At 42.1% G+C, this 72,089-nt stretch overlaps 2 protein-coding genes across 3 annotated transcripts; one reads left to right on the top strand and one right to left on the bottom strand.

The window, feature by feature from the left end:
* Positions 1–28,899: 28,899 nt before the first annotated feature.
* On the bottom strand, positions 28,900–55,709 carry RDH10 (retinol dehydrogenase 10). Of its 2 annotated transcripts, none has more exons than XM_042036481.1 (6): positions 55,124–55,709; positions 54,417–54,652; positions 34,564–34,662; positions 33,092–33,237; positions 32,650–32,781; positions 28,900–30,715 (listed from the first exon to the last, which is right to left on the bottom strand). In XM_042036481.1, exons 1-6 carry the CDS (start codon positions 55,413–55,415, stop codon positions 30,592–30,594), a joined length of 1,029 nt encoding a protein of 342 aa, XP_041892415.1. In that variant the 5' UTR covers positions 55,416–55,709; the 3' UTR covers positions 28,900–30,591. The 2 variants fall into 2 exon arrangements, with proteins under 2 accessions (XP_041892415.1, XP_041892414.1); XM_042036480.1 differs by having other exon boundaries at positions 54,417–54,655; positions 55,124–55,704.
* A 2,749-nt stretch (positions 55,710–58,458) lies between these two features.
* RPL7 (ribosomal protein L7) lies at positions 58,459–66,482 on the top strand. Its single transcript, XM_042036482.1, has 7 exons — positions 58,459–58,560; positions 59,677–59,779; positions 60,531–60,697; positions 61,350–61,487; positions 61,849–61,958; positions 63,073–63,283; positions 66,418–66,482. Exons 1-6 carry the CDS (start codon positions 58,547–58,549, stop codon positions 63,279–63,281), a joined length of 741 nt encoding a protein of 246 aa, XP_041892416.1. The 5' UTR covers positions 58,459–58,546; the 3' UTR covers positions 63,282–63,283; positions 66,418–66,482.
* Positions 66,483–72,089: the final 5,607 nt, after the last annotated feature.

The raw sequence follows: 72,089 nt of genomic DNA, 5'->3' as shown, positions 1-72,089 counted from the left end.
CACAGGAAGAGATGCTGACCATATGCTCAGAGAGTCTCCATCCTCTACTGCAGCTAACATGTGTCCACTTGAGAGCTTTTTATTTAACTAAGGGCATTTTCAGAAGTTTCCCAGTACATTTGCAGCTCTTGGCAAGTCCCAGGCACATCTGTGACATTTAGCTGATAGCCTCCTTAGTGAAGGGAAGGTTGCCAATGAATCCTTGTGCAACTGTTTATGCTACAAACCAAAGTATACAACTGCCAGTTTCACTCTTACAACACAGAGAGCATTTTTCCTCCTTAATTGAAAGTGTGGAACACAACAAAGCCTTCGAATACCGAGAAAACAACCAGCTGAAACAAGTAGTAAGAAAGACATCAAGGATGACAGGCAGTAGGCCCTCTGCCCAGTGAGACACACAGCCAAGGCATGCTCTATTTTTAAAAGGAACCTTCAGACTTTGGGAAGAATATAGGATATAGGGGTCAGAGGAGGGGTTGTTCTAGGATTGCAAGGCACATAAATACATCTGTGGGGAAGGGATGCTGCCTTCCAAGTGAAAGCACAGGTTGGGATGTGGCTCCAGAGACAGCCAGCAGTAGCAGAGAAGGCTGAATCGTAGGGCTGGTGTCAGTGGAAATCCTTCCTGGAATGCTTTTCTTGGTGAAGACTTCTGCACAGAGGTATGAGACTGTTGCTCTTCAGGCACAAGCCTGCAGCAGAAATGGTGAACATCAGCGTCTCCACCCCACAAAGAGCTTTAGGGACAGACCAAGTGGGTGGGGAAAAAGCCTACATTTCTGAGGGGTAATGTCTGTAAACTCACTGCAGTTCCGCTTTTCTGACAGCTCCAAGAGTTAAAATCTCAGAGAAAATAATTTTGATTATGAAACTATCAGAATAATGGGAATTGACAGGGAAACTCAAACAGAAGGCTAGCTTTCAGTCACTTTCTGCAGCATGAATATTTTGAATTTTCTGCATTTTGTGGGAACCAAACAGGTGTCACAATGGTTAAATGAACTGAGAGACACCTCGCCCCTACACTTGGAGGGTGAGGATGGCACTTGCACAGAAACAGACGTCACCAACCCTCACTTTTCTGAATCCCCACCCCCCCACCTTAATCCCTCTGTGATTTGTGAGACTCTTCTCTTTTCTGAGTTAGTCTGTGATACGTGACTAAATTCATTTCCATACATTTTTTAAAGTTTTTAAATAATTCTGACAGATCACAAAGGGCACTTGAAGCAAACAGATACGTGTAGGCAGATCCATAGATTATGGAACTCAGATACTCTTAATTTTGTCTGCCCTTTTTGGTATTTAACCTGTTCCAGACAGTATTACTGTTTTCTCTTACAAGTTTCACATTTTTTAACCTGAATTTTTATACTTTCTTGGTAATATGCTTTGAATTCTACATAAAAAAATAAATGGTGATATAAACAGCCAGATCTTCCTGCCTGACAAATCTTTTACATATGACAAATACAAAACTAGCCAGGAGATGGTCTGGCTCTGAGCTCATTTTCCTTACTGTCCAGACAGCTTTTGATGTAAGAACCCCGTACATATTTACTCAGAGCATCTGACACTTGAGATCAGGCTTTTATTGGTACAAGGTACTGCAGGCTGTCAGTCACAGTGCAGTGAGCCATTGTCCTCAGAGGTGATCAGCATGCCTCTCCCCTCACAAAGGCATGTTTTCAAAGCAAGAGTGGCATCACACATGCTTCAGCTGTAACACATGCAGGATACCACGAGATGCACCACCAAGCAGCTCTCTACAGCTTGCAGTCAAAGATGGGGTTGATGCTTAACAGACTTAGAGGTGGTTTCTGGTACTCACTGTCCCTCAGCAGGCAGGTCTCGGGAGGTGCTTGACGTGCTGGAATCGATGGTGTCCTGGTCTAGCATCCCATTAATTGTCACCAGGGAGGTGAAGGGTCCGAATAGATTAGAGAAGATGCAGTAGCTCTGAGTAAGGAAGGGAGTGGTCCTCCAAACTCATCAGATAACTATGGTGCTCCTGTCAAAAGCCCTGGGAGCATTTTGGCCCAGCCAAGCACACAGCCAGCAGTCAAGGGGAAAATTCACTGGAAACGACAGTCCTCACCTTCTTCCTTCTGAACCTTGAGAATAAATGTGACATGGGACATCACCTTAGACCAGGCCAATGTAGCCTCTGAGTGCATTTTAGCTTCTCCTAACATCACTTCCAGACTGCAGCTATAGAATTTTATATTAGCTTTTGTACTGAATTGCCAACAGAAATCCCAAGAGATTCAGTCTCAAAAGTGTGCCTAAAGAGGGAATACAGTCTGGATGTAATTTAGCTGCCATTGCCCAGCAATTCCATAGATCTCTTTGACTTGTGACATTAAATATATGGAGCAAGCACATGAATGGATTAACATACATGGTCCTATAATTAGCTATGTTATTAAATTTGCTAAGTAGTTGGGGGGAAAGGGGCTTGTTTGCCATCTGTTTAAAAAGTATCTCTCTTTCCCCTGAAATCTGGATATAAAAAACCCCAGACATGTGGGCATGACTGCCTTACATACATTACTGGGATTATTTCCCTTGAGTTAACCAAGACAAGCATGATTCATATACCAGTAGAATGTTGTGCAAAAATGTGCATAGCATTTTTTCACATAACGTTCCTTTTCCTTCCCATTATAAATTATTAATCATGTAAACATCATGAGTTACAGAGTTTTGTTGGTCTGGGTTTTTTGCTTTTTCCCCATGACCCTAAAAACTCTTAATAGAAGAGTAATTATACCAGGCACTATGGTAAATTCTTCCATGAAAATTATTTCTTAATTCGACTCTTATCACTATGTAACCACACAGTCATTTGCTTTAATTTCCCTAGAAAAATTGAAATAACCAAACTATGATTTTAGAACCCAGATACACACACACACACTCACATACACCCACACACATACATACTTCCACTGACTCTGAATACAGAGCATGTTTGTATCGCGAGAAAGAAAAATTGGCACTGCTTAGAAAAGAGATGCATATTAAATATATAATCATTAGCCTCAGCTATGTGGAAATTGTCTGAAAGTATGAAAACAAGCTGAGCTCTAAATAGCTTAGAATAAGGCCCTGGTTCATGAACTCTTCAGTAGAGCTCTGTCACTCAATCAGGAGTCTCACGGAAGCTTGTACTGTGAGAGCACAAGAAAAAGACAGCATAAAAGAAAAAGAACAACAAAAAGCACCCAAACTGAAAGATTCCAGAGTATGGGAAGCTCTCCAAAAGTGTAACTGAGCAGTACTTTGAGCCAATATTTCTGTGTAGAGTTTTACCTTTAATGCCACATTTCTTTAGAGTGATGAGCAAGCATTTGTGATTTCCAGTGAACCATTTACATCAGCTTCTGCAACATCCAGACCAAATGTTTTATTGGCTTTTTTTTCAAACAGTGCCTATGATAGCAGTACAGAAGCACAGGTGAAAGCAAGGGAACCTGGATCTGACCAGTTTTTCCATTTGCCTCAGGCTAGCTGGAAGGATGTTCTGTTAACTCAGAGGCAGAGACACCCACTGGAATATTATGAGTTTGGGGTTCATTCGCACATCTGTGACAATTTATCTGCGATAAATGTAAAAGTCACAGTAAAGCAATGGAGAAGGCACAGCATAAACCAACAAAGGAACATAAAGGGAAGGGACCTAGCTGTAAGGTACATCAACACGTACAGTCTAATTCCAGGCTTCCCATACAATCATCAGAGAGGGTTAAGCTTTCAGCGTGGGTGCTCTGAGTCACTGCCTGGAAGAGCTCAAGAGGTGATTATTTATACAGCACATTAACCACACAGGACTATATAGGAGGTCTAAAGTTCAGGAGCTGAACATGAACACTCCCCAGAAGGTGTGGAGTTTGCATTTCTTTCTATTTGCCACTATCCCCATGGTCCCTGTGAGCTCCTCCAAGCCACATTATAGAAGATGAAGAAACTTTCTAATTTACACCAGCCAGAAACAACTGCTATCAGGGATCAAGACTAAAGTTTCTCTTGCTATGTCTTCCTCTCTGGCAATAAAAGAAAGTGGTAAATAATAAGTTATATGTTGGATGTTTGTCCCTGCACAGAATAAAGTGGTCAAGATAAACTAGCTGGGTATTATTTGCACACAAATAAAAGAAAATTAAAACCAAAAAAGAAACTCCCTACTAAGGACCCTCATCCATCTGTTTTTCTTTAGGGATGCTTTAACATTAGCTAAATATCACTTATTTACACCTGAAGAAGTTAAATGGTCTTGTTCCCATGAACTCTCTTACAAATGCTGTCCTGGCCTGTGATTTATATAGAAGTAGCTGTTCCCTTAATTTTATTCACAATAGCTTCATTCTTACCGTATGAACCTGCTTTGTCAGTTTTCTGCTTTGATTTATGGAAGATTTCAAACTACCAAAATAACTATCCCTTTTCTTTTCATTAAAGCTAATCCCCACAAAGACACTTTCATCTGCTGATTAGTCATGCCTCAGCAATCCTTGCTAACCAGAGGCTAAGTTATTGATGTGTTAAAGATGTAATCGCAGAGATTCAAGACCACTGAAGAAAATTCAACGTGTTGTTTGACAGTGTCAGAGTTTAGCAGTGTCTTGGCTTTTTGAACCAGCCTGGGTAGCACAGCATGGTCAAATCTCTTGAGTTAAGCTACAGGCAAGAGACGCTGTGTTAGGAACTGTTTCAAGTCCACAGACACGCTGCATTGAAGGCCATGAAAAGAAAAGGTAGGGATTTCCAAAATACTCCAGGGAAGTTGGAGACCCACCTCATTCAGCATGAACAAAGTGAACTTCAGTGTTTCTCTACACTGCACCTAGCTTTTTAAGCCAAAGACGCCATACATTTTGCATTATAAACTGTACATATAATTCATCATCATGGATCATGTTTCCCCAGCCTTGTCTCATCTGAATGTTTATTTAGAAATTATCTAAGCAAACACATCTTGTATCTTTACATGCTCTGACCATTCTGAAACAATAATGTCTTCCTGGCCATCACTGTCTGGACGTGGTTTTACATTCAGAGAATGACAAGTTCAAATACTAGAAGCAGTTTTCCATGAACTGATTATCATCCCAAATGTTTAACAGTTTGTTGTGTTGTAGATGTGCTAAGGAGAATAAGGACTCATAAAGCTCTAGAACCTGTCTCTAGAACCTAGAGCTAACATAGGTCTTCAAGACTAACCCACCGCCCAGTGAGGCAGCTTGCTTTACGCTTCAGAAAAGGGGACATGACAAACCCGAACAGCCACTTCCAGCAGTCAGGACCCGTCTAACTCAGCTGTGATTGGCAGCTACATGACACACATTTAAGTTCATCAGAATACATCCTTGTCACAGCTACACCACAGCTTCCTGAGGTATATGTGTATTCATGGCAGATGCTTCGGTATCTTGAACTTAACAGCTGTGTGCTGTTGAAGGAATTAAACCTAAGTGAGACCTGCGCTAAATCCCAACTGACTTTACAACTGGCACGTAGAGGTCTCCAAGTTAATCAGCTTGATTCTTGTGGAATAACCTTTTGGAACATAAACATCTATTCTGTTGCCATTACCCATAATCATACAGCTGTAATAAGAACCACTTTACTCAGGTCTTCTCCATCTTTGGTGGACAATTGCAAACTAGCAACAGCAGGAGGCCACTGCGGATGTCACAGTCAGCCTGGGCTGGAAAATGGCTTAGCTGTTTTTGGGTAGTAAGGAACCTGAACAGATACATCCGGCTGAGCCTGAGCTGGGTGCCTTCTGGGCTCGGCCAAGTGTCACTGCATCGTGTCCCCAGGCTGAAGGAGATGACAGCATGGAGACCCCTATACAGAGGTTCAAGTGGGCCCTGGACCAAATGACACAATTGTACCAGAACAGGAGTTGGGCTGGCTCTGTACACCCACCAAAGCATCACTGCAGGAGTCCTCCTGAATTCACTGAGTGCTGCTCCTCTCCCACGGCCCTGTTACACAAATAGCCAAGCACACTGTCTGCACAACGATGCCACTTTGTCCCATTTTCAAAACTGCTGCGTGGATGAGCCCACACTCTCTCATCACTCATTCTGTTAGATGAGCTACAGGCTGCTCCAGGTTTGGACCTTCTGTTCCATAATCTTAACATTACTTATGTTTGACCTGGATCAGTACAGACATATGCCTTTCCTGTCTTCTGTCATTCAATCTCAAGTGCTCTTCACTGATAGACTTGGTCCTCATTTCCTGGCTTTACCTCTTCCTGTCAGGTAGTACGATAGAAGACACTGATGATGCTATTTCTGCCATGTCCAGCCTTGTACTCATAGCACTCCTTTGTACCACTGTGCTTTTCCCCATGGTTGACATTTCACCCATATTCTGTCAGTCTTCCTTACTTTGCAGCATAAACTCATTATCTGTCCTTACTGTTTACTAAATCCATGAGCCAGATCAGAAGCCCCCTTTCCTCATGGATATTAGCACAGAGCAGTATGTACAGGGTTCATGGAAGCCAGCTTTCTGCCTCCTTTCTAGCAGCTGCTTCTTCATCTGGTGTATTTCTGGACAGATGGTGTCCAGTTCCAGGGCAAATACTGCTCCGCAAGGAATGTTCTTGGAATCCTCTGGCTGAGCTCGGTCTGTGAGCCCAAATCCACTGAGCATATTTAAATTGGTCCATTGTTAATTTGTGCTGGAAAGCCCCGCTGAGTATAGGAATATGCCAGGAACACAAATCTCTGAGATCCTCTTTTCAATTGAAATGACTTTTCACTCACTTTGTTTATCTTTTGTCTTTGTCCTGGCCAGCTAAGACTGATGACTGCTCCACACACCCTATCAAAGATTTGCTCCATCTAGGCACAAATCACGTGCTTGGAAGGGCCACTGAACTCTGGACTGCAATTGGACCTGGTCCTGCAGATTGCCTGCTGCATGATGCCCTGTGAGTCCTGTGTCAGCCACTTGTTTGGTACTGTTATTATAGAAAAACAAGCCAAATGAGCTTATTGAAACCTTACCCCTCACTTATACTAGAGTTCTGTATTCTCTGCCATTGGGACAGTCTGACCTAAGGCTGCATGGCAAATGGAAAAAGAACCCACAAACTCTTTCAATGTTCAAACTAAATCAAATCTGCTCTGATTCGTGTCATGTTCACCACTCGTATTTGTTTTGTGATTGCACATTTAAGGCAAGGGTTTAGTTCCTATACCTTGTGCAGCATAAAGAGAAGACTTAAGAGTTTGACTTCCCTTTTGAATTACCGTCATTTCTTCATTTTTGAGAAATGATCAATTACTGTGAGCAACTGATCAGATTAAAATGTACAAAATCACTCATAATCTGTATATGTCAAATTCCAAGGAAATTAAGCTATTACTAGTGAAGAAAGACAGCACAGAGGAAAAGCATGTTTTCACTGTGACCTGGCAGTTCACTGACTCAGAGACAGGCTATCTGTACCAGATCTGTGAAGCAATCCAGAATATTTCAACCAGCTGGGTTGGATAATGCTGACAAACAGGAGACAGAGCCAATAGTTGTATCTCACAGAGGCTGTAACACTCCTCAGTGTAACTAACAGGTGTTGTGTTTTTCCAGAGGCTTTGCATGATCCCACCCAAGTTTAAGTCTAATGAAAAACAGTGTAGTTGGCATCTGTACTGACTGTCCATAGACCTCTTCTATGACTTCTGTGGGTAAACAGCTACTGATTACACAGTTTGTGCAGCTCTTTGAGTGACTCTTTATCCCCATTGCAGTGCCTGGAAAGTCACACATGGACATGGTAAGGAGTATGTCTTGTTCCTTTAGTCCAGGCAGCATTTTCACCTGATACTGAGACAAGAACCCAGTTCCTTCACCTCTGTTTTGCAGATGTCATTGAGAACAAGCTATTGATTCTTTCTGAAAGGACACCCCATTATTCAGTTTGGAAATACTGATGTATATCCCTTTGCCAATGGCTTATCAACCCTTTCTCCTCTTGTTACCCAGGACGATTTTACAGATAAGATCCTGACAAGATTTCTTCATAACAATATGACCAGAAAGGTACCCATTACCCATTCTAAGCCCTCCTCTCTTCTTCCTTCAGGTAGTTTTCTTTATGGAGAATTCATTGGCAGCAGGAGTGGTCTTATCCTGTGGCACAAGTGTCACCAGCAACAGTCAAAACCCAAACATCTTCAGGTGATACACAAATACAAGCTGAACGCTTCTGCCTCCACGTGGCCTGGCACACAGCTCACTGTTGCTGTGACCCAGCCCACTGTGGGGCTGGGGCAGTGTGATGCCAATCAATCCCAGCCCATCCCCTGGATCGAGTTTCCCGAAGAGGCAGACTCAGAGGTCGATGGGCGGCTCAGAAGCCTAAGCCGCACCCCCTGGGCGGTGCCCAGGTACAAGCCACCTCCCCCGGTTCGGGAAAATTCCCGGTTACTCGGTTGTTCACTGGTTCTCTGTTATAGCTCCCGCCTCTCGGTTTCCCCCAGTGGTTCTTGTTAAATTGTATCCTCCCCTGGCTTGTAACTCATTGGTTGTTTTCCCATTTCCCCGCGGTTTTCAAATTCCCTATAAAACTGAGGACAAGCCTCGGGGGAGCATCCCATCGCATTCCATCCCTTCTGAGCTTGTTCAGGTTGCGAAACTTCTAACAATAAACCTGTTAGGAGCCAGACCAGAACAGCCTCTCTCTTCCTTTGTCTCCGAGCTAACGTGAGCCGATACCATCGGCTCCTGCCGTGTTCCCTCTGCCGAGAAGCCAGCTAGCTCAGCCAGCAGCACCTTTTCCTGATGCCGAAGTCTCTTCAGCGATGCACAGAAGAACGCAGCTGGGCTCTCTCTGACCTGGAGTACCCAGAGCTCGTGCTTCCAGGGGGCTGGGATTGATTGGCACCACGCTGCCCTAGCCCCGCAGCAGGCTGCGTCACAGCAACAGCTCGCAGCTTCTCTGCGATGGCACATGAAAAAGCACACCTGGGGACCCTCAGGCTCCGAGTAAAACTCACCCATCCCAGACAAGCTACTTTCTCTGTTGAGTACACAGGACCATGTTCTTTGACCTCCTTACTTGTTGCTTTTTTCCCCCAGAAAAGTGTGAAGTTTGTCTCCAGTAGTTTCCTGGTGTGTCTCCTGTAGTCTTCCAAAACATGCTGGTGGTATGACTAATGCAGTAAGAGTGGGATTAGCAAAAACATTTTCACTTTTTCTGTCCCAGTAGCTGTATCTATGCTAGTATCTCAAACTCTGCAAACCCTGAGACCTAGAGGCATGTTCCAGGCACATCCATACTCCTGACCTTTCTCGTCCATCAAAGCATGACATAGGCAGATTCATTCTGCCTATGGATCTAACACATGGCTTGTGCCATCTCCTGACACAGGCAGGGAAAATTTTGGGAGAATGTTACTTAGCATTAGCCAGAAATATGCCAGGAACCCCAACAACAATTTAGCGACATAAACGCATTTTGGTGCCTGGGAACATTTTTTGGTACTATTGTTTCATTTTTTTTCCATTATACTGCCCCAAAAAACTTGAGCACTTTTTAACTGCTTTCCAGTTGAATATCTCCTAGATCCAAGATGTAATTACTCAAGGGTAGTAATTCCTGGCTGGTAAAAGAAGTCCTCCTGGAGGGCACTTTGCAGACAATCTGAGTGACAGCACAGAGATTTTTGTTTGTTTTTCAAGGCACTTCCAGCACTTGGTGGTATGGCTGGAACATTCTGCTCATGTTTGGAAGTCTGTGGGACAGGAATTGCTGGTCTCACCTCTTGCTCATATTCTTTGGCTATTCATGGCATAGAAATTGTGTCTGGTTGTTGTGCAGACTTATGGAGAAGGTACAGTGAATCGTACTTGTAGTGTGAATGTGTCTTTTATTCCAGGGTATTCTTTCACTGGAGAAATTCATAACAACTGGTTGGGTCTAGGGAACCTGAATATGATGTCATACCATCTGTACAATTTCTGCTGTAACCCATGAATTCACTAGTGAATTTATCTCTTTCATGTTCCTCGAAAAACAAAAACAGCCTAAGTCATTTCAAGCGGGCATGTTGAAGCCTTGTTGGTGTTAGTGCTACAGGGTAGTATAAACCATCTCATTCTTTGACAATGGCAGAAGATCCTTAATGCTCATATGAATCCAGGAATAGATGGTAACAAATGTTTTGCCTGGTGCCTCTTCATCAAAGTTAGTAGGATACCTACAAGCTAGGGTGTTTCTACCCCCTCCACTCTCATTATTGCTTAGAATCAAGTGCCAGAATAATTAGTTCATTGCTGAAGAACTTTACAATGCTTTTCTTAGTAGATCTCATATCCCACACAGGGCAACAACTCACAGGTCTGAGTCCAAATACAAGAGGATATTCCAGCTGGGACTGGGAAAGAAAAAAGTCTTAACATTATATTACTTGAAATCAGTTCATGTAGTCCATGTCCTCCACTAGAGTACCACCCACCAGTCCAGATGACTGGATTCATATCCTACACTCCCAATTGAGTGTACAGGACAGACAATGCTCACAGTGTACATAGGTGTGATAAAATTCAGTTCTTATCTCCATGTCAAAGGGCCTCAGGCTGTGGATCACAAATGTAAATGAGAGCAGCTGAATGCTTTTCCATTTTCGCTTTTGTTTTTACCATGGGGTTTGAAGTGTCACATTCTGTAATAAAACTTCCCTTTTCTAGTCACAAACAAATGACATCTGGCCACTTTCAATAATAAACTTGAAGAGAGGGGACATTTCCTTTCAGCTTGTTGGGCCCCTTCTTAACCTTCAAATTCCAGTGAGAGCTGAGGAGAAGGAAAACTTTTAAAAAAAGAATCCCCTAATGATTAAACTTACCAATGGAGAAAAATTTTGCTTTGAGCCTCTGAGTACTGTTTGCCTCACACAATCTCAAACATCCTGACACAGTAAATGCTTGAGGAGCTGTTTGCTGCTCCCACTCTCATTCTTACATCATACAGGAAACCCTTGCAGGAAATGAAAGTTCAGCCAGCCTTCTCCTCCCTCAACACCTTGAGCTTACAAGTCTAAGACAGAAAGCATACGAGGAAGAATAAAGGTGGGGTAAGAGCACTGGAGAGGCAGGCCAGACACAGATAAATCACACACCTTGATTTTACTGTCTGGCACAACATTCAGTTTCTGTTCTGGAGGTGCTTCTCTGAAATAATATGGGTTTCATTGAGCAGGAAGTTTCCACTGCCTATCCCGCATGGGGGCTTGTCATTCAGGATTGTGTAGGCTGAGCCTGCTTTGTGCCTCTGTCACCTCAGTGGGCATTTTTAAAAGAATACAAATAGAATACTTCTCTTTCTTTTTAATTGAAAGAATGGGCTCTTGATGTACCCCCATCCTGAATATTCTTGTCACCATAAGGATGTGGTGCAGCCCTTTGTTTGTGTGGAAAAAGTGTGGTTTCAACTAGACTCGCCCAGTTCTTTTAAACTGGGAGCAGAGAATGGCTGAGGTTATCAAGATGAATAAAAATTTAGGAAGGCATTGTGAGCAGAGGTAATGAAAAGCTCTTTTCTTCTGTTTTTAGTCAACAGAAATATCAGACACGTAATTTTAAAGGTTCAGGCCAAACCACTGCCAATGGTGCAACATGTAGTACCTCCAGAAGAGGCAGTTTAGGGGCTGTGGATGGAACTGTAAGGCCTCCTTCTGATGATCTACAAGAGCTGCTTTCAGAGCCAATTCAGGACAAGGGAAAGACTCCCTATGATTTTCGTATGGCCCAGATAGTGGCACAATCCCTGCCACCACAGATAGCTAAAGGTTTTCTAGATAAATGTTTTTCTCGTTCTGATGACAACATGTATACATGGAAAGTAATTTCTTTTGAAAATATTGCAATGCTAAATGGAAATGCACCATTTTCTGCTTCTGGTTCTGCCTGCCTGCCCAGCCAGCTGCCTGCTCACCTCCCTTCTAGCTCCCTTGGCAGGTGCAGGACTTCTGTCTTGCAAAGTGCTTGTAAAAGCCCCTTTTGATTCCAAAACACTAGGAAGTGCCACAGCAAGTGTTGTCTGTTTTTGTTAAAGCAAATGTACAGTTATTGCCAAAGCAAAGCTAATGGGGACTGCAGGAGCCAGGCAGAGATTCAAAGTTCTGGACTGACATCATCACAATCTGAAACAAGAAAATTTATTTTAAAAAAGAGGAGTGACACTTTCTCATGAACTCACAGAACAGTAGAAAGCCCTCCAGGTTTCTGTGGAATACAAGGTCTGCTTGTGATTCTCCGACCGAAAGGCACAGGCAGGCCACCTTCGCCCAGGTGGGTTCACCAGCACATGACTGCTTCTTCTCAGGATGCAACAGGCTCTGCCATGCCCTTGTGGAGTGCAGCATCACCCAGATCTGTTTAAATGCAGCCCTCTCCTTTGGAGGCAAGTTGCATTCCCCCAGACACTCCCTGGGAGCACATTTCTCTGCAGGAAAATGCAAGTGAACCTCTTGTGGTGCACGAAGGAAATGTTCTGCATCAATCCTGTCATGTCCAACAGACATGGCCAGCTTTGTCTTTTAGCTGCATGTGGCCCCTGGGGCTGTACAAGTCTCCAAGGCTCTCCTGTGATTAGTGGTGTGGAACTCTTTAAAGCAGTTGGGAATTGACAGCGTTGTTGTGCAGCCTGCAAGATTTTGGAATATTACCTGGTAACACGTGACAGGAAAAATCTACCAGGGAGGTGTGGCTCCTGGGCTGGCCTTGCTTACAAGATTTGTGTCTTGGCATGTCACCCTGTCACCCAATACCCTGCCAAAGAGCAGCCTCTGTACCATCCTTGCTGCGAGGGCACACACACGCGGCTCGGAAATGAGAAAATAGCTCTAATATCCATGTCCATCTACAGAAGAGTCCACTGTGGGAGCAAGCAACAGGGCTGGTGAGCCTACTGCCATTGTGAGGCTCACAAAACCTCACTTCAAACCGCACAAACCTGAGATTTAAACTATTAGCATAATAGACTGGTCTCTTCCTCTGTGCCTTCAGAGGCTGTGATCCTCCATGGCTTGTACTTCTCACAGTTTCTCTTGCTGAAAGGGCTTCTAGGAAAAAGAGTATGGAATCTCCTAGGATGAGTCACAGCGCATGGCCACACTGTTCTGTGGTGATGCAAAAGAAAACACAGCAGTGCTGGTTAGAGACAGTCAACTCTAACCCCCTGACTCTGCCCGAGGACACAGAATCTCAGGCCATGTCATTGAACATGGGTTGCTGACTTCAGAGCAGTTGTACACTGTGCCCAATTCAGAGGGGATGCTCTGGGAGTCAGCTTAGCTTTCTAGTCCATGAGAAGTTTATCCATAGTTTACATTTTCCAATATTTTCTTGGTGACTAACAGTGTAAGTGAACTCTGAGGAGAACGATCTCTCTGCTGCTGGGTGACCAGCTTGTTTTGCTGGTCCCAGTCTTATCTCTGGCTCTCCCTGCTTGCAGCCTGCTGTCCAAACACTTCCTTTGTCCCTGAAACCCTGTGGTCCAGTACTTTACAGCCTGTCCTACATCTTCCTGACCTGCTACAAAATCTCTTTCCAAAAGCTATCATTCATCGGTTTGTTCCTGATGAGAATCGTTGATCAAAGCAAAAATGTGGCTTGTTGTACTTGCCACTATCAGAGAATCCCACAAGGCATATCTGATGTGAGCAGCCATGTTCCCAGCAGCCAGGCAAATTGTAATTATGATTAGATGCACACTGGCCCCAGAAAGGGGTTGGCTGGGGCTAGACAGTTAGCTAGGTCTCTGTGGGGTGAAAACACTGACTGTGAGTGGAAAGAGAAGGAACACAGAGCTCATCATGGCATTTCTGGACCTCTGCAAAGGGCCCAGAGCAGAGAGCACATGTGGGCACACACTCAGAGCTCCCTCCCTTCCACTTACAGTGTGCAGGAATATGGCCTGGCTTGGAAAGTCACAGTGCAAGTACATTGCCTGACACAGAAAAGTTTCTGTGTTTATGGAAAAATGACCAAAAATGAGGCCTGAGTGGATTCTTTCATAATCAAGATCATTTTCTCTCCCACAAGCAGGAAAGCAGAGGGGTATTACAAGAGAAAGATATTTTGTTAAGAGGATTAACATATTAACTAAAAATAAAGATTGGACATATTTGGGATTCTAAGATAATCTTGCTTTTCTGGTGACAACAGAAAAATCTCTAGCCTCTCTCCTCTGCTTTCTGTAGTGCTCCAATTCTCTAGCCTGTTAAATTATGAGTTTATCTATACTGTACATAAAAAAGATATGTCTATGCCTAGAGCACATGCTGACATTTGGTCCAGATTATCTAATGATTGGCATATTTTTATTCATCAACCCAATGCTGAATAGATTACCAGAAGACTCATTGGGAAATAAAGTTTGGTCTTTTTTGGTTTACTTACTTCAAATGTTTTCTCCATATAGCATCTCCCTTTCATCTTGTCCATCCAAACTCACGAGCTTGATCAGGGAGGGGATTTTTTAAAACCCCTTATAGCCTCCACTTAGGCTGAAGTGCCAAACCTCCCTGCCCTTCCAACAGCAGCCTCTGCTGTGCTTGAGTCCATAGCAGTCTGAGCAGGGGAGATATCCCTTGGGGATGACGGTGTCCCCCCTGAGGCTGTACTGTCTTGACTTGGCCAGTTCCAGTCCTGGAGGAGATTTGTTTCAACTGTCTTGGGTATCTGCTGGCGCTGTGTTCTGCGTGGTGTTCACCATGCGATGTGCAGGCACACAGGCTTTTGCATTTCCTCATGATCATAGCTCCTGTTTGGCTTTTTTTGCTGCAAATACGTGTTTGACTAAGCAAGCTGATACATCGACCTCCAGTTTCTCCATGCTCCTTAGTGTGGCCCCCTCCCCCACATCAAGGCAGAACAGTCTCATAGGTGGTTGGAAGATAACCCCAGGGTGCTGGTCTGGGGGATTATCTATGGCACCCTTTTAGCAGAGTGCCCAGAAAGCCACCAGCTCCACGGGGTACAGGGGACTCAGTGCCTCCACTGCCTGTGCTATCTCCAACTTGTGTGAATGAAGGTTACTGATTTATTTTCCAATCTGTCAGCCCCGAGGGACTGCAGTGTGTGCCTTTTGGTGCACACACCCAGTGCAGACTTGGTGACCAATTTTACCACTGCAGTTCAGCATTGTGGGGATTTCAGACTCTCCTCCTCCAATCCAGTGGAATACACAAGACGCCCCACAGGGAATTATTTTGGCTACTCACCAGTGGCACAGCCTGGGTGCAGTGTGTCTGCTGGTCAGCAAGCAGCCATTTACCTTCCTGTTAGGACAGGTCTGTCCTATGACTCCAATCTACCCTACCCTCCTACATCTTAAAACATTTTCTTCTTTCGATCTGCAAAGGCAGCTGAAATCTCTCAAGAATTTAGGAAAAATAAATGCCATAGCAATCTTCCTTAGGAACCTTCCAATGGGTTTCTATCCATATGTGTGTGTGTTTATGTATACACACATGCACACACAGACTGCACCATTTCAGCAGGAGACTTTCTATTTTACATTCTTCTCGGGCTAACACTTGCACTTTAATACCAGATATCACTGTGAGACATAATGAGGGTCATTAAATGTATTTATTAGCTTATTAAAGTGAACTGCCTTCACTGTTGCAGCTGGCCTGTGTTTTATAGAAACCCCAGCAAATCCCCAAAGTCACACAACAGGAGCCCAACACACTTTAGCTGATGACAGAGTAAATATCAAATTTACTAGGGCTAGCAAGTGGCAAACACAGTTCTGGTATGTTATTTGAAAACCTGCCATGAGGCATAATACGTAATTCTCAGCTCATAAGGGTAGAGTTGATTTGGAAGGAAATATGAGAAGAATTTGATAGGATTTAGTTATATTTTCAGGGATACAGTTTAATTATAAGCAGTCAGGAAGCTCTTAGATACTGTTGAGCTGTTGGTCTCAAATAACCATTAAAGGCAGAGGAAAAACTGGCTATATGAGCTGATCTAACGTGGATTTTAGTCATAACACATGAGATAGATACACCTGAAGTGCCCACACCTTTAGCAAAATCTATATGGAAAATAAGTTTATATTTTAAGTTCAGGAAGGAACAGAAAGAGCCCAGAGGGTGCTGATTGTCTGAACACGGTGTACCTGTGAGTGCCCAGGTAAATGCATTTATGTTTGTTTCACTAGGCAACCTTCTTTTCTCACAGGCTGTAGTCTGTGAAGAAGCTTTTTTTCTAAGACTTGAATGTTTCACACTGGGGTTCCTCTCAATCCTCATTTCACTCAGGGGACTGTGATAGCAGGGTGTTCTCAGTGACCCAAGCCCAGATGGAGGCAAGTGTGGTGCCAGTGCAGGATGGGGTTCTGATGCTCAGCACCCTCTCCCAGGAACTTGTTTGGGGGAAAACACTGCTGAGGAGCCCAGCTGCAGTGAAGCCCCTCACTGAGAGGATGGGCAGGAAGCTCTGCCCCAGCAAAGCCCCAGGAGGTCTGGATTTGGTCTCCCAGCCCCACAGATTCAGCAAAGGTTGGTATCCTGAAATTGTACCAGGATAGTGCTGCACTTTAACCCTTACTTGCTGGTAGTCCTGAATATCTGAAGATGATGGGAAAGGCTGCAACCCTCTCAGACAGTTCTGGAACTGTTCCTCCAGGTCAAAGACAAATCAACAAATAAGATAGATAGATAGATAGATAGATGCAGTATCAGTAGATGCAGAACCAGCCACACTTTTGGCCGGAGATGGCTACAGAAAGAAATCAGAAATCAGAAAGGGATTAATCACAAGGAAGTAGTCTTTGTTTTTAAAAGCTCCTCTCATCCAAACAGCCCTTTCAAATCTGGTTGGGAATAGTCTCCCAGGACACTGGATGAGCAATGAAGCCAGGTGAAGACAGAAGAACTGCTCAGCCGCTGTGAGATAGCTGTGACTAAGAATGATGACCGCTGTCTGCCTTAATCAAAAAAAAAATAATCCTGTGTCTCTTTTCACTCCCATTACAAGGAACTCACAAATGGGTTTGCATCATTTTCCATAAAGCAGAAGGAAAACCCCTGCTGAGGTATTTTTACTCTCACTCTATCTCACTGTCCTGCTCTAACACCCACAGTTCTCCTGAAGATACAGTCACTGCTTATTCAAAGTTCAAGTGTAGGGGGACCCTGAGCTGTTCTGCCAAAAGCTTTCCCCTTCCCCCTCCACCCCCGCCTGAATCACTGGCAGCAAACATAATGGCAAAGGGTGTCACATTCTTCTTACCGTAATTCTGTAAAGCAGACTGGGATATTTTCTGAGATTTCTTGTAAAGCTGGATTCAAGCAACTGTGTGTGTGTGTGTGTGTACATGTGCGCACACCCGAGTGCCAGTAAATCGTCTTAAACTCACGTGTTTGGAAAATAACTGCCTGATTTGGCTGTTTTTTCATAACTGTGTATTCAAATTATAAGTGAAGATTTACTTCTTCAGGCTTTATTCTTCCAAGCTCTTTGTTAAATTTCATATATGAATAACACAAAAGCGTATCCCGGATAGCCGAAAGGCATGAATTGTAAGTGCCCACACCTCAATACACACATTTTTATAATGGCTTAGGCTGACATGAGCCAGGAAATTCAGAGTTTGGTCTCACATGGTCTTAATTCATACCTTTGAACACACAAAATCTTCTCCCTATAGGGTTATATTTTAAAAATAGCCAGTGGGACTTAACCCCAAATTTCTGTGCGACTCTGATTACATTGGCTCTTTCTTTTTCAGCTTTATCTTTTGCAGAGTTTCTTGCTCATTTTTCAAAAAGATAACAGTTAGAAAGAAGGATTGGGAAAATATTAATTAGTTTTCTATAAGACCAATGTTATTTTTGAAGTGCTGGGGTATTTTTTTTTCCTTTCAGTATATCTTCAGCATGTGTATATTTTATATGTTCTTATCAACACAGCGAAAGATACTGTAACTAAGTGAACCAAGGACTCAACAGTTAAGAAATGCCAGAATAAATTGCTTGCACAAGTCTGTTAACTTTTCTTACACTTATGTCCAGGGAGATGGCTTCCACTTAGGATCAATGAACATTCACTCTGGCACTTGCCCTTACCAGATCCCTCTGCCCTCCATGTCCTCGTGGGTCACTGTCACCTTGGCCAGTCAAGCTCAGTCCTCCAAAGTGATCATCAGATCATGGCCTCTCATGCCTCTTACCCTGTTTTTCCACACGTCTCCTAAGCTCCTGGCCCACAAAAGCCAGAGTAATCTCCCAGCTCTCCTCTCAAAGCGTGGTTCTCACTGACAACTGGCACATCACAGTGGAGAGAAATTGGCTGTAGATTGGGTGATTATTTTGCACATACACAAATACACCATCTATCAACAAGTCTCCCACGTACTTCACCTGCCACCTGCCCAAGCCAGTAGGGGATACAACTAATTCCAGTTTGCTGATGAAGGCAAAGGAAGGATGTAGGGGCTAAAGACAGGAGATGAGAGTTTAAAGCCAACCCACATTTGCTTGAGCTGAGCAGCCTGGACACAGGACAACCTATGACCGCACAGACCTGACTGTTTATCTGCTGCTGCAGTCAGCAATTTGTCAAGGAGTTGTGCACATCTGGTTGCCTGAGCTGCTCTACATTTGGAAATTGAAAGATCTCTGGTTGCACGAAGGAAAAGGCTTACAGGTCTGGCAGGCCTGACTTCGGCAAAGAGCAAGAAATCAAAACCGCAAACCCCTCTACCCACCCACTTTTTTCCTTGGGCATAAAGATGTCCCATCCCAGCCTGCTTTGAATGTTCATGTGGCCCTTAGGCCAAGAACAGAAAAAAGAAAATTGGGTCCCTGACAAAGAGTAGGCCTTTCATCTAGGAAACAAAGCTGAAATGTTTTGACTAAAGAAGGAAGCATTAGCCAAAGCTGTGCCACCCCTCCCTGTAAAAGGACCTTTCCCACCACCTAGCTCCTCAGAGCCTCCCTTAGCTGAAGCTGGGCCAGCAGTGAATGAGGCAGCATGGCCCCACAGCTGAATGATCTGGGACTTGCCTGGAAAGCAGCTGAATTCTGCTCGCTTATTCAATGTTTTCGCTTCTAACTCAGTGACAAGACAGTTAAAAAAAACGCATTTCCAAGACTCCCCAAAAACAGGCTACAGTGTCATACCACTTCCTATGTTGCCTGGGTGGTTCCTGCGTTGCTAAATTTGTCCAGAAATGTGATTCTGAGAAAAGCCTGGGGAGAGGCAGTGTCCCAAATGGAGCACTGGCTGACAGCGATGTGAAACAGGGAGCAAAAGGACTGTCACCTGCAGCTTGAGACCTCCAGAGAAAGCATAGTTTCTGAATTTTTTGTAAGCAAACAGGATTGTCTCAGAGAGACAGCTGACTCCATCTTCTGTTTCCCATGCAACACCTGCAGCTCCACATATTTGGCTGAAGTTTGGGTCAAAAAAAGGGTAACATTAATATAATCAAAGTAATATAATGAATTTAACTTAGTGAACGATTTCTAAACAGCCCAAGGTCTTTTGGGCTGTGGACTGTTGGGATTCTGGACCTAAAACTTGTCAGTCTTTTCCAAAAATGCCAGTGGGCATCTAGGATACAGAGTATACCTTCACTGACAGCTTGATTGACACTATGCTCCCAGTGAGCTAGAAAGGCTTTCATCCATATGGAGACATTTCCAGTGCCCTCAAAAGCTGTGTTTTAGGGCTGCAGTTCTGGTTCTGTCCCTCTCCCCCATTTCTCACTGGGGAGAACAGGATCAGTGCTGAAGACCACAGTCCTGGCATTGCCCACTATACAGCTGAATATAAAGGACATGTAGGATTCTTGCCCTGAAATAAAATCTCTGAATCACATCCTAAGTATTCCCTAAACTCTGTATCATCTCACTTACTTCTTCCAGTTTCCTAAGATGCATTTTTATTCCCAGCTTTATTCACTGCATCTTCCAGAGCTCTGCCGCTTCACCTCCATCGATCTGTTCCTTAGTTTACATCTCTCAATACCGATCTTGTCTGTGGCTGAAAGGATGTCCCTCCACCCCCTCCCAACTGTACATATTCTCATAAATCTTTGAAAAACCCTGTTGATAAAGAGCAGCTTGTTGGTTGTTCTCACTGCCTTGGCAGGTAAACCAGCCTGGAGGAACAAGGAGTTCTCTACCCTTGCTCCAGTGGAGGTACAGCCTCCCTTCCACTGTTGCCAGCAGTCTCCAAGAGTACAGAATAACAAAACAAGTACCCCTAAAGAGCCAAGGAAATGTGACACTGTCTAAAGTCAGGTAAAAGGTTTTTTCACACTAGTTGCTTTGTTTGGTTGGGAACACCAATGGGGTAAGGAAGCAGTGGAAGCTGTTTTCTTGCCTTTCAGCAGAGGCAGCATCAATTGACTGGGTTTAATATAGTGTCACTTACGACAGATGTATGGAAAACTGCTGTGAGCAGTAGCAAACTGCTTGCCACTGGGCAGGTTTTACACAGAATAAGCCATGTGTTCTGGATGCAGACTCAGGGTGCTGAAAAAGAGGAGACAAGGATGAGAGCTGTGGCATGTGTGTGTCCATACCCAAAACGCCTCACTACAAAGCCCAAACTTGAAGCTGCACCATTTCAAACAGAAGAAACTCTAGAAAACACAGTCACAGGCAACTCCTCTGTGAGGAAATACTAGATTTAAAACCTAAAATCTCTTTTTCATTCTTCTAGTCCACTCAAGTTTCAGTTGTTTCAAAGGACTTTCTTAAAAGAAGAAGAAGAAAAAAAAAACGCCTGAGCAGCAATTTGAGCTTATGCTTTGTGTAACAGTCTCTAGCTTGAACTTGTGGAAGTATTTTGCTTTATCTTTGATTCAAGACACAGGCTCAATTCACTAACACATGTCACAGTCTACAAGTTAACTCGTGGTTTGCTCCTGTAACCCAGAGAGTTAGCTGAAGGATCCATCCCACTGGATTTTCAGGTAGAAGATCTTTTTTAAACTCATTGATGGATTTTTTGGTTATTAGCCACTGAGACGTTGAATGCACAGGTGCTCTGAAAACATGAAGTATTAGGTTACAGAATAACTGATGTTAACTGATGTGATCTTTTGACTCTTGCATCTGATTGTTAGAAAAAAAAAAGGATAAGAAGAAGAAAAAACATCAATTGACTCTACATTTCATTAGAGCTTTTCGTCCAGCAAAGAGGCCAGATGAATTTCTTAATTCTACGTTTCATTTCAGGACCTTATGTGCAATATCAAACAGAGTAAATGAATTACATCAATCCCTGATTCAGCACATGTAGACCCTTGTCACTGAAGTTTCCCAGTCAATCTATCCTCTTTCCCCCACCCCTGACATAAATAAAGTAAGGAGTGGAAGATTCCCTTCAAGGAAATTTATCTCTTTGACAGTCAAACAGGTGGTGAAGTTAATGCAAACCCTCAAGAGAACTTGGTTGGTAAGAAGGGCTCTGCAATAACTAACCACAATGATTTACAAGGGACTAAATTGCCAGATTAGGCCTTGATAATTTTTCAACTCTTGACTTCATTATTACCTTGTGGATCTGGATCTTACATCACCTCTAGGAATGCCTGGGATCAAATTAAAGTGGAAACACCTGGTTGAAAGTCAGTTCAAAATACAGATTTAAGAACTAGGGGGGTATTTGTGTGCTGGATCTGCTTTTCATGCGTGGTAGACAGCTATAAAATTCTGTTTCTCTGTGTTCAAGCTTTGTTTCCAAATGCCAGTTTGCTTTGCGTGTGTGCTTGCTAATAATCACTGCTCTTTGCAAGCACACTCATTGCCTAGAGATCTACAGATCTGTCACGTGAAGCAGATTTAGAAGTTAAATGGAGTGTTCAAGTGAGTCAAACTACGAACTCAAAGACTTAGATCGGTCTGAAAATATGTGGTTTGACCTAACACAGCATGACTGTCCAAGGAAGAAGGCGGAGGTACTCATGCAGCAAGGGTTTGCACAAAAAAAAAAAAAGAGGATCCAGTAGTTAAGATAAAATGCAAAATTTTTAAAGTAATATGTGAGAACAAATAACAATTTTTTCCAGGAATCTGTAGCTGGAACAAACCAGTGGAACACTCAGAGGAAAAGTAGACAGTGATTTATTGTCACAGTACTGTTACTACACAGCTCTGTTTGAGGAGTCTCCTACAAGCCTTTATGCTTTTCTTCCCTTTGCATCCTAGTTGTCCTTCACCAGCTCTCCTGCTCAGCTGGGCAGCTGCAGGCAGTACTCATGGTTGGGTTTCCATGAGTCAGGGAATTCAGCATTGGCACAGGAGAGGCAAAGCTCTACAACACTACAGCAGTAGGAACCCTTCACAGGACACCAGGTGGAAAGTCAACAATTTATCGAGTCCAGACAGCTGCCAGGCTGCTTAATGAGAAGATGGCTATTTATAGAGTAGAAGAGAAATTCTTTCAGTTAGTTCTGCTGCTGGCACACAAGCAATGGCTGCTTCATCAGAGAAAGTCTCCAGCTCCAGTGAGTCCTGCTGATTTTAATGGGACCTTGCCTGGAGGGTTTCAAATGACAGTTCTGGCCTAACAACCTTGGTGGGTGAAAGCAGTTCAAGCACACTTCCCATGTGGAAAGACTTAATATGATCTGGAGCCATTCCTCAAGGGTACCACCCCATATGGCTGATAGCACAACTGGGCATGCCATGCCATTCAGAGACCAGGGTACTGGTGAAGCTGGGAAGGACTTGTTGCCATGTTTCAGCAACCAATCCATTGCTTGGTCCTCTTTAATAGGTCAGATTCTCCCATGTGTGGTGCCTTTCTGTTTGAAAAAGATGCATGTGCAACAAGCTTTTGCCTGGGAAGAAGTCCAAGGTGCTTGCAAAGGTGCAGAAAATGACTGCCCATGGACACTGGAGCTTCCTGCAGATATGTGCTCTTTGCCTATGTCCTCGTGTTTGACTTTTCCCGGACTAAAGATGCTTTCTTAGGTGGACAGTGCAGCACAGGGGCTTGAGAGGCAACTTCTATAGCTCAGAAGGTTGGGCCGGAAAAATCACCTGCATGCACGGACCAGACTGTAAGTGGTAACTCTCTCTCCTGCTTTGTTGAGGGCACTTGAAACTTCCCAGTGTAGGCTCGGAGAGAAGCAAAAACACGAAGATGATGGTAAATAACTTCCCCCTTGTGAAAATGACATGACAGATGGGGAGCTCTCTCACTGCCCATGCAATTCGGCTTCTGTTCCTCCTGGGACCAGACCTGGCAGCCCTGGCAGGAAGAGGAGGCCAGGATGCAGCACCTCGGCAGGTGAGAAAGCTCAGAATCCTGACCATGACACTGGAATTGTCTTCAGGGAGTGAGACTCTAGGAAAGGCTCCAGACAGTGACAGAGCAGGAAGTTACAGCAGCTGTAGGAGTTGTGGTTAATGAATTTCCCAGTGGGGCTTTAGCTTTTGCTCTGCCTTGCTCCCTCTGGCCCAGAGTGCCGTATTAGTTTCTCCACTTCCCAGCCATCCCAGTCCCACAAGCTGTTTCGTGTAAGAATTTTCAAGGCAGCAGATTGTGTTATGAGTCCCCAGTGAGAGAATAATTTTAGGTCTGTTTCCAAATATTTAGTAACAAAGGCTCAGCTTCCCAAGGTGAATCCCAGGAACACTGACAGCATCTCCACATCTGATCATTCAAGCATCAGGGGGAAGGAAAAAAATGAAAATATGCAGGTTTTTTTAGAAAACAAGAAACTTGGGTCCCACAAGCTCAAGGGTTGTGGAATTCCACGTGCAATTTTGTCCCTTCAGTAAAAAGGGGTTACCTTGGCTGACCTGACTGCTCTTATTAGATGCTTTAGGTCTTCAGAGGAGAACCTCCACAGGGAACTGCAAATATTTATAATACCAAAAAGACAGAGAAAGGTAAAAGCTGCTTGTTGGAGACTCTGGGAACACTTACCTCCAAGTCTATTGTAGTCACTAATTTCAGTTAAAAGTTAGCATATTTTCCAGGTATGAAGAACCTGGGGACAAATTCTCTTCTGGTCCCTGTCCCTGTCTCTGTCTCGGTCCCAGTCCCAGTCCCAGCCCCAACCTGGCTTGGACAGTGGCTAGGTGAAAGTTACTACTGTTCCCTTTAAGCAAAGGAGAAATTAATTCTTTCCTTGAAAAAACGCCATCTACCAACAGCTGTGGCTCAGAAGTGCTCTGCCCATAAATAAGGATTCTACATTAAAATATAGTTAAAATTATTTTTAAAAACTAACTCCCAAAGATTATAACCTCTTCATGGGCCTGTCATTACTTAGTTTGTTATCCCATCTAGTAAGAACAATTGCACATCTCCTAATTGCTCCATTTGTTCTAGTTTGCTACACAAAACAAAGATGTAAAAGAAACTGAATGACTGCTTGAACAACCTGCATTTTCAGAACCACTCTAGTATTCCTCCAGAACTCCCAGGTTAGTGCTGGGACTAACAGAGTGCCTTGTTTTGCACATGGTAACAGATGATGTATTACATGAGTCACACGTTGGTTTTAAATGTCAAAGTTTTTAAAGAGCCAAACAAATGATCACTTCTGTAACTCAGAAAAAGAATACAATTATTTAAATGATCTTTGTTTAGAGTCACTGCAAGTAGAGAAAAGCTGGCATTTTTTATCAGGTTTTTACAAGAGATGAGGAAATCCACATATCAATACTTTTGCTGGACTGTTCTAGTTTATGATGTCTCTAATGAAGCTTTGGTCCCATCTGCCTCATGCTTATTTCCCACCACGGTGAAGACTTGCTGGACAAGTAGCTGGCAACCCTCAGCATTTCAAGCACTGCAGTTCACAGGCAAGCCCTGGGAAAGCAGGGGCCTTGAGGACACACTGGGCCCTTGGAGCTGTATCTGTATGAGGGCTCCCACTGCTGCTACCATAGTGAATTAATAGCAGCCGTGAGACAAGAACTGGTGATGAGATCTCTGTGAAGACACCAATAAAATGAAGAGCACTGACACCAGCCTGATTTGGAGATATTTGGGAGACCTTAATTCCACCCTCTGCTCCAATCCTACTGTTGACACATTACCTTACCTTACATGCTGAAGATTTAACTAGGCAGAAGCTCCCTTTTAAAACAGCTGCAGAGGTCAATATTCCTGGCTCTCAGCATGGCAGGAAAACCTAGCATCCTTAATCACTGTGGGATGCTTCCATCTGCCCATTAACTACTGATCTATGTAGAGACCTAACTTGTATTGAGTAACATTTGTTCTAAACATGGATCCAATGCACTTGCCTGTTAAGAAAATAGACCAATTTTAAGCTAACTTTGCTTAAGTGTATTTTAAGTGGTTGCATCCGAATGAAAGTTTGTAATTATCTTCCAAGGGCTTGTTTAGATGTGATGGTTGATGGAAATGAGAGTAAGACAGGCATTCCAAAGGCACAGGCTAGTCCCAAATCCCAGAGCACAGAACTTCTTACTCCAGAGTATCATTCTCGTTTAAGTTGAGCTGAAGCAGTTTACGCTTATTGCAAAATATATAGGCAAGCACACACACACACACACACACACACACACTCTTAAGTGCAGTTGTTCCAAAATAACTCTTGTGCAGGGCCATGTGTAGAAGAGCCCTGGTGGATGAGCTCAGGACTGTGGCTGCTTGCAGCTGCAATGGGAAGGGAGGGCTGGATGTCAGCACGAGCAGACGCTGTGCATGCACACACCCTGCAACAGGAGCTTCTAGAGCAGGTACAAAGGGGAGATCCCTAGAGCCATCTTAGCACCCCATTCCTCCTCTCCCACTAAGAACCTGTCCCTGGACACAGCTACTAGCTTTCCAAATGCTTCAGCATGAGCTATTCCCCATATCTTACTGCCACAGCAGCTTTTATTGATAATTGGATTAGGAGAGAAAGGCTCCAGTCATCCCAGTGCCATAGGCACTGGCCCAGGCACATTGTTTGCTAAAATGTTTTCAGACAGAATGGATAACATTTTAAAGGCAGTTTGGTCAGCCTGTACAGACAGGGATGTGTTAAAAGGTTTAATTTTTTTCAAAATACATTGTGGCTCCTTAGATAAGTGCTACAATTGCTCTGCTTAGGAAGAGAGCACCAAACATCCTGCCAATTTAACTTAGGCACAGACACACACAAACACTTGATCCTGACTTCTGCACATTGACCATTTAGTTCAAAAGCTTTTTTTAAATTTTGTGGAAGAAATGAATTGTTTGTGTATTGTCAGCATTAAGCAGATAGGTAAGTATGTAACCTGGATTGTTATTTCTAAAGTTATTTTAAATATTTGGGTTGTCTTCTTAAGTTGTGTTTAAATAAAGTTACTATGAATTTCTTTGTTCCACTGAAGCCATGATAAAGCCACATTTTGTCACTAGATACATCAGCATTTAATGGCCAGGGAAAAAACATGACAGGCTAATTAGCATACCAGGAGGTTGGGGTTTCTGTAACTACTTTTTTAACTTTATTGGACACTGTCCCTAGACTCCCTAGCTTTTTTTTTTATTTTTTGCAAGGTTTGTGACTAAACACCTCGAATTTAGGCTTAGGAGCTTCAGGACAAAGTAACACTTAAATAGATGCCCTCATCAACCATTCTGCCCAATCTGCTGTTTCAGGGACTGTTAGAAGACCTAATCTCTGTGATAGATAGTTTTATTTCCTTTTTATGGGCTATGAACTTGGCAGCAGTGGAAAACTGAGCAGAGCCCCAAAGCTTCTGTACTTGGAAAACCTGGGTTTTAATGGACAGAAACAAGGTTAAATACTGGGGTTACTTACCCAATTACCATTTGCATTATAATGATCTCCTTTTGTTGAACAGAGGACTTACCTACCCAGAGACACAAGAAGAGTTAGGACTCAAATTCAGAGGTTAGGTTAATGATTTTATATGCATCAAATTCTTGAGCAGGTGCACACTTTCAGAACCATAGCGGCCCATAACTTACTCCTTTGTGTGCATTCACTACACAGCTCTGATCCCTCTGAATTTTCCCAAATTGCTACTGAAGACAAGACTCATAAGGGTTTGTCTAAACACAAAAGTTAGGACAGATTATGATGGTGTTGGAAAATAAAGAATAATGCTTGCTTCTGAATTATTTATTTGTTATGAAGTTAAAGGGTATTGTTCCTGATTAGCTCACTTCAGTTAGGTCTTCTGCACAAGTCCTTATGACATAAGGTAAACATTTATTGTGTGTTACCAACCCTACATACACAGACAGGCTTAATGGGGGGGGAAGAAAAATTTGTACTACAATGGGCATCCAGCTTAGGTGCTCCAAGCTTCAACTACACTCACACATAAAATAACCTACAAGCACATGACATAGGAAACTACTAACACAAAAAGCAAAGATACTTGAAGCCTAAACTTGTCTATCTTGTTCCAATGACTGAGTGGGTACACCAAGTTTAGAGAACTGGCAACTCCAGATTCTTTTTAAAGACTAGGAAATAGAGGAGAAGCTCTAGAAACCTACTATAGATGAACCAGTGATGCAAATTGTCCTGCTCATTGGGAAGTAGAGTGCTACAGAATGATCTTCAAACACCTTGTTTACATGGCTATAAGCTTAGCACATTAAGATAGGAGCTTTCTGAGAAAACTCGCATCAGCTGCATATCCCATCGGGTTGTTACAGCAAGACAAAAAGTCTCAAGAGATGCACCCATATCAGCTCATCTGGGTTTAACAGTGAACTTTCATGGCATTGTCCTACAGAATGAAGGAAAATGTTCCTACATTAAGCTACTAGTCTAAAGTATTAATTTAAAACTCCTACCTGAGCTATTTAAACTAGGCTGGCTTTACATGAAAAAATACACTTCATCAGTCACAGCCCTGAAGAGACACAATTCTCATAGTTTCTGATTGTAGTGTTAAAGGAAACTCTCAGCATCACATAATATTTGCAACAGTTTAGGGCAATATAAACAAGGGATATCCCAGCTCCCACTCCATCCTCAGTCACAGATCTTCTCTTCCTGCTTCATAGGAATCACCCATGCAACTGGAAAGTCACCCAGTCAACAGAAAACCTTGGAGAGGTGATTGACTTCTTTATATGATTTTTTTTTTTTTTAAGGTGTGACTAGAGGTGACAGGAGTTTCAGGATTGTTTCCAAAATAGCTCATGTGTATCACAAAAACTAACAAACTGAATTCTTCTGGAGGCTTGGATTGAATTTAGGCTCAGTTTCCTACTATGTAAGACAAGCAGTATACAGCCTCAAAGATCCTCCCCCCAAGCACTTAAGCAAGTCTCATTATATCTACAAGGTATCTGGTATTCCCTATGTGTACCTGTGACTTTTGAATAGAAGATGAAAAGTTAAGGGAATGGGTTTTAGAAACATGCTCACTGAGTGCATCAGCCACAAGCCACTCCCCAGTCACACCGCTGAAGAACTGAGAGAAAAGGTAGTAAATTTAGAGAAATCAGGATGACCACACATTCAGTAATTAAAGTAGAACTCTGCAAGCCTTGAAACTTGCTTTTTAAGTAAGCCTGTAGCCATTGTAAATTGGCAGGATGCTTTTGCTTTATAGAACACCTTGGTATTATTGGTTGGCTTTTAATTTTTTCTTTTCTGTCAGGCTAGTAAGTGTCAAGTATCAAATTTTAAAAGCTGCTTCTTAGTCTGACATAGGAGCAAAGATTGAGACATCTTAGGAAAACAAATGTGCAATACAGTGATGCTATGCAATAGAATTAAATTTGTTGTACATGCTCTTAGTGACTTTGCTGTAAGAACATGGGAGGTAATTTGGCCCTGGGGAAATCTTCTAATGACTTTTTCAAAAGAGCATGGAATTTGGAGTAAGGGTTAATGTAAACATTTTCTTCTACTTTCAATTAATTTCTAAACAGAGTTCGTTAACAACACTGTTCTTGACACAGATACAAATGTTTTATTTTATATGTGTGTTATATATATGCAGTAATAACTACAGCTGTACTGAAACTACATTTACTTTTTAACTCACTAAAACTGCACCGACACCACATTTTTTCATAAACCTGAATGCAGCTCTATATAACACCAAAATTAATATTCTTCATAACCTCTTTGATCAGCTACTTCATCAGTGAGTTTAGAAGATAGACAAAACTGTCAGCTCCTAAAGCCCAATTTCACAGTACCTACTGATAGTCTTCGGAGATTACACTGTAAGGCATGTAACTGACAAAGTGGATACAGGAGTTGAGCCATAAATATTTGATCTGTGTTGACACCAAAGAGCTGTGGAACAGGCACAAGTAATTCGTGTTAGTTCAGTCTTTAAAGGAAACATTCCAGTCACTGTTTTAAGGAAAAGGTGGCTCACTTTAATAACCACAGGCATTGGTCACTATTTAACAAGACATTCTAAAAAAGTAATCACAATTTTTCTGATAGTAGTTTACAAGTGGATGGTATACATTAAGATACAGAGGTAGAATTTCACTTTTACAATGCTTCACTAATACAGATTACCAAATTCAAGGCACAAAATTGTTTGCTTTACAAAAAATACTGTAAAAATGTCATTTGCCATTCTACAATGTGAGTACAACTCAAAAAAAATCTTTACACCCTTTCATATTCTGAATGTAGAGTTGCATCAGGCATTATTCTATTTTTGCCTTTGCTAATAATTGGCATATGACCAGCACTTACATAAACGGTTTGTATCTCAGCTGAGTTGCTTTGTCTTTTAGGCACAAGTCCAGTTAGAGAATTTAAGACAACAGCTTCCTTACGGGGTGGGAGGACTCTGTCAGAAGTAAGAATGAGGAGGAAGAAAATAAACTGTAGTCCATAATAGTAAATTGGACTCTGACATATCGAGGGAAATGGAACAGAGCATATTTCAAATTAAGTCAACTTGAAAAAAAGTCAGATTAAATCACTGACTGCATTCCTAAAAAAACAGATGCCCAGTACAAGTTTGCTCTGAGAGTATGTAAGACATTCATTTGCCTTTGAATCGGCAGAGATTTACAAATTTCTTTTCATCTTTGTTTAAATAGAACACACATAGTTGCAACAAAAGAGAATTACACCACAATTTGGCCATGTGTCCTCTAGAGAACTTGGGTGAACGAATGAAGAGATGCATTCAGAAACTGTCCTTGAATTTGCTATAAGATCATGAGTAGTAGCTTAAATTGCAAGATTTCCCTCCCTTCCTAAATAACATAAGGAAAGTCAAACCATTTCTGAAACATTGCATCTTCTGGTCGGAGACAGCTCTTAGAAGCCTTGGCAGACTAAGGAAGAGATATCACACAGTGCATCCCTACAACAAGTAGTATGACTAGTTTTCTGTACATACAGTGATATTCTAAAGGACAATGGTGGCAGCTACATTGTAAATTCTTTTGAGTTACCTATCACATTTCCCAAGTACTCTAGTCAGTTTTATTTACAGTATATAAAAATCCATTGATTTTTAGAGTTCAATACACAGGTTTAGGACCCAAGAGAATGCCACAGTAAGATGTTGACATTTGCATCTGTTAGATGCAAGTGCACTTTGCAATTCAGTCATGTAGCATTATTGCATTCACCTATAAATGTTAGTCCATCCCAAACAGTTAAATTCCATTTTTTGCTTCATTGTTGTTTGTAGCCTGTTTCCGTTGAGCGATGAAAGGATACATACACTTGTCTGCTCCCAAAAATCGGTACATGCATACAACTGCTTCAAATGGGAGAATACTGGGAAAAAGAAGTTAGAGATTTGTTAGAAGACAGAATAAAACAAAAACTCTGTTTACTTTTAAGTACATGTACTTACATGCACTATGTACTTGATCTCCTTAAAAGCAATACAGTACCTATTGGAGAGTCTTCTTAAAAGACTTAAGGGATTTTTATTTCATAGGGATACTTTCAGAGTGAATTGAAATTCTGGAGTCCCAACCACACAGGCAAGCAGAAAGGAGAAAGAAGCTGCTTATTCACGTGTCCATCTTAGACCAGATTTTCTGTTTCTTCACAAGCAGCGTGATAGCTTGTTTTAAAGAAGTGGAGCAGGGGGGATGGGGGGAGGCAAGGGCATCACAGAAAGCCTGGTAAAAGCAAAGCATCTGCTAAAAGCCACATCAGCAGAGGTCATCAGACATTTAAGATATTCTTTAATGTGGGATTAGTGTTAGTTAATGCCATTCTTTGATCACCAGATGTCTAACAACCTTGATTTATATTCTAAACTCAATCATCCATCCTCAAAAAGAAAGGTCCAAAGTAAAGAGAGCAATTCCCCCCCCTCCAGATAAAATTCCAGGAGGTGATTATGTGATGGATACCTGGCTACAGATCCTCCCCTCCTTCTCACATGAACAAAATACTGTTTTTATTTCAAGTGTAATACTCAGGGGCTCCAGTGAAGGACTAAAATGGGATTCTTCAGCCCCTGGAAATAGCAACAGGCACTTATTCAGTGGCAAGCAGTGCAACTCCAGCCATTAGGAGTAATGCCCACTGAAGCACCACGACATAGTCACTGGTACAGGTGTCCTCAGTGCCAGCAGCACTGCTTGTGCAGTGACTGGAGGGCCTTTGATCTAAAGGCTGCTGCCTGGGGCATGGATTATGCAGAAGCTTTGATCTCCCTGTTGGAAGCTGAAGTGTTGAACCAAGGAAACCCGAAGGGCTTTTGATGTGGCTGTTGCTGCATCAGGCATTGCTTGTGCAGGAAGCACTGAAGCACCCTCTGAGCTTCTGGGTGAAGGAGTTAGTTCTTAAAGATACTGACAGTGGCCTTCATTTGGTGTCAGAATAGACACATACATCTCTTCCAGGAAAGATGTGAGCAGCTCACAGCTCACTATTTTTTGGTGAGCCTGTCCACCAAGAGACACTTGAGACACAGGAGAACAACCACCTCATAAGCAGAATAAAAATCACCAGGGTGGTCCAGTTTCAACCATCCCTTGCAGAAAGAAAATAATACAATGCTATATTTTATAGGTTCCCCCTACACGCTACAGATTTAAAACAAAACACAGAGGCCTGTGAAGCTGTTCTCCATAAACTAGAATTCAAGTGATGTTGTATCACAGGAATTGAAGCAGCTCCTGTATTATCCTGCATCATTGAAATGTCAACCTGATTACAGATTAAAACAGTTTTCATCCTAAAATTGCAGTGCTTCAGAATGAAAGAAGTAATTCCTTTAAATAGCCCTTCCACCAAACTTAGACTCTGAAAATTGATTCTGGAAGTACCAATTTTCAGTTTATCTACCACATCTGTGCAAGTTCTGAAGAATCTGCAGGCAGGACCTTCTCACACACTGGTTCTAGAGACAAGCAGCTAGAGGTTCCTCTGCTGGTAGCTGCCTCATGTGCCATTCCTAAAGAGGAACTCAAACAATGGAATTAAGAGTCTGTTGAAAAGAAAATAGGAATCTAAGGAGGATGGAAGATACAAGAAGGTTAAAACAAAGATGCATAGATACACAGGATCTCAGTTAAATGAAGCTTCCCAAGCAAGCAACCTACAAGCATGCAAGCCAAGAGAGACTTATGAATTCTAACAACATGGCACCTATGGCCTGTGTGGGTGGGAGGGTGTTTGTATCCAGAAACTGGGCACGCTCATGTATTTTGTGGATTGCATTGCCAAAGAACTGGAAATTCAATTCTTACCTTTTCATCAAGGTGACCATATACATGAGGCGAGGTGTGCAGATCATTGGCTGGTCTGTAAGGATGGCTCTCATAGCCTGCTTCACACAGTACTCAGGTTTCAAGGGTGGAAGAAAAGGCTCAATTTCTTTTCTGGAACATTTGATTAAGACGGATTAATACGATACATAAAAGACCACAGACCCCAGTGAACAGTTAACTCAATTTCTTCGGAACTTTTTTATATTCATTGTTAAGTTACAAAGACTATAGCTCAAAACTTGCATTGCCTCTGTACAAAAGGACAGAAGACAGTGAATTCAGAAAGCCTCTTTTTGAGTCTAACACTTACATATACTAAAGGAGATAATATTTATTTAAATATTTTTATGGTAACAGTTGAGTTACCGCTAAATACTTTTATGACACTACCAGCACAGAGCAGAGGGAGAATTCTACTCACCTGATCCTGCATCCTCTAAACATTCCTGTATCTACAAGATAAGGGCAGACTAAAGTAGTTTTGATTCCGTCCTTTTCAGCAGCCTTCAATTCATGGCTCAAAGACTCATGGAAACCTACAGCTCCAAATTTGCTGGCACAATAATCCTGTGTTGGCAATGAACGAAGCAGGGAAAAAAAAAAAAAAAAAAAAAGAACTTAAAAAGGACAGATATGAATGATGTTCAAAGCCAGCATACCTGAGGTGATTCTGCACAGATTTTCAAAGCAACAACAAAAGACACCCACTGAATAGAGCATCACATCAACTCATTTATCACTTTACTTTTGAGGTAATTAGCACAGAATCATGAAAGCAGGAAAGCTGAATGTAGGAGGATATTACCTTGGATTCAAGTCTTTGAATCAGGCAGGCTCACATGACAAGTTACTCCAATTACCAGTTTGCTTAATAATAAATGGTGCAACAAAGGACTGAGATACCTAATACTACCTTGGGTCAGATTTGAAAAAGTTTAAAGAGTTGGCAGGGCATAGGTGTAAAAATCTTAAAAGTGTTATTTTTAAGGTTAGTTTCAACAGAAGACACAATCAAGATTTAAGTATTTCTATGAGATACACAAATAATTCAAATGCTACTGTTGTCTATGCAATAATTTTTTACTGTTGCTGAATTTAGTGTGTTTTCAGTCGGATGTGTCCACCTCTGTTGGTGGTCACACCCAGTCTAGGAAATTCCTTGTAGCTTTCTCAAGACAGTAAACACTCTAAAAAGCCCTAAGTTACACCATCTTCATTCATGTTATGAAACACTGCAGTTTAAGGTCCTGGACTGAGCCTTACTTATATGCAAAGAAGTCTGTTTATGGGGTAATATGACCATTATTATATTAGACACATTAATTAATTTTCACTAACTGAATGCTTTTTGTTCACACTTGCATTTGTATTAATGACTCAAAAAACAGGACAAGCGCTAATCCTAACCTATTTTTATGCACCAGACAAGTCTCACAAACTGGAGTTCTCCAACAGCTGCTAGTGAAGCAGGTGAGCCATATATTCTAGAAGGTTTGCAGTCATTTCCTCACAGAAACAAGAAGCATTACTTTTGAAAGCCCTTGCCTTTGGCTTCAAGCTTTGCACTGAAGATCTTGACAGGAGTAGGTTGAATGGCACCTTTCAAGTTCCTAAATTTATCAGGTAACTCAAAGATCACTCGGCATTCTGAAACCCCCAGCCATCCTAGGCTTTTGCTCTAAGTGCCAACTCCACCATCCAAGTAAATGAATACAATGCCTGCCCAAGTCCTGTGGCTCCCACTCACAGGGAGCCATGCGCTGATATGGTACTCAGCACCATAATCTCCAAATATCTTTGAAGATTTGACCTTATTTCCTCTAGCTGATAATATGAAAAAACTCGTCTTTGGCAAAAAGTGCCAAATTTTTTGTTCATTATAGTCTAACAAACCTCCACTCCAGCAGTACTGAATAACCCCAAGGAACTTGCAACTGTCACGATGTGTCCGTGGTTCATTTCCAGCATCTTGGGAAGGAATGCTTTAGTGGTCTACAAAGTAAAAAAAAAAAAAACAAAGAAAACAAACCAAAAATAAAACCAAAAAACAAAGCACACGTAAACTACATAAAAAACCACTTCATAAACAAGTTACATTAGCAATGAATTCTCAGAATCTCTCAGTTTATTATCAAGAATATAGAAATACAATCATTGTACAGGTTTTGAACTTGAGTTTGTCAAAAATGCTAACAGAAAATCTACAGCTTGTTTTTGAATTCAGACAGCATGGCAGCAAAGATTGTGTATCCAGAAATCCCAAGTTTAAAGGATCAATTGAGCTCAGACGTGTTTATTTTTCCACAAGAGACTAGTTATCAGAAGGAGATAATTTGACCTTAAAATGGAAGTCATTTTTTTAAAGACAGAAAAAGAAATGCAAAGTGTTTAATTACACCATCCAGCACATCTCTGTTGAGACCAGTACCAATCATCAGTTCTAATTATTGACAGTGTTTTTTAAGTTAGATATGGCAAGTTTTATCTGTATAACTTATCACCTTAGGCATTTTATATTAAAAGAAATACTAGAGGCAGAGTTTTTGCTGATGTTACTTTTTACCTACAATAGAGTCAACATGTGCTAGTTTAAATTACTTTTCATCTTCATTAGTATCCATGGCATTGCTACAGCTAAAAAGACAAGATACACATTTCTGTTACTGATTCCTTAAGAATTTAAAAATAAAACAAAATAAACCCAAAGCAAGTCTCAAGATGAAACTTTAACCTCCAATTTTTATGTTTTGATTATAACAAAGTTTGTTTCCATTTAAAAACCTGAGTCAGAGTCAACACCTTTTAAAAATTAAATTTGTAGCAACATATTGAAGGTACTTGCTGGAAGATCACCCCTACCAGAATACCTATCTTTGTCATATCTCTCTTTGGAAGCTGACTCAACACTTCCTTATTTTAAATAAGTATTAACCAGAGCACCTAGTTAATACACTACAAAAAATCGATAAAATAGCAAAATGGTATGTGTAGTTATGATGTACTTCAGCTTTTAGAGTGTCAGTGTACTATATGACATCACTTTTAAATTGCCCAAGAACTTCAGACAATGTTTTTTAATCACAAACATGCCTAGTTAATATGTTAATCTATTAGTGACAGAGCTACTAATCTATTTGAACTCAGTCAGTACCATGAATGCTTTACCCTCCCAAAAACCAACTCTTCCCATGTAATTTGTATCCAAACTCAGAGCATGCAAATGCCCCCAAAGTATTTCCTACTTGCTTAATTGTTGGTCTAAGTCGTGTCAGCTGCATTCTTAAAAAGACATGCAAACTACAGCTGAATCCATCTAATTCCATTCTTACGCTGTCTGCATTTTCCAATCACAGACGTCAGGACAGTTTTGCTCTAATGATTTTCACATGTTCTTGTACAACATTTTTGCCTGCAGGTGTTAAATGACTAATCCAGACCTCCTAACACCACACAAAAAGTGTTTTCACTGGACAGCTGGCAGATGATAGAAGATTAACAGACCTCCTGACTCCTTGCCTTTTCTACTGTTGATTCATACAGCTCCTAGATTCTGTCATAACTACATAACAAAGCTAATTATAAAAAATAATCTGAGAGCAAGCTGCCTTGCATTTGTTTCTTTCCTTATGGCAGGGATCACTCAAACCAGGACACTCTAACACAGAGCCTCGGACAAGAATTCAGTTTGCTGTTAAACTAATCTGTGCCAGGCACACAGTTTCAGCCTCTGTTCCCATGTTGCATGGCAACAAAGCCCAGCCATCATCAGGCAGCGCCATCCGAAAAAGAGGCTTCGCTTGGACAGCACTGAAGTTTTACAGAGTGTTCTTTATTTGCAGCCTGCCTTGCACACGGCAACACCAATGGTGTGCACGCTAACCCCGATCCTCTGTGCTATCCCTGTAAGACATCCATGCTCCCAGCTCAGTCCTGCTAAACAATTTACTCCACTCCCCAACATTTGTCAGCTCCATCAGCAGTTTCCACTTACGTCTCAGCTATCTGTCCACATCACATTGGAATGACTGATTGCCACCTCACATTGCCAGAAAGCTTGATAATGCAGACTGGAGCTCTGGCTGCAAACCACAACAACTACAGAAAAGGGGCCTTGGAGTTTGTCTTGTGGGAGAAAAAGAAGGGAAAGAAGTAGTAACAGATTTTTTTCCTACCACTTTCAAGACATGAATCAGTATTGTCTTCCAAGAGATGAATGAGCAAGAGCACCAAGCTATTATCTTTAATATGGCACTGCTTTTTTTCCTCTTTTTATTTTGTTGTTGTTGTTAATATGGTGAACTATAACTGTGTCCATAAGTGCCTATGTTTAGCTTGGCTGAGGAAGAGAATTTTTAGAGTCATATATATATATAAATATGCAACATATCCAGACTAGTAAATTTCAGAAAGCCCACTCAACTATGCTATACTGTTTCAAAGCATAAATATTATAGAAACTGAATTTTCAGAGCTTGTGGCTCAAGTAACCCATTTTCAACCAGATGAAAATGGCATATGACAAATACAACTTGCTGCGGACACTTTTGGGTGATGTCTTCAGCATCTCAACTGCAGACTTGAACAACTCCCAGCAGCAGAACTACAGTCACTTCATGTAAGTCATCTCTTAAAAGCCATTTACGGCTACACTGGAAAAAAACCACAGCTCCTCTGCTTTAAAGACAATTAGAAATTCATGGAAATCTCTGCATGAGACCTCAGTGCCCTGAGACAGCCTGTTCAGAGCAAGCCCCTATACTTTGTCATGGCACATTATCCTGAAAATCCACCTAAAACCTGAAGCTGAGGCAGTCTACAAAGATAGCATAACTACCATACGTAGAAAACTTAGTAGTCAACTATCAGCATCTCCACTAAATGGATGTCAGAGAAAGTCATCTCGATTGCTGCCATCCTCCAGCCATCTGCAGCAGCTGGGAGTCAGCACTTGAAAACAAGCACTGTCAGAGGCAGACACACCCTACCGGGGGATGCATTTCCAGGCTCAGAGTAAAGGCTTGCCCACTGCTCCTCCCAGCCGCCTCTCGCTGGGAAAAACAATCCCAAAGTGAAGTTATTCTTTCGTGGTATAAGCAATCCCCAAATAAATCAGTGTTCTTACTGGGTTTCTGGCACTGCACACCTCCTTGATCAAAGCAGCTTCCTCCATACTCTGGGTTCCCAGTTTTTCTACCCGTTACATAAACCAGATCAACCTAGTTTCTTGCTTCTAGTTTCTTTCAGCTTCAACTACATCTGCCTACCAGACCTGAAGTCTTCTGTGTGCTTGTTGTGCTGCTGACAAACTAGTTAAGAGTTTGACTGGTTTGGAGCAAGATGCCTCCTGGGTGGCCTTCCCATCTGGAGTTTGTCTGAACAGGTACACAGCCCACATTAGTCTTCTGAGGTGATGCACGGACATGCTAATCCTCCATAAAAAAAAGTATTAGAAGACACCAAGCAAAAGATGGGTTTTGTCCACGGCATTAGAGGTCACGAACCAGGTCTTCAAAATAATTCAAATCAAGTCAAGTGGTTTAATCAAACTATCTGCCTTCTGGTTTGATCCTTGAAACTTCAGTTTTACTCTCACAGCTGCAGAGGAAGACATTTAACCAAAACACAGAAGCATTTAAAGTCAGAGCTGGGTCATTTATTCATGACAAACATACCACAGTTTTCAACAGTGAGGAGAAACCAGTAAGTAGAATATAGAGGGTGAAAGGAATTGTGTTGTGATGTATCAGGGTGAACAGTCAGGGAAATTACGCAGTGTTCAACATCAGGAAATACAAGTTAAGCATCTTCTTAACTCATAATTAGCTCTTTTTTAAAATTATTATTTAGGAAAAAAAACCCAACAGCAAAAAGCAAACCCCAAAAGCATAGTGAAAACACGAATTTTCTAACCTGCAGTATACTTCAGACAGACAGAATCTAGGTAGGATAGACAGAGCATATGAAGCTGTTGTGAACAGAGTAGAGCTAGTTTTTCAAGCTAGTTCAGCCTTTAAGTTTTTTGGAATGTAGAGATCAATTCCCAATCTTCTGAGCATTTTCTTCTATGATTTTGAATATATTAGTAAGACCAAACTATTCCCAGCAGCTGTAACCAAACTTCTATCTCATGTGCACCCAGCTTAAATGACTTATTTCTCACTAAGTGTGAAACTGAACAAGCATTTACATGTCACTTCATAGCTTTCGTAATCTGTTCTCAACATTTTGGTTTACGGCAAATTAACTTCTAACAGTCTAGCACTTCTTCCCTCCCCTTCCCCAAATTCTTTAGTTCCATTCTTAATGAAACAAAACTCAAAAGATTGTGCAACACAAAGAGCAGCACAGCTGCAATGTCAAGACAAATTAGTCTAAATACAGCAAATGAGAATATGAAGAAATACTGTGTTTGGGAAAGTGATTTTTTAAATTAAATTTCAGATTAATTATTCTTAAAGAAGAAAGCAAGCATCCACAGAAAACAATGTTAGCTGTATGCAGCTCAAGACAATGGATATTGAATGCAGAAAGCACACCAAAGTAGAAAAGTATGTGCTACCTCATGTTTAGAGAGTTGCCTTTATAGCAAAGAAAGAAATAAACAGGTATTATTTCTTTCTATGTGTAAACACATAAGATCCTTCAAGTTTCTCTTTTTCAATACAAAAAAATTCCTTCATACTTTCTGCCTTCTGTCAACAGCCTTTTAAACTATTTTAATGGCATAAACAAGCTGTATTACTATAAGGTACCTTTATGCCAAAGTACATGCCAAAGCTCCTTTCCTATACAGCTCCTTCGGGTAAGGAGCATGGTTTTTTTTTTTTTTTTTTGAGGCTTATCAAAAGAGGCGAGTTTTTACATCACTAGTTATACATAACAGTGGTGTACTGATATAACAGAGAAAACATTTTCTGCCAAGCCACAGCTATTCCTGACTGCCAGAGCAGCTGCCTGACAGCACAAATGAGTGCAACATTTGGGTAAATGTATTGTTTCATCTTCATGTTAAAAACTATTCAGGCAGATCCAAGAAGCAAAATTGGTGTGGTTAGTCAAGGACTCACATCCAGACACCTCTGGGAACTAAGGTACCAGAGACCATAAACAGCCTGCTGCCACACATTAACTAGTTAGTTTAACTAAGAGTGACAAGAAAAGTTTTTTATCTAAAAAAACATGTTTTCTCTCTCTCCCTTAGCATGCACATTCAGCCTTCTTTTCTTCCCATTCTTCTTCACAGCCTACAGCACAACACACTGCAAGTTCTCTTACTCCTGTGCAGGACAGCATGTGGCCACCCACTCCACCACAGAACCAAACAGAGATTTCCATGTGCTCCAATTTCTTGTTCCATTCCAGTATCTGAGAAGAAATGCATAAGGGTCTGATAAAGGAGCACCTCTAACTCTTCTGCACACAGGCTGTGGCAGTCTTACCTATAGTAGGTTTGTCCAAACTATGTGGTATTGCACTAAGGCAACGTTATATATGTTAAAAAGGAAAGGAAGGTGCCTGAAAGGCAGAAAACCTCAATGGCAAGCTTATCAGTAAACATACTGAAGTTATTTTTGGCTACAATCATATAGCCCAGCTTATTTCAGACAACAGCCACTTTACATGGAGTTTATAAACACAGGTTAAAACCTCACTTAGAGGATTACAGGGGAAGTCATTGCCAAATGGTTTTAGAAGAGGCCTTGAAAATATACCCTAGAACTCTCTCATAGGAAGATTTATCCAACGTAGGCATTATAATATCCAAAATGCCTTCTCACGCACCAAAGGATGAAGTTGCAAGCCTGCATTTAATCATTTATTTTCCTTCTAGCTTTTTTATTTGGTTTCAAAGAGAAATGAGAGTAATTACTTGTCATTTGCACTATCATCTCAATTACTTTCCCCACGTAGTCCCCACATCCTTCCTGAATTCCCCTCTACAAGCATCTCTGAAATGTTAGCTTAAGGTGAGATTAGTAACTGCAGTAAGACTACAGGAAAATACTGAGTATGGAGCTGAAGACTAGAGAGACCACACAATACAAAGGATGTGGCTCTGACAGTAACAGGCTGAATACAGCAGGCAGACAGAAGTCTACAACTGCTGATGACCTTGCTAACACAAGGGACCAAAGCTGTACTTTAAAGGACCTCAGATGTCTCTACTGACTGTTTTCAAGAACTGCTGGGCCCCTTCTGGATAATTAGCCACTGTCTAAGTAAATATTTGAATAGCTGTGGAAATTAGAACTATTTTTGATCTTTGGTTTCTATTCTCAAGAAACGATAATGAAATATAGGTCAGAATTACACAGTCTTCCTAGAGTAATGAATTAAAAAATAAAGTCACATTTCTCTGAATTTTTTGATAGGACTACCCATATCCTTTTGAATCAAAAAGGATCAGGAGATAAACATGACATCTTCAAGCCAAGCTTCCATAGGTGGCTATGTTGAAAGCAAAACCAGAAACTATTCAAGGACTATCCTCAAGTGTGCCTTGCACAAGCCCTGCATTCAGAACAAAAAAAGCTAGACCTTCCAATATTTCACCTCAAAAGAAGTCCCTTTGTTATTTATCTCCTGGCAGGCAACACAACCTTCAAGTTCTCGCTAAAGGTTTATCTGTCCTTCACATAAAAACCCACTGTTTTGGGGCCACAGGGATTCCTTTAATACTGAACTGCACCAGCAGTTAATGCTTAACATACATGCACAGTAATAATGCTAAGATTGCCTTGCAACCAGGAGCTCATGAAAGAACAAAACAGACTTAAACAAAAGTCTGTAATGATGATGAGTAACACAGAAGCAAACCCACACATACACTCCCCAATACCTTGGATAGCCTACATTAGCAGACAGAGTGAAACTACAGATAAATCTGCTCAGTTTAAGAAGTGAAGGTAATAAAATAAATACCCTAAAAAAGTAAATCACAAATGAAAAGAAACATCAGTTAATTTAAAACTGTATTTAATTTACCAAGAAATAAGCATACTTTTCTTCTCTCCCAGCTCTGCATGAAATACTGCATTGAAGTACATGAAGTCTTAAATAAGTAAAAACATAAGCTATTACTTGAATCACTTGGTTTATAATTTATTATTAATTTATGGAAGCAATTTTCTCTACCCTCATGACCAATCTACAAACATAAAATCCCCTGCTCCTCAACAGACATATTAAAACACCCAAGAAGCACCAAAGTTGTACAAAATAAGGTTGAATCTTATTTATGGAAGGCTGTGAGTGGGTTTGTTAGTAGCAATAAGCATCTGTCACACCATTTGCTAAAGAACAAGTATGCTACAGCCCATATTTACACTACTACATTGTTTAGTATTTGTATTGTTTAGGGTTCAGTTCCAGAATTTCTCCAGTTTTCAAAGCCAATAGTCACCACTCTTTCCTATGAAGAGTTCAGGTATCATAGTGGTTCCTCTTTTACATGAGTTAACTCATGTTAAGTTTATCAGACAAAGCTGAAACTGAATTAAATAGTGCCACAAAGCTGTTTACAATGGGTAGACAGCAAAGATAAGATAAGTAATGCTATTAAACAAAAAAAAAAAGCACACAGGAAACTAATACCACTAGTTATCTCTCAAACATTAATCATTGATTTCCACTCTTTACTACTAGAACTAATTATGCTATGCCTAGGGCACTGAACATTGCCTGACTAAATTGCCTTTTGTATAGTTTGTTAATAAGGCTTAGCTGAAAAAGGTTGTGTCTACAGAGAGAGGGATATGAAAAATGCTTACGGAAGGATATTGCAACAGAAGCTTTTATTACTGTTGCCTTATCACATTGCCACATTGTCTCCCCCGCCATTCTTCTAAGGGTTTAATTTCCTGTGATCTTACCCCAAACTGGGGTAGAAAACAGCTTTGTGTAGTACATCTAAAGTGTAGGTTAAGAACTCAAGAACACTACCTAAATAATGCAATTCTGACTTCAGAAACTTTCCTCTTGAGCATCAAGGTGGAAAAGGTATCACTGTAAGTTTTATATTGCTCCACTGCTAATCAGACTTCGAGGTCTCTTCCGTAAAGCTTTTCTGCATCCCCCACCACTGCATCACTCTAGATTTTGTGTGCAGCATAACCTAGGGCAGGGGTTTAGGTACATAGAACACAGGCAAAGGTAGCCCTGATTTCTCCTTAAGAACATTTAACTTCTGTTTAAGAGTCACTACTTCATATAGTTTCTGGGCATGAAGAATTTCAGGTATTCAAGCTGAACTACCCTTGTTATCATTATATTAGCAAATGGAATTTAGAGCCTTTATGTTATTGGTATGCAGTCTCCACCTTTCTGCCCCTGAGAACTTCGAAATTTTTCTTCCTAAGAGATTTTAGATTGACATGGTTTTACAGGACAGGCGTGACATCGGAGGATGGAAATAATTTTAAAAAGTGTCCAATCTTTTTAATGTCTATATGCCACCAGTCATTTCTGTGGAAACATCTAGCTGCCTTTAAAGGACGCGCTTGTATACACAGAATACCATAAATGCACACCAACTTGTCCACTGTCACCTGTACTTGCAGATACTCCTTTGCTGATGTGTAAGTGCTTCCTATATATGCAGCCGTATACATAACTGCTTCAATCACTGACTATTTATTTGGACTTCTTCCCTCCAGAGTTTGCAAATGTTTGATTTCATATGTCTGTGGAAAATGAAGTACATTCTCAGAGGTTGCCCAGAGAGGTGGTGAAAATCTTCATCCTTGGAGGTATTAAAAAGCTGTTTGGACACAAGCCTGGTCAACTGGCTCTAGGTGGCCCAGCTTGAGCAGGGGAGGTGGACCTGATGACCTTCAGATGACCTTCCCACCTCAGTCATTCTGTGATTCTTCACTTCCCTACACCAATTCCCTGCTCAACAGCCCATTCCCCCTTCTTCTCACAGAGGAAGGGGTTCATAAGCCAGCAGAGACCTTGCACTCTTCACCACTATGTTAACTGCAAGTTTATCGACAAAAACTTAACTAACTGGAAAGGACACCAATTCCTCTGCTACATCTCTCCTGTATCTCTCTGACAGGAGCTCTTGCCTGCAATAAATTATCCTGCTCTTAAACAGTGTCTGTTCTACTTCCATTTCTCCTTCTCCTTTGGTCTCAAGTCCTTCCAGCTGGAGGGAGGGCCCAATGAAGCAGTGTAGAGCCCCCAGATGAATTTCTTGTGGAATTAACATATTTTCAGCCAAGTTCAGCACATACACATACCGTACTGTTTTCAAAAACTAATTATGTCCCCCTGGCTATTAGAAGCCCTCCAGTAACTACACTACCATGCCAGCTTCTTTAGGACATTCTGAGCCCTCACAAACATTTTTTCCCCCCTTTGAATTTTAATGGTTTTAAAGCTTGGTCAGAGCAATCACACATTAGATTCTTGACAGCTAGCAATGAACAGGGAAAAAGTATCTCTGCTTAAGCTGTGGAAAAGTGCAAAACATAAATTGCCAATGACATTTGTTGTGAGCTTGAAATGCCAAACTAATGTAAAAGATGAGACTGAACAGCAGAGGTAAGATGACATGGTAAGAGGGCTGCTGGAGGCCCAGCTATGTATTTAGTCTGCCTTACACTGAAAAACAAGCAAGTCTAGAGTGGAACGAAGTGGAACAAAAGTGTACCTGCAGACTTTTTCAGACAGCACAAATTTAGGGCACATCTAAGCATAAGAACTGAATGTTTCAAAGTATTAACTTTCAAAAGCTGATCTCTTCCCTCCTGCTCAAAGGCATTTTATTAGACAAGCTGATATTTCTTCTCCATAAGTATTAATCTCATTCTACTCTGAGACTATCACAGCCATCAAACCACAATTACAATTCATTTAAATGAAGTATTACACAGTTGGCAGCCACTGAAAACTAAGATACAGCTTAAAGAAAGTGAATCCTTCTGCTCAAATCTACCAAATCTATTTGAGCTTTCTGTAGAGCCAAGACTAACACAGAGCTCCAATGTGGCTGTGACAGCATAGATACACTGCTGCAAATTCAGGAATTTAAATTACAGTCGAAGAAGGCAGCACCACCAACCTTGTATTCTTCCACAGGCAGATCAGTAAAGATGACCTAAAAATAGGTTTATTCAAATGTCAAATTTGAAATTACTTTAGAATTTTCTACTCAAGTGACACAGGAAGTTAACACTTGCCTACTCCCTTCCACAAAAGGTGATTTAACCCCTGCTTAAGTCAAGCGACTAGAAATTCTACTTTGTTTATATACTGACAAATGGCTGTGTCAAAGGATTTGTAGTGTTTCAGAGCTATGTTGACATTAGTGTAACAAACACATTAGTCCCTCACCTTCATTAGCACAAGTTTGCAGCAAATGTCCAACCATTTGGAGAGCAGTTATTTATTGCCAGCTATTTGATAATCTTGACAAAAATGAAAACATGCTCCTATGAGTCTGTGAAAAACCCACATAACAAATTAATTTTAGAAAAAACAATTAGATAAGAGCTCAGAATATTTTGTTCAGTGAACAAAAACACAATCCAACTTTTAAATATGTATTTTTCTCCAGCTTGCCATAAGCTTAGTCATCTTCCGGAATATTTAGTAAAACTTGGTATTTTAGTCTACAGGTTTCCAAAACATTACTAGAGAACAGTACTGTCAGAACTACTTAAGGAAAATATGAAGTCATCATTCATGATTTATGTAGCAAGCTTTTTAAAAAGTGGCTAAGCAGAAAAGGACTGTCTCATTTTATAGATACCTTAAGGCCAGTACCTTCATAACAATGCAATTGCTAGAGTACTTGCAGGCAGATGAAAGCTGAGTCACTTTACTCATCCTGCCCAACTCAGTCCCCAAGTCATTGTTTTAAATCAATTGCTTCATAATAAGGAAAGTTATTGTGCTACAACCAAGTATCTCACAAGAGGAACAAGACTAGAAGGAAAGTTTCCCTTTCCACATAGCAGTCTTCCTTAGTGGAAACAGAAAACTAGGGAAGATGATATAGCTGAACAGAGATTTAGCTTCAGTATTTCTTTAGGAAATAATAAGACCCTAAAAGACTATGACTTCCTGTGAAGTAACTCACTGAACAAGAAGCAACATTTTTAAAATGCATGAAGTTTTTGGGTTTTTAAAAACCCAGGTGTTTCTGTTTCATACTTCTCCCCATCCTTCCACAAAAGGGTGTGCAGAACATAAATAGTCTTAGCAGGTAAACTTTTGCTTCATGAGCCAACAAAGAATAAAATGATCAAAAGACTCCAGTTCATACAGTGACTAAACCACCAACTAATACAATTTTCAAAGATTCTGCTTGCACAGGCATTTTAAACATCAGCAAACGACTCACTTTCTTAGGGGCTGAATTTTCAAAGACAGAAATACTTCCTTTGCCTGTCTGTGGAAACTATGCTTATTTCCCACAAGCTGAAACATGGCTCCAGCCTGTTTTTTCCACATTCTGTGTTAGTACAACTGATTTCCAGAGAAGTCAAACAGTGCAGTAGGCACAGAGATCATTGCTCTTGATGATACACAACAGCAATCATAGTATTGTTTCAAGGTAAATAAGCTAAAGCTGTTAACACAACATTATCTGACGTATACAGTAAACTAGCTTGCCTTTATCTAAGGGTTTTTAAAAGTTGTAATTAAAATACTGCCATCTCTTTTGAAGTCATGTTGTTAGGTTCAGACTTATGCCAGTGGAGGATTTGCTACAGTTTGGAATCATTTATGACTACTTAATTATTTAGAGGATGTAAATCTTACTCAAAAAAAAAAAAAAAAAAAAAAAAGGTCCAAGAATGAGGTTTCACTAGGATAGTCACAAAGGCCCTGTTCAGCTATGTGATTTTATCCTATTCCTCCTCACCTTTTCCCCCCCACACTGGCCACTCCAAGTCTGAAATGCTGATGAGGTGATTCTAGTCTCCAAATAGAAAAATGATTCAACTTGGACAAGAAAATTAGCAGCTTTCCTCCCTGCCCTGCAGAAAAGTTAGTGAGCTGAACTAGCTCACCCAAATGTTGGCTGAATATAAAACCTAGTGCTAGGTAAGATGCAGATTCAAGGGATGGTCCCACAAGACAGACTGCCACCACTAAGCTTCCTTGTAGTTTTGTCCTAAATCAACAGAAATTTTGGACAACTTACTTTTAAACAAGCACTCACGAGCTTTTTCAAAATAATGCTGAAAAGGGGAGTGCTCAAGAAGCTGTCACACAAGTTCAAACAGATGGCAGAAGCAACCAGCATCAGGGCACATTTAGGTGCAGAATTCAACAGCCAAACAAACTTGAATTTCAAAAGGCTCACACCAAGTAAGCCACCTCAGCTCCACAGCTGTTCCAGCATTCCTTGGCCTACCATGCCCTCCCATCACAGTTGTGATATCTCACTCATGTCAAGTGTTAATTTGACTGACATATAAATCATTATACTAATATAATTATTTACAAGAACAGAGTGTTCATTCAGAAGTGTAAGCACAGATGTAAATCTCTCCCCCATTTGTGACATATCTTCTTTCAAACTAAACCCTCCAACCCCCAACATTCTATGGATCTCAAAGTCTACACCTACTCACCTATATTGTAACTGCATTTTGAAAGACTGCAATTTTTAACACATGAAGTCTAAGACCACAGGTAAAAGCATACAGCATCATGTGTAAATCAGCTTCAGTTTGCCTTTGCAGAAAGATATCTGCCATTTTTCACAAAAGACAGACGGGTATCAGTAACTCAGTTTTACCATCAGTGTCAATAGCCAGAAAACTCAAAGGTCAAAGGGAGCAAGGCTTATCAAGCGAGTGATGCACTGGCTTTTACATACAGAAAACTGTGGAAAGATTTAGTACTAGAGATACATAACAAAAACCTTTCTTCCCCTCAAAAAACCCCCAGAAGTGAAATCAAAGCATGAGAAACATTGGGAGAGAATAATAGTTCACAGCTGATAAGGATAAAAGTAGAAAAGATTTAAGAAGTGCAGTGTTAAAATGGCAGGGACGGTGCTAGAAAACATAACATTCATCTTTCCTCAGCCTGTCTAGTCAGAGTAATTGATGACACTGAGAGCTATGAAAAAGGATTGCTTACCCACACAGATCAGTTAAGACAGGTCTTAGGCAGTGATGCAAACATGGGGTTAGCAGGACACTTGGCTGCATCATAATTAGGGTTGCTTTTCTCCACCACTGAGCACATGAACACAGCTGTCTTCTAGAATCCTGCTATGGTCACTTGGTTATTACAGAAAGTTAATAACATAATAACACAACTTTAACTTAGCTGCTTTTCATAAAGTAAAGGTGGATGTTACCTGTAGATGGAAGAATCTGGAACTTTAAACTCCACTGCCCTCCTAACAGGACAAGAAAGGCATACACATAGGCTTTTAGATGAGTATTTCACTGAAACATTGAAGAGCTGCTCTCTCCACTTGTAGCAAGGTTAAGCACCACACTGGCAAAGACTGTCATCACATTCAAGGTTTTCCTGTCTCCCCAAATCCTTCACAAGTAACTGCATAATTGCAGACCAAAGCCAGGTCAGAGGCTTTTGCTTATCCAGCTGATCTACTGCATTCCGTAAGAAGGAGGAATATAACCATCACACTGATCACTCATGCAGGGCCATGCCTTCTAAGATTAGCAATCCTGGAAACATTCACACAGTTTGCTGACAAGTCTCCAACCCTCAGAAAAAGTCACAGGAGGCTAAAGTGACATTATCCCAAGTGCCTTACCTCCGCAAGCTATATTGCAACTCCAGCTTCATTTTAGATGGATGTAGAATTGCAAGCAACTTAATAATTAATACGTCAGATATGTTTCAAGTAGTCTGAGAAGTCTTGGCACGGTCTCCTCAAGACAACTTCCCCTTTCCTTATCTGAACTTTCAGAATTCACTTCCATGGAACATATTACTTTTTTCACCTAAATTCTTCAAGCTTAATATAGGTTAGTGCATGGAAGTAACTGTCTGATCACACCTCATGCTACTATCTTGGACACCAATCTACAGGCAACAAACAATCCATGGGTCACAATCTGAGAATCTCTATTTTCTGCTGAAACTAAGATCCATGCACCTTTCAAATGGTGCAGCAAATTAAATTCCAAAGTACATCTGAGAGAAGTTGTCGCAAAAGCTCAGGTGTAACTGAACCAGTTTAAGGAAAACATTCCAGAAGGTCATTTTAGAGTTGCTACCTGACTGGGATGAAAATCAAATACTTCACATCATCAGTGAGAGGAAAGGGAGATGCACAAATTCAGCTGTCATTTGAAGAAAAGAAGTCAGCATTCTCCATCACACAAGGAAGATGCTCTAGCACAGAAAGTATATGTAGGAAGGCTAGTGTTGTAACACATTCAGAGAATCTTCAATATGATTTTCACACAGCCCTGAGCGTTGCTAACTAACCAAGAGTACTGTAATTTATTCTGCTCACACTCCTTGACATGTAACTACTTATTTATCATCAAGATACGGTAGACAATGAAGAACCAGGACAGAACAGACTTAATAGCCCTTAGGGACTAGAGCTGAGAAACATGTGGAACAACTACAGTTTGGTGGGCAGCACTGTGGAATCCCAATTATAGATGCTCAAACTCACGATTCCTACACAAGGCAAATGAAGAGGCGTTTTGCATAAGACTAAGACCTAACTACCACCCCATCCCTACATGCTCAATTATGCACATTGACTCTTCAGATGAGTACATTGCCTAAAGATTCATTTTTATCCTCTTCCATTACTATTCTGAAACTGGAATAAGATTGGTGTTATGGTCAAAGCTCAGACATACAGGTATCTAATTAAAGGGTTTGGGTTGTTGCCCCCATTAAAAAAGGAAGAGAAAACTTTAAAAATAACCAAGAAAAAACATGGAAGTTTTTGAAGTGATCATTATAACTAAAACATGATTACAAAGCTAAGCTACAGATATACACAAATTGCAAGATACAGGCTACAAAATTAGACTGCATGCTGGTCACTGACAACAGTGCTTGACACATTGCTAGTCCTCATAGATCATAAAGTAAATTCATGAGAAAAGCTCTGAACCAGTAGTCTTGTGCCTCCTTTAACTCCAGAAATATACATCCACCCCTTTATTTTCCAAAACCCGTGTTAAGTACACTGCTTTATAAAATGCAAAAGTGCAGTTTTCTAGGGCCAGCATCTGGAAGATAGTATATTCTCATTTGATAGATTCCCTCTATTTTTTTGAGAAATGAACTCAAAAACATATGAACAGCAGAACCATACCAAAGCACTTATAGGTTTTAAGTATGACTAATATGACTATTTCCACAGCTAAGAGTATGATTGCTTTTTCCTTCATACTCACTACTCAGCATGCTACCACAGTATATGAAACACATGTGCTGTCCAGGGTAATTTACTGGTGGCATGTAGTTGGAATAATTGTGCAAAGGAAGAGGTAGTTTTGATGATACTTTTTGGATCACATACAAATGATTCGCTTGAACTTAATCCAACTCACTTTTCAAAAAAAAAAAACCATCAAGAACATGTAGATTAAACTTTTTAAGTGGACTTGTGCATCTTGGGGTACACCATCATGACATTTAAAAAAAATGGAAAAAAACCAATTAAAGCTAACTCCACTCATCCAAAATACTAAATATAGCTGAGTGGCCTGTCAGGGGAATATTGTCTCTATACTTGATCATAGCTGCTAGAATCCTAAATTTGATAACAAAAATTAAACTACTATGCCAACAGGACACAGGACTTAGCAGGGTATAGCTTCAAATAACATAAGCTGCTTTTTTTTCTGTAGAAGATTCTTTGTGTACACAATGTGTAATACTTCTGTATTTGAACTAAAACTATAGGCATAAGTGATCTTTATTTAACACCAGGGAGCTTGAAGAGAAAACAACAATACAAACACTGATACATTACAAATAAGAATAATCAGCAATGAGCAATCCTGTCAGTCTAAGGAGACTGATAAATACAGCAGCTGCATCAATGGGTATTTGATTCAGTAACTCTGTATTAACCATCTTCCCAAGGTATATTTAAATTTTAGAGGTTTTCATGAATGCCCTAAATACCTGAGTACTGTTTCTCTCTCTAATCAGTATTTATCTCCCCCTGTACCAATGCTGGGCAATCTAAAAAATTACTTCAACTCCTACAGAGATGCCAGCATACCTTCAAAAAAATCAAGCAGCTGTAAATAAATGAACAAAACTATTCCAGCTAAGAAAGCAGTACACAAGTCTTTAAACTCTGGGTCCTAGTCTCTCTATATATGGATTTTTTTTTTTTTTTTTAATATGACAGAGCTGGAGCAGAATGCTTTTGCTTCCCCCTTATGGTAAGTTGAAGAGAACTCTAGGAGGAAAGCTTTAAGCTGAAATATTCGGAGTATCCACAGGATAGGGAAGCACAGATCACTGATCTCTCAGAGCTGAATACTGAAGACTTGTTGTACAGAAGGATCTGCATGTCACAGAATTTCAGAACCTGCTCATTGCCCTGCCTTCTTCCCCAGTGACCAAAACTAGAAGGATTGCCCAGGTATTATAGCAATGTCTAATATTAATATCTACTTATGCAGCAATAGATTGTTCTTCCAGAAAAAGTGTTAGAGTAGGTACAAGACTCTCAAACTGTGCCAAAATTAAAAGTTTGTAGTTTTATTCAATACAGTGCCACTACCTAAACACAGTATTTTGATACTTAAGCTTTATTGTAAAACAACAATAATCCTATTCCTATGTTTGCTAAAATCTGATTCAGCAGCAGCTTTAAGTTATATTGTGACTTAATATTTTTTAATTTGAATTCTGACACATCACAGGAAGAAAATTTCCTAGTCTGTAGAAATTCAGTTCTAATAACTGACAAGTGCAGCCAAATAAGTTATTATTCTTGCAACAGACTGGCAGGAAAGATAGTGTTACATTCCTGCTACAATTTTATGCATCTGCAAATTACAGTAAACCAGAGCTGGCTTATTTCAAACTGGGAATGGATTTTGTCCCTATGTTTTCAATATCAGAAGCATTCAAGTTATCACAGCATGAAATAACAGGTTTTTAATACTGCAGTGGATTTTACACTGTGGAAATTGCTACATGATGCAGTGGTGACATGTTTATATAGAACACTCATAGGAAGGATTACACAAATCATGCATGTCAGCAAAATGGAAAGCATCTGTTTAGGCTGTGGCATGCTGCTAAGGCTCTTGACTGCCAGTTTGTGATATGGTACACAGCCCAGTTGGAGTCACAACAGCAAAACTGTGACAGATTTTCATGTCACTGCCTACTGCAGAAGTTGGGCAGCCTTCTGATAGTAGCTGCTAACATAAAAGCAAGATCAGATCAGCTGCATTTTGCATGGAGAACAGGCAATTAATCTGATGTCAAATGTTTCAAGGGACAGTACTAGAGCCCTATTTTCAGTTTTTATATAGAAACACATTGAGACTTGATTAATGATCAAGGGATGAAAAAGAATTTCCCCTGAACCACATTAAAAAAAAACCAAACCAACACACCAAAACCCCAGAAAGTACAGACACTTAACTACTGAAGCAATATTACATGCAAGATCCATGTCTTCACAAAATCCATTTACAGCTTTTTGGCCTAAATGCCCTCCAAGAATACTTAAAAGCCTACATAATGCTCCAGAGTATTAGCTTTGCTTTTGGACCACCAGTTTAGCTGACATGGAAAAGGCTAGCTGTATAAGACTTCACACATCTAGACACATTGTTCTATTTAAGTCAGCATTGACTTGCATCAAAAAAGTTGGCTTCAAATCAGCTGATTCAGATGATATCTTATGAATTAAGTAGTATTACTTTCAACAGAAGTCCACCCACTATTGGTCAAGCCAACCTCTTCTGGGATCATGAAGGGGAATACAAGGCAAAGAGCTTTGCCAACAGCAAAAAATAAAAGCAAAGCAGGACACAGAATCTACAGGAAGTTTACATATGAACAGATCCTCAATTAAATCTAAAGGGTGTTGACTACTCCTTTAAAACTAAAGCCAAGATCTCAAGTTCCGCAGTCCAGACACAGCTATACCTTCTTGAAGTTTTGGTTTTTTTTTTTTTTAATTTTAAAGTCACTCCACACTAACATTTTGAGATGAATGGAACTGTTATGGAAACCCAATCACAGCAATACTAGACTCTAAGTTTAGTTTTCTATTACTGTAAGGGAACACACAGAGTGCTTTAAAAAGGTCTCTGAAACTGTTATAAATAAGTGTACGACTTAGGCCTGAAGGAAGAACAGCTGGAGAATTTAGGATCCTCCCATATTTTAACTCATGGTGATGTCATAATTTAGAGTTCTTGGAAACTGTCAATTCAACATTTAAGACACATCAATAACAGTCATTAAATATACTACACATCTCTATTGGATTGAACACCAATTTAACTTTTATTAAGGGGAACACACAGAACTCCCAATTATAAGAAGTCACATGAGCATTCTCCTAACCTCTCAGGCTGCTTTAAAATATATACTTTCAGAGTTTAAAAGAGTTTCTAAACATACTATCTCCTGTGCACTGAAGTTTAAGCACTCTCTGCAAGCTTTACAATACATTGGAAAGAGACTGCTCTGCCATTAAGTATTTCACAGTGCAGATTTGAAGGGGCTCCTTTAGGGTTATGAAACAGCATTTCATTTCCATGTTAAAAAAGTTTGGCTTGGGAGGGCCTTCTATGTTTTGAAGATGAGGCATTTTACAAAATTTTATTATGAAAAGGTAAGATCAGTCAAAGAAGGTTTAAGTCAGAGTATACTTCAGATTGCTTAATCCTTTCATTGTTATGCAAGTGTATTTCATAACCTTATTTGAGGAATCAAAGAACAGTTTTAATACTAACAATGGTCTCAGTCTGACAGCTAATGCTAAACCAAGTGTGCATCATGCCCTCCTTCAACACTCCAATTTATGTAACTCCACACCACCATGGGTTTAAAAATAAACCACATGGGAAAACAAGGTTTAGATAGACAAAGAGTAAGATCACATACTTGTTCTCCTTAATTAGGATCTGCTGGTTGTGGACACAATACCATCCCAGAAACCATAGTTAAGATTTTCTTACTTCTACAGGCAGCCCCTAGAGAAAGCTATGAGGACAAATACGCAGGATTCCTGAAAAAGTGTTCTTGGCTTGATGTCTTGAGAAATCTTTTTCGCCTTTCCTCTCGGCCTTCAAAAGGAGCAATTTGCCTCCAAGGCAATTCAAACAACATTTTCAGCAGGGGTTTTAAAGATTTTTTCCAGAAATACACAAGTTTGCTATTGTAACCATCATTAAAACAGCATCTTAAAGCTGCTAATGTGCTGGCAGAAGAGTATGTGAGCAAGACTGAGAAGCCATTCATTAACAGTAACAACCTTTAAGCAGATTCAGAGATTATTGCTTAAAAAGGATTTAATATCCAGAGCTACAGAAACGGCCACAAGACTTAGAACTCTGGATTCTAGGAGGATACAGTTGATTTAAAACTGTAAAATTGCTAACAGTCTTAATACCAGCATTCCTGTTAAACAGAACAGTCAGTTCAAATTAAGAAACACTCAAAGCAGTGATCTTACAAGTGAAAAGGAGCAAGTGCAAAACTCACGGAGATAGGAGTTCAGCAACAGCAGTTCATTTCCTAATATTAATTACCAAAAAGGGCAGCAGAAAGGAGTTTATAGTTACCCAGAAGTGTGCATGACAGTTAACCATCATGGTCCTCTCAATAAGCTCATCAGGACACTCCAGAAGATGGTGCCCGGAGACCACACCAGCATTGTTAACCAGGACAGACACCTCGCCAACCTCCTTGCGGACCCTCTCAGCTGTCAAGTAGACATTCTCTCTTTTGCCCACATCACAGGTGTACGTGTAAACTTGCAAGTTGCAATGGGGCAGCACATCGTTCTCTCCATCTCCAGCTACTAAAGAACACAGATAAGAGAACAGAAGGGGTGGGGGGCAATAAAGTTCTTGCTCATATTTTGACATTCAAACAAGTAGTCAAGCAGAAACAGCAAATACAATTCCAAACCACCAAAACTTCTATTTATTTTAGTATCACTGCAGTGCACCAGGTGCCGGCTATTTACTACCGCTGCTACGTGCTTTAAGAAAAGCTGCAGGTTTTAAGGCCGCTGCTGGAGTCCGAGGCCCCGCGAAGCATGTCTGCGCTCACCGCTGCGGGCACAGGGCCGGCTCTGGCTGGCAAAGGCACCGTCGGGGCGGCTGGTACCCCTGCACCCAGCGGGCTCCAGCCCAGAGCCGCTCTCAGGGCCCGCCGCAGGTGAGCGCTGCCCCGGGCTGGACCCGCCAGGCGCGCAGACCTGGGCCGGGGCCGGGCAGGTGAGCGGCGAGGGCAGCGGGGACAGCGCGGGGAGCCCGCCGCTTACCTCCGGGGGCGGCGGCGGCCGCCTCCTCGGCCATCTCCCGGTAGATATGCTGCACCATGCCCGCCGTCTCCTCGTTGCTTTGCGTGTTGATGTCCCACAGAACCAGCAGCGCCCGGCGCCGGGCGAACTCCAGGGCGAAGAGGCGGCCCAGGCCGCTGCCCGCCCCAGTGATTAGGCACACCTGCCCCGCCACACTTTTCTCTTTGGGCCGCACCAGCCACTTGGCCGCGGCCAGCACGAACGCCCACAGCACTCGGAAAGTCACCACGAAGAACTCCAGCAGGATGTTCATGCTGCCGGACCGCGGGGCCGGCGGCACGGAACCTCCTCTTCGCCCGGCTCCCCAACCTGGAGCCGTCGCTGCCCAGGACCGCCCGCTGCCGGCACCGAGGGAGGCTCCGCTCACGGGGGTCCCGCCGCCCAGCTCCCCCTCTCCGTGCCGCTCGCCCTCGCAGCCCCACGCCCCGCCTCAGTCACACACGCCAAGGACGGAGCCCGGACACAGCGCTGCCTGCCCGCTCGCCGCCTCCCCGTCCTGAGCCGTGCCGCCCGCGGCCCCGCTACTGGCAGTGAACATCTTGCTCGCTCGGCCCCTCTATATAGGGCGGACCGGGCGGCCGAGCCCCTCCCCCGGGCCGGCCCATCCCGCCCCGCATTCTCGGGACTCCCGCCCCCGCCCCGCTCCGCCCCACCGCCGGGGGAGGTCCCCGACGGGAACGGGGCCGGTGTTTCGCGCTGCTCGGGGCGGGCGGCCCGGCGGCTCCGGCGGCTCCAACCCGCCCCAGCCCGCCCCCGGCGTACGGACTACAAGTCCCGGGGTGCGCCGCGCCCCGCCGGAGCGCCATCTCGGGTGCGGTGCCGCAGCACGGGTTAGAGGAACGCGCACGGGCGCTAAAGGTTCGTGCTCGTGGCTAGAGACGCAGGGAAGCTGGAAGCGCACAGGAGCCGCCGGGTCCCCGCAGGATGACCGATACCCGCCTGCCTGGGCTTCCTCTGCTGAGCTGTGAGAAACCGCTGAAGAAAACCCCGATGGTTTTTTGGTCTGTCAACGAGGTACAGAGGTCACTGATATCTCACCCGCCACTGACTAAAATAGGAGCTCACAGGTGCCAGCACACGGAAAGTGTTTTCTTCTGTGCGGTAACAGCGGCCGCTCCCTGTAGCTGGGCACCCTGCGGCCACCCGGCGCCGGAGCATCCCGCTCCAGGGCATTTGCCAGTTCCAGAGGAGGAGGACCAGAGCGTGCCCTTGCGATTTCCCAAACGTGGGTGTGCAGGATTTATCCTACTGCCTCTGCCCGCCTGCAACCGTATGCCTTAAGTGCACGACGCTGCGCTTTCTTCCCTGTGTCGCCGCCAGTTTACAGAAAAGTTCTTGGAACTTTGTTTGTGAACGCTGCCTCTCGAATCGAGCAGAAATTCGAGTTCAAAAGTTTTGGAAGAAAGTGCAGACAACCTCTTTCTTCAGTAGATATTGCAAGTGTTCTTGCGTGCTGATTTTAATCCCCCCTTTTATAATACTGCTAAAGACATCAAGTGATACAAACATCTGTATTAGCATAAAATAACAATGTTGTAAATAAATGAACACGGATACACCTGTAACTAGGATCTAAAGCACTCAATAGCCTTCTCAGGTGCAAGTGCCGTCCGACACCTCTGTGTGCTGTTAATTGGCAACAAATAAAAACACAGAGCTTGGCATTCCTTATCCCCAGCCCTGCTGTCTACACGGCTTTTTACACCGGACAGTCCTTTGCTGCTCAGAGTTCCACTAATTTCTCTTGCTCCCGTACGTGTGTAATGATGTGCCGGTGTCTACCTGGGTGATTTTAGGAGCACAGGTAGGCGCGCACAGGATCAGACTTACGAGCCACAACCTTAAGCAGCCTTCCAAGCTGCTGTGCTGGGCAGCGCTGCTTCCCGAGCCGCCCTCCATTCTCCACAGTGCAGTTATTGATTCCGTGTGGCGAGCCGAAAAGATGCCCAACCTAATGAAAGCACATCTCGGAACAAACGGAGCCCGTGGTTCCCACTTCCCCGTGCGTCCAGGTGAACGATCCTGCGGGCGCAGTGGTCGGCACGGCCAACAGCCCTGCTCCTCCGGCGGGGCTCCCTCCAGCCGCAGGGACGGAAACACCTCCGTGATCTCTGGCGGAGAGCGCTTCGGTCCTGAACCGGAGGAGTGCGGATGCCAGCGGGACCCCGCTTCCCTGACCCGGCAGGCGGCCGGGGATGTAACCGGGCCGGGGGCGGCGGGAGCAGCATTCCCCCCTCTCAGCCTCCATCCCCGCCGCGGTACTGAGCGCGGGCGGGAGGTGGTGTCCCGTAGGCATTAACGACGGGGTTTAAGGCTGGAATAGGGGAAATCCTGCCTCATGCAAGACAACCTGGCAGCCCCACCACCGCAGACCTCGTTCTCAGCCTCCTGCCGGGAACGCCGGGTCTGGCGGCGGAGCGGTTCCCGCCCGGCCCGGGACGCAGCCGGCCCCGGGACAGAGCCACTGCCCGGCACACAGCCAGTGCTCGGGATACAGCCGGTCCCAGGACACAGCCGGTGCTCGGGATACAGCCGGTCCCGGGACACAGCCACTGCCCGGCACACAGCCAGTGCTCGGGACGCAGCCGATCCCGGGACACAGCCGGTCCCCGGGACACAGCCGGTGCTCGGGATACAGCCGGTGCCCGGGATACAGCCGGTGCTCGGGACACAGCCACTGCTCGGGACACAGCCACTGCCCGGCACACAGCCACTGCCCGGGACACAGCCAGTGCTCGGGACACAGCCACTGCTCGGGACACAGCCGGTCCCGGCACACAGCCACTGCTCGGCACACAGCCAATCCCGGGACACAGCCACTGCTCGGGACACAGCCACTGCTCGGGACACAGCCGGTCCCGGCACACAGCCGATCCCGGCACACAGCCGGTCCCGGCACACAGCCGATCCCGGGACACAGCCGGTCCCGGCACACAGCCGATCCCGGGACACAGCCGCTCCCGGCACACAGCCACTGCTCGGGACACAGCCACTGCCCGGCACACAGCCGGTCCCGGCACACAGCCACTGCTCGGGACACAGCCGGTCCCGGCACACAGCCGATCCCGGCACAAAGCCGATCCCGGGACACAGCCGGTCCCGGGACACAGCCGGTCCCGGCACAAAGCCGATCCCGGGACACAGCCGGTCCCGGCACACAGCCGATCCCGGGACACAGCCGGCTCCGGCCCCGCCGGGCGGAAGCAGTTCCCGGACGCTTTTACCTCAGGCACTCGCCGGCCACCTCGGCGCTCGCACGGCGGTCAGGCACAACGGCGGACTTCCAAACCTGGGGTCCTGCCGGCGGGCAGGGCCTCGCCTGCGCGGGCGAATGAGCTAAGAGTGCGCCGCGCACGCGCACGCCCCTCTCTTCCGGCGCTGACCATGGCGGACAAGGAGTGAGTCTCGTCCCGCCCGCTGCTATCCGCCGCCATCCGTGGCAGCCGCGCCGCCCGAGCCCTGCCCACACCGTCCCCGGGGCCGCCGCGCCTCCGTCGGGGCTGGGAGCGGTGGGAGGGGAGGGACCGCGCGGTGGAGATGGAGCCGCCACCGGCTCGGCCCTTCCGCAGGCGGCGGCTGCGGCCGCCGGCCCTTGGCGGGATGGGGAGGGGGATCGGGCCCCGAGCGCCGTCGCCGCCGGGCATGTGGGGCCGGGGCGGCTAGTTCCTCCTGGCTGGGCGGGCGGACAGGGCTGTGTTGGGGTTACAGCAGGGAGTGGTTGCCGGCCGGGCTGGTGTAGGCGCTCGCCAGGATGATTATGGCTCTATAAACGCTGTTCTGACAAGTTCTGTCGCGTGTAAAAGTTAAAAATCTGCAGGACAAGAGGGAACGGGGCAGAAACTAATATACAGGCAATTCGCCCGAAGTTGAGGAGGAACTTCTTTGCCGTACGGGTGACCAGACACTGGAGCAGGTTGCCCAGAGAGGTTGTGGAGTCGTCCTGACTGGAGATGTTCAAAACCCATCCGGATGCAATCCAGTGTCCTGTACTCTGGCATGACCCTGCTTGAGCAGGGAGGCTGGACCAGATGATCTGCTGTGGTCCCTTCCAACCCTGACCCATTCTGTGATAATCTGGGCAAGCTGAGAGTCCTGTGAAATAAATTTCACAGTACTACCAAATTAGCTTTTCCTCTTCAAGCACCTGTTGAAATGTTCATTGGTCAGAGAGAAGTTATTTTGAAATGACTTTGTTTTATTATCAGTTGTAGCAAAGTAGGACCAGTCTTTGTAGTTACGACTTAGTGCAGCTCTGGTTGGTCTGTCAGGCTTCCTTGTCTGGAAAATGTGGACAGTGCAGGTTCTGAACTAGAACATCACCCAATTCAGTCCCAGGGAACTGTCCTGGGACACTATTCTAGGCCTAGGAACAGTGGGGATGAGGAAGACACAGTGAAGTGGCTCAAGGCACCGAGGCCTGCACATGTGTTTCTGAGAGTTTTGATGTTTGTCATATGTAACTTCTTTTAGTTCTTTTCTACCAACTAAAAGTTTTTATTTGTGTTTTCATTTAGAGTAAAGAAGGTGCCCTCTGTGCCCGAGAGCCTGCTGAAGAAGCGGCAGGCCTATGCGGTTATGAAAGCCAAACGTCAGAAGAAGATTTTGGCTATAAAAAAGGTGAATATTCTCTGATCCTTTGACTCAAATTGCTGTGCTGCTGCAGTAGCAGCTGCTGCTACTGCTGATGTGGTGCAGTACAGAAGTTCACAGTGTTGAGACCAGCATGTTGGTATTTTCTTAATTGTTGGATTAAAATATACTTTTAGTGGCTGATAACAAAGTTTGGGCAGAGTTAAGGGTAAAGTGTACCGCTGTCTGTAACATTGAAGTTAGTCTTGTTCAGGGCAAGAGGTTATAGCCTTTGTGAGGGGGAGCTTGATATATGATCAGAGAATCCTAGAACTGTAAGGGGTTGGAAGGGACCCTAAAGATCATCTAGTTCCAATCCTCCCTGCTATGGACAGGGACACCTCCACTAGACCAGGTTGCTCAAATATCCAATCCAACCTGGCTTTGAACACTGTTGGTGCTGGCCCATCCACAGCCTCCCAGGGCAGCCCGTTCCAGTGTCTCACCACCCTCGCAATAAAGAATTTCTTCCTTATATCTAACTTAAATTTCCCTTCTTTCAGTTTGTGCTTATTACTCTTTATCACCACAGTTCTGGTGAAGAGTCAGGAATAATAATATTGTTTGCTGTATAACAGCCTGCCAGGTTCTCTGGAGCATCACTGAGGGCTGTTCTGAGCTGTGTGATACTGATCTGTGTTACTTGTGGGAAGTTCTAGAATATGGCATGTTACTTGAAGGTGATTTTCATGTGTTAAAAGGAATTATCTAACTTCAAACGATTTCCAATTTATTGCAGTACCGCAAGGCACAAAGGAAGCTCATCTATGCAAGAGCCCAGGCTTACCACAAGGAGTACAGGCACATGTACAGGCAGGAGATCCGTATGGCCAGGATGGCCCGGAAAGCTGGCAATTACTACGTCCCAGCTGAGCCAAAACTGGCATTTGTGATCAGGATAAGAGGGTAAGGTCGGATACAGATGTAAGCAGGTTTATATTCAAAAGCACTGAAGTTGGCTTTCCTGGTACCTCTCTGTTTGGAGGGCTTAAATACTTTACCAAGATAAAGCCTCCTACCAGTGGCTTGAGAAATTGTCGGTAGATGCTGTATATGCCCCAGAGGTGTGTTTAATTAAGGACTAAATCATTTTGCTGTCTACTGTCTTTAGGAATCTCTGCTTTTAAGAAGACAAGGCTGCAAGTACATGCAGACAGTTATTCTTTCTCAACTTTAACTTGATAAAATTATATGCCCCTGTTCCCAAACATTCTGCTGAGTTTTCCTTCAAGTGTTTGTTTTGTTCTACTCCGGTAAAGTGTTACAGGGAACTAAAAAAAGGTGTGATTGGAAGGATTACATTCATGACAGCACAAGGGTAGTTCTCAATTGTTCCAGTGTAATACTTATTTCAATTCTTTTCATGGAAATAGATGTTTTAACTTCACACTGAAATATGTAGTGATAGTAAGTTAATTTACTAAGCTTGCTTTGTGTAATTCACAAAATATATTTTCATATGGGAACAGTACTACTGTATTTTGGGGCCTTTTTTTTAACCTGATACCTGGTGTTTCTGGGGTGTTGATGATTCAGGCACTTTCCCTTTCTTCTCCAGTACCAATGGTGTCAGCCCAAAGGTCCGCAAGGTTCTGCAGCTTCTTCGCCTGCGGCAGATTTTTAACGGCACCTTTGTAAAACTCAACAAAGCCTCTATCAATATGTTGCGGATTGTTGAACCCTACATTGCCTGGGGGTGAGTGAAAGGCTCAGTTGTACCTAATCAGGGTGCAAGTATTGAGCGGCTTTTGCATTTTGCTATGCTAGACTTGCACAGCTTTTTTATCTTCTGTGTGCTTTCCTGTCTTTGCATTGAAAGTGTGGTTAAGGCAGTGCTTTAAAGGTAATGGCTGCTAGATATGATTGCACTTTCATACTGGTGTTCTTGGGAACTTGGTGAGAGATTTGCTTCTCTGTTGCTTTTGTATTTACATTTGTGACATGCTGAAATGATCTTTAGTTGTTTGGTATGGAAGTCCAAATCAGGGAGGTTAACATTAACTTGAAATGTGGCTTGCAGAGACTTACAATTCTTTTTTTGAACGTGACTGTTTCAGTTACCCCAACCTCAAGTCTGTGCATGAACTGATCTACAAGCGTGGTTACGGCAAGATCAACAAGCAGCGCATTGCTCTGACTGACAACCGCCTGATCCAGAAACGCCTTGGTAAATTCTGCTGAGCAAAACAGGAAGCCAGCTGGTTGCCTTGGGGTGATCAGTGCAGTGCTGAGCTGGACGACTGTCCTTATGTGTCACTGGAGTACACTGGTGTTAGATTATGATCTCTACTTCTGTCTTAATTGCTTAATACAAAGCAAGCTGGGAGTAACTTCCATCATAAAGTATTGAAAACAGGTGTAAAGAATCAAATTTTAGCCTTTTAAATGTGTAAAGTTAAATGTAAACTTCTTGACCTTTAAGGGGTCAGTAGATCTTTGAGTAATGACAGTGTGCTGTAGTATGAAACAGTCATCATGGCTCTGAGCTTTCAAACTTAGAGACATTGTATCTTTGACTTTTGTGATCTGGTAAACAGACTTTTTAAACTTACTGAAGGAAGAACTAGGTAGTAAAAGTAATCAGTGTATTCAGTAAAAAACAAAGCATGGTAAACAGTTGTTGGGATATGGGCTGCTCTAGGAAGCTCCCTTCTTTTGCAGTCATGCCAGAATGAGTGAAAGTGATCACTTAAGTCTCTCACTTTTTTGGCACTTGATTTGCATTTTTCTTCAGATAAGGCGTGTTTCTTTTCCTGTGCAATAGATAAACAGATTCTAAAGGTATCTGTATTCTGTTGTAATCTCTTTTTAGAACTCTATTTTATGAGAGTTAACTTGTAACATGTTGCTGAAGACTCTGGAAGGGCATTAAGGAAGCATGCTGTAGCATTATTCAGCAGCCTAACTTAATAGTGAGTTTCCCTGAGTTACACATAGCTATGGTCTAGGTGTATTTAATCAAACTTTTCTCCAAAGAGCAGTCTGTTTTCCTAAGATTCACTAAGTGTGGGTTTTTTGTTGTTCCTCACTGCCGGCAGCAAATATTTTAACAGTTGAAACTGATGCCTCTTGCCAAATGTGCCAATTACATGTTGACTTGGCTGCAGCTAATCCATTTTAATTGGAAAAGTCAGCCATTCAGTTTCATGACAAAGTGAGTGCTTTCTGACTTCCTGAAGTTTGTCAAAATAAGTAGGCATGACAGTAACAACGTGATAATTTTTAGTTTGTTACTGACCAGTGCCTATGTAGTCTTTCTGAAAGCTATGTCTGAATTTTAGGAAAGCTTGGCATCATCTGCATGGAAGATGTGATCCATGAAATTTACACTGTTGGCAAGAACTTCAAAGTTGTGAACAACTTCCTTTGGCCCTTCAAGTTATCCTCTCCTCGGGGTGGAATGAAGAAGAAAACTATCCACTTTGTGGAAGGTGGGGATGCTGGCAACAGAGAAGACCAGATCAACAGACTCATAAGGAGAATGAACTAATGGTGAGATATTGCCCAAAGCAATCAACTGTTCAGCTCTGCAGGCTGCTGTCATTATTTGTCAGACATTCAAGTTTAATAGATGCTCACTCATTCTTGGGTGGTACCTACAGTATAAAGCTACTTGAACAATACAGTGTTCTGGTTTTATTTTGGAAGTCTTACTAAAGCATAAACATTTGGGAAGTTGAATTGTCTCTGTAGTTGATAATGTTTAGAAAATACAAACATTACCAATAACTTGTTTTAAAGCCTTATTTGGTTTTATGATGGGAAGCCTTGAGATCTTGGCTAAATCTTTCAACCCTCATTAATGACCTGTTAGTATCATCAAAAACTTGTGTTTGCAAGTACAGTGTTTTTTCAAGTTTTCTAGAAAAGCCTGATTAAGATTGGTGTAAATTTTCAGCTTGTTCAAGCTTCAGAATGATTCATTTAAAGCTTTCATGTCTGGTGACCAAGTTGGTAATTTTGAAAGACTTGATTTGCCCATTTGGGTAGTCTATTCCTTAGAAATGAGAAGGTTTATTAGCACTTGAAGTGATTTAAGTGACAGCTGAGTCCTAAAGGTAGGACCTACTCCAAACAATCTGTCTTATCTATTGTTGTCACTCTCCTGTTTCTGCTTTGGTGAGAAGTCTGTGCCATTCAAAGCCAACATTTTTTTCAGATTTCTTGTACTTCCCTTTGCTTTTTAGACACTAAACTAGCTTCAGTGTTGTCCATATCTTAGTTTCAGTCAAGGGTAAATATCTTTTTTGCTTTGACAGGTATGCTGGAATTTAAGAAAACTTCATTGTGTTAGGGTGTTTGGAAAGGACATCAAACAAAGACCAAATTTTCCTCAAACTAATTCTTCCAAAGTCAAAGTGGTTTTTTTGGTTGGCTTGTTGGGATATGTGTGGGGTAGGGTTTTGTTGTTTGGTTGTTTTTTGTAGGGTTCTGTTTTTTCTTTAGATCAGATGTGCAGTTTAGTTCTGAATTTCTAGCTTCAGGGGATGGATTCATAAAAAAAAAAATGGGTAGTGTTGTGGCTTTACAGTTTAAAACTGGTGCAGTTGCATTTGGATGAGTTCTCAGAAATTAAAGTTTTTGAAGGGAAGGAAGTTTTACCTTGCTTTGTTTTGCTGTTTTGTTTTTTTTTTTTCTCAAGTCTTTTAAAAATATTCTTAAAGCCAAGGCACAGCAAATTGAGCTCGTTGGGTCTGCTGTCTGTCCAAGGAGCTAAAGGAGATCTAGGAAATACTTTCCATTTGATTGACAGTGTTTATTGAAGCTTTTTTTGTAGGCTGCTGATTTCCTCAGTTCAAGCTCCTTGCATTTTGTGCTGTTACTTCCCATCTGTGAAGTCAGCAGAGTTTTAAAGCACCGGTTACATGGCACGTGGAAATTTGAACTTTAGGAGAATAGTTCCTTACTGAGGACAGTGTTCTTGCAAAGCTTTTTAGCTCAGCTGTTGGAAGATGTTGGTAACTTTGAGAAGCAGAATTGCTGTAACGTTTGGTGCCTGGGGTGATGTTAAGTTACTCCCACTACTATTGTAGAAATTTTGCTGGAAGAAACTTGAAAGTTCAGTACTGGCAGATGTGTCCTTGAAGTTAGTGCATAACCAAGGCTGAGGAGGACCTTATGCTCCTGTCTGGTTTCTGAGCATAATGCTGTTTTTAATGGAAACACACTGCAGCTTTTCTGTCAGTGTAGATCTTTCTCCTCCATCTTCCCTGCTAAATGTCTAACCCAACGCTTAGATTGTTCACTTCTGAAGGAGGTGAGCAATGTGGCTCTGTTTTCACTCTTGCAAACCTTGTGGTCTGCAATTCAGGCTCGAGTGCATCCATGTTACATTCTGCACATTCGAAGCCACACCACTTTACCAGGGTTTCTAACAGAAGGCAATGCCAGGGATGACATGCTGGCCAGCCCTGCGTGGGTAGGGCTTCAGCCTGACAGAATTGCACAAGCCAAGGTGTCCCATGGTTTAGAAAGAAGCAGGAAAACTCCTTGCTAACAGCATTTTTGTATCCACAAATGTCAGGTGTATATTGGTAGTCTTGTTTTCAGGAGCCTTCCTACAGGAGGGAAGCTTCTAGTTCGCTATTGCAGTCACTGTAAATGCCTGTGAAGGTTGGTATATTGGCAGAGAAACAAGGGATATTAATTCATCTGGTTGCTCATGTTTCTCACTGGACTTGTAGCTCAGCATCCCTTGTAAATGGCATACATTAGAGCTTTACTTCGTCTTTTAATTTGGAAAGTGACCTTGCAGTTTCTTATTTTATGCTTATAAGCAGTTTTTACACTTTTTCTGCAAACATACATAACTAAATCTGAGATAAATTGATTGTTCTCATCTCTTCCACTTTCTTTTCCTGCTGTTGTGGACAGAGAGCATGTTTAAAATAGAAGTAGCCTACACATAGAAAACAGAAGAATGTTGTATAATTTCTACTGAGGCTGTGGCCAAACTGGAGTAGTAAGATCAGGTGACATACTGGCAGTATTCTCCAGGTAATGTCACGATGAGGGGGCTGTGTATCTGAAGAACAGTATTCCTCTTTGCTATAAGTAGATAGTTTCCTGCTATTTGTCTTTATTTTTTTACTACTTAAGTCATAGTCTCAAATGAATTTAAGAAATAGACTTCCAGTACTGATTCCTTTGTATAGATTGGGAGGAAAGAGCATAGTACTAGACAGCAAATGTTGACAACTCAGTATTGGCAACATAGTGAATGTGATTAATTTTTGGAGCAAACTTTACAGGAACTGGTCCCAAGTCAGCTTTTTGCTTTCATTTTTGTATCTAAACAGTCTCTGAAATGTGCTTAAAATGAGAATGCAGCAAAAGGTAGAATATGCACAATATCTTGGCATGTCTTTAAATATCAAGTGTAGGTACCAGCAGTTCAAGGTAGAAAGGATAGGTCTGGTACTCAAAGTCTGTGTTTTCAGTGAAGAGATGTTAACGTAGAAGTTAGTTATCGTGTGCAAGACTATTGCAGTCTTCAATCCAGTGAAATAAAATGAGTGTTTTCAGCCCAAATTACAAATTGTGAAAATGTATTACTTTTTCATGTGGCCAGAGTTGTTTCAGATCTACATGTGCCTAATGATGCCTTTTTCTTTTTTGCTTTGCAGGTAAAGATGCCCAGCTGCAATATTTCAAAGTCTGGTCTGTTAATAAAACAATCTTGCACAAAACAGTCTGTTGTCTTGATTGGTCTCTTTCTTCTGAAGTGGCGGCGTTTGCCAGGTTCACTTTGGAGTCGTGTTTCAAAGAGCCACAGTTTGAATTAGCAGTATGTAGATACTGCTTAACCTTCATCTGGAGGAAGAAAATTTGGAAGGCTTTGTGCAGGTAACAGATGAGGTTTTGAGGGGCAACAGTTAGTTACTTTTGGTGTGATTAAAACGTGCAGTAAATGACAAACTGAGCTGTGTGCTGTTGAGTGGGCAGGGTCCCTGATTAGTTGTAGTGCACCAGAAAGCTTTGTGAGAATCTATGTAAAGAAGCAGCAAAGTGTAAATCTGTTCTTAACATCTTAAGATCAGAGAATCATAGAATGGCCTAAGTTTGAAGGGACCTTAAAGATACAATCTAGTTTCAATGCCCCTGCTGTGGACACCTTTCACTAAACCAGATTGTTCAGAGCTCCATCCAACCTGGCCTTGAGCACTTCCAGGAATGGGGCATCCACAACTTGTCTTGGCAACCTCCTCCAGTGCCTTGCTACCCTCACAGCAAAGAATTTCTTCCTAAAAATCTAATTAAATCTACTCTCAATTTGAAGCCATTGCTCCTTGTCCTGTCCCTACATGCCCTGGTAAAAAGTCCCTTTCCATCTTTATTGTAGGTTCCCTTCAGGTATTGGAAGGCCACAGTTAGGTCACCCTGAAGTCTTGTCCAGGCTGAATAATCCCGGTTCTTCTAGCCTTATGGGAGAGGTGCTCCATCCCCCTAACCTTCCTAATGGCTCTCCTCTGGACTTGTGCAAACAGGTTGATGCCCTTCCACTGCTGGGGACCTCTGAGCTGGATAATTACTTCCAGCTTTGAACACCATCAGGTATTTTTTACCAAAGGAAGCATAAAATACTTTACAAAATAGTAAATTTTTTTCCACATTCTAGGTACTTACTCAGTTTAGATAATTTGTTTGCAGTGTTCTACTGCAGATATTTTGGAAGTGGAGAGCACAGGATTCACGAGGATATGAGCAGTTGCTGATAATGTGTAGGTGTAGCAGAAAGAAGGGACTTGTAAAACATGTAATTGCATTTAAACTGTTTTCTTATCTTGCAAGCACTACTGGAGGAGTCTTAGCCTGCTGAAGCATTTGGTGCAGCAGATCAATAAGTTGTGTCTGCTCTGACTGAAATGGTTTTTTTCAGGTCAGGTACAGGCAGTGAAGGAGCCCTGTATAAAATTCAGTCACTGATTTTTGTGCCAATTTCTGCAACAGCTTATTTTTGCACTTCAGTTTAAATAAAACTTAACAACAATGCTAGTTTATTGAAGTTTGTCAGAAGGTAGTTTTTAAGTAACATGGGAATTTATGATGGCAGTTTAACTAAAAATAGTTGAGTGCTTTTGTTTGTAAATGTGTTTGGTCATTGGCAAAAGAGCTGAGTGTCAGCCAGTGGGTTGGTGTTTCCAGCTATTTGAACAACCAAATTCTAAAACCTGAACTGGTAATTCCCCTATTGTGAGTCAAGCTCCCAAATGCACTATCACAGCTGCTTGTGTCTAACAACAAAAGTACCAACACCTTAGTCCATTTAAGCTAACTGCACTAAATCAGAAAAATTTAGCGTTGCCTTGTGGCTATTCAGTGCAAGTAATGGGAGTACATGCTTGAAAGAGGTTTAGTGAGTGGATGAGTTGGAAACCATAGAAGTATTTCATTAGGCATCTTCATAAAGGGATGTTTTACAAGGAAAAAAAATGCATTTTTATAAATTGCTGGATGAAGGGAAAAAATTTTACAGTGAAAATTATAATCACTTTGCATAGTTAATGGAATTTATTTTGTAAGAGTACAGTCTTAGTTCAGTTTAGAATTGCACCAATGAGCAATGAATTTTGCATGTTAGGGGGATGTACCCAATAAAAATCTGTTGACTGTGGCATCCCTGTTCATTTTTTTCAGTTGTAGTTTGTCCACTACTTCCCTACAGCATTTTCAGTTATTTTCCTCGGATCCACACACATCTTCTAGTATATTAACAGACAAGCATTTTGTGAACATAATGAACCCATACAAATGGATAGCAGACATTGTGTGATAGGTATAGAGAATAACATATTAGCTCATTAAATTAATCAGTGCTGTAGGAGTTTGTTTGTCTGATAAGAGGGCTATATAGGTCCCAGATTTTGTTTAAAGTAGTACATGGGCTAAAGCATTAGTGAGGAGAAAGTTAATTTGGTTTTCATGGTACTTAAGCAACTCATTTTTCTTGCCCCCCTCTGAAATTCTCTTTCAGATAACAGCTGCAAAATGTTAGTACATAGTGTGGAAACTAATACTAAACTGTAGCTGTGTTTAAGCCACTAATTTGGTGTAATTGGTCACCTTTTATAGCATAGCTTTCAGGATTTTTGATGTTGCTTTTCAGGCATGTCCCATAGTAGGTGTTTACAGAAACAGCTCACAATCTGATAGCTAAGGTCAGAATTTGCCCTGGAAATGTGGTGCAATCCACTTACTCAATGCATGCATTTTGGAGCATTTATGAGGCAATTTAAGTTAAAAATGTAGCAGCTAAAGACAGTCCTGAAACAAAAAATAATTCAAATCCTTTGTCAATGTTCTACGATAAAGTTCAGGTTCTTGGAAACGTTGTAACTTGCTCACTGTCCATAACTGCCAGCTGCTGACACATTCTGAAATAAAATTTCTGTGAACTCCGCTCCCCTTTCAGAATGACCAACATCTTCCTGTTAGTTCCTCAGAACTGAAGCCAGAAGCTTTACCTAATAGCTGTTGGAGAAGAAAAGGGAGACTGAAATGCTAACAACTCACAAATTTTTCAGGCATGCTAAGGTTTTTATGCTTTACAATTAATTGATATGCCTTTCTTTGCTGGTGTCCAGCTCATAACAGCCTGTTTCACTATCACCAAGTGTAAAGTCATACATCTGGAAATGGAATGGGAGCCCATCCCAAGGATCAGTGTTTCGAGAGAAAGTTAGGAGACATGATGGATGGTCAGCTGAACATAAGCCCCCACTTGGCCAAATGCAATTCTTGGATGCTTTAAAAAGGGAATATCAAATGATATGGGGGAGGCAATACTACTTTTGTTCCAGTAGTGCTTACACTAGTGCCAAATGCAGTATCCAGTTCTTGTGCCAAAAATCAAGCACATGCCTTATAATATACTCAGAGCTTGCTTTAAAGGCAGACATGGTTACAAAATGAGTATCTACCTATAATTGCCTCCATGAAGAAAAGTAGTTTGATAATAGAGAATTCTTTGATCTAACAAAGCTATAATAGGATGAAATGTCTTGAAATTGAATCCAGAAAAATGTTGGGCTTTAAGCAAACAATTTTAATGGAACATAATTAGAGACTGGAACACTTAACCAGTGGTGTGCCAGATTCTTTGTTAGTGGTCATTTCTAAATAGAAGCTTGGGGTTTTTCTTTCTTGCTATACTTCCAAGAGATTTGTTGAGGACAGTCCTGGTGCCTCTCTTGCTCAGCAGAAGTTACTAAATGCAGGCCCTTCAGGTACTTGATAGATACAAGTCAGAGCCTTGTTTTAAGGTGTCTTAGCCACCCAGAGTGACATTCAGAATGGTAATGGTGAGTGTTACATGCTTCACAAGGGAACTTGGACTACAAAGTCCAAGCATAGTGCAAAAAGTAGCAAGTCGCTTAAACCTCAGCATAAACAGGGCTCAGGAGAGATGGTAGGGCTTCACATACCTCTGTGAGCTTTGCTGCTTCTGCCTGTTTGGAATCCAGATCTGGCAGCTCTCTTCTAAGTATTGGGACCCATGGGCTGTTTCAAGAATTGAATAGCACTTACCGTTCATGTTGAGTCCCCAGCAAGCAGAATGGTGTTCCTGTTTCATACAACAGGTTTGCTTACACTTAGGCGATGGGTTTGTTCAAACCATTCCTCCCATGTCCCATTTTCCAGAAGATTGTCCTTTCCACAGAACTATAGGTGAGAAAAATCTCAGCATGTTGTTCCTATTGAAGCTGCACCAAAAGTCTAAGGCAGGCAGAAGATCACAATTTTAGTTTAGATTAGGAAACTGCAGAGCAGACAGATATGAATCTGAAAACAGTCAAGCTTAGAAGGGAACAAAATCTTAATCTCCCAAATCCCAGGCAAAATGTTCCGCTTAACTAGTTTTGTCTGGTCTAAGTTGTAGTGAGTATTTCTTTGTCTTCATGGATCTTTTGCATGATTATGTCCACTCTCTCTTGTAATGTTCCCATTCTTGGCACACTTGATTTTTTTCTAAAAGCATTTGTACTACAACAGACTAGTCTGGGCATTTTAGATTCCCAAAACATGCAGGTTTAGATGTAAGTAAGCTCTTACATGTAGCAGTTTTTCATGAGTGAAAAGTCTGAAAAATGAACTACTGGGCTCATGAAGTGCAAGTGCTAAGAACCAGGATGTTCAGAAACAATTTTCTAGCATAGTTTTTAGTCTGTCTGTAGATGATCACACCAGCCATTTCTAGCCTAATCAGTGAAAACGAAGTACTTGTGACCTTGGCCATCTTGCAAATAAGAGCAAATTTCCAAAGTCCTGAGCTGTAAACAATATTCCCTGATTTATTTTTCTAAGGGTAAAAAATCTGCTTTTGCATGTTTTTGCAGTCTGAATACTAAGTATTTCTTCATATAAAATATTAATTGCAGCAAATATCTTTCATGATTAAATAAATAGGTACTTGGAGGAAAACAATGAGAAATAAGGGCGTGTGCAATCATAGAGCCATGGGGTGTATATGGGGAGGAAGTCACACGCAAAGTGAAGTCTCTGGTAGAGGAGGAAAAGGGAGCAGAGGGAAGTGTAAGCAGCAGTGTAACTCTTCACTTGGCTTAGCACTGTTTTGGCAGTCCAGAGGAGCTGTAAATCCAGTTTAACTAGCCAGCATGCCACATGCTTTACATGCCTCCCATCCTGAGTTGCTCTGGCAGTCGGAGGTGTGTTGAACAACTTACTTAACTAGTCCTTGGAGTCTGCCTGGAGTATTGGATGTCTCCTGGTGAGTGTGTGCTGCCCAGGCCCTGCAGCACTGTCATGGAGCTCTACCCATGGCACATTTCCACTCTTGCTGCACTTTGTTAGGAGCTCTGCAAGGATTACCTCACTGACATATCTGATGGCAGCTATTACCCACAATATTATGCTCTTTACTGCACTATAAAATCCAATTGAAGATTTCAAGTTCTGATCACTCCAAATATCTCATGAATAGAATAACACAGTAGAACCTCATAATTTCACCACAATGCATGTTTAATTTTTCAGTACTAATACTGTGTTTCACATATCATTATAACAAGGCCTCCAAGATAAAAAGAAGTAAAATACAGTGAGCCAAGACAAGTAGGAAAATGGGATTCAAGGAAGGCTTTAAGCATACCAAGTTTTAGTTTGAAAAACAGATAGACCTTTTTAGGCTTCTTTTGCCGGGTATTATTTAACAAGTGAACTGTAAGAGAACATGTTTAACCAGTAATACTGGTGCTTTTTTGGTGCTGATCCTAATTTTCTAATTTTAAGTACTTTTTTTTGAACCTGAAATGCTTTTTTAAAATTTTGATACTCCCCC

This window comes from Corvus kubaryi, unplaced genomic scaffold, assembly GCF_017639235.1.
Source record: "Corvus kubaryi isolate FWS band 111438036 unplaced genomic scaffold, C.kubaryi_AGA036_p1.0 37385, whole genome shotgun sequence".
NCBI lineage: Eukaryota > Metazoa > Chordata > Aves > Passeriformes > Corvidae > Corvus > Corvus kubaryi.
This window is presented reverse-complemented; position numbering and strand designations above follow the sequence as displayed.

Coding starts and splice junctions, on each gene's coding strand:
- RPL7 (XM_042036482.1), top strand. Junction 60,698..61,349: donor TTTGTGATCAGGATAAGAGG/GTAAGGTCGGAT, acceptor TTTCTTCTCCAG/TACCAATGGTGTCAGCCCAA. Junction 61,959..63,072: donor CCTGATCCAGAAACGCCTTG/GTAAATTCTGCT, acceptor TCTGAATTTTAG/GAAAGCTTGGCATCATCTGC.
- RDH10 (XM_042036480.1), bottom strand. CDS start 55,415: ATGAACATCCTGCTGGAGTTCTTCGTGGTGACTTTCCGAGTGCTGTGG. Junction 34,663..54,416: donor ACTGTCATGCACACTTCTGG/GTAACTATAAAC, acceptor TTTACTTTGTAG/ACCACTAAAGCATTCCTTCC. Junction 30,716..32,649: donor ATGGTCACCTTGATGAAAAG/GTAAGAATTGAA, acceptor TCTTTTTCCCAG/TATTCTCCCATTTGAAGCAG.